The sequence below is a fragment of the Symphalangus syndactylus genome, chromosome 12, assembly GCF_028878055.3.
Source record: "Symphalangus syndactylus isolate Jambi chromosome 12, NHGRI_mSymSyn1-v2.1_pri, whole genome shotgun sequence".
NCBI classification, from domain to species: domain Eukaryota; kingdom Metazoa; phylum Chordata; class Mammalia; order Primates; family Hylobatidae; genus Symphalangus; species Symphalangus syndactylus.
This window is the reverse complement of record NC_072441.2, coordinates 72361243-72432119: the sequence shown is the minus strand read 5'-3', so window position 1 is coordinate 72432119 and position 70877 is coordinate 72361243. Positions and strand designations below refer to the sequence as shown.

The 70877-nt window shown below is 45.5% G+C and overlaps 2 protein-coding genes across 6 annotated transcripts; one reads left to right on the top strand and one right to left on the bottom strand.

Annotated features, from left to right (window-relative positions):
* The first annotated feature begins 178 nt into the window (after positions 1 to 178).
* Positions 179 to 21311, top strand: HMGCS2 (3-hydroxy-3-methylglutaryl-CoA synthase 2). Of its 3 annotated transcripts, none has more exons than XM_063624732.1 (10): positions 206 to 370; positions 4439 to 4893; positions 9078 to 9203; positions 9778 to 9942; positions 11621 to 11786; positions 13452 to 13622; positions 15587 to 15693; positions 16605 to 16730; positions 18376 to 18487; positions 20466 to 21311. In XM_063624732.1, exons 1-9 carry the CDS (start codon positions 267 to 269, stop codon positions 18480 to 18482), a joined length of 1527 nt encoding a protein of 508 aa, XP_063480802.1. In that variant the 5' UTR covers positions 206 to 266; the 3' UTR covers positions 18483 to 18487; positions 20466 to 21311. The 3 variants fall into 3 exon arrangements, with proteins under 3 accessions (XP_063480804.1, XP_063480802.1, XP_063480803.1); XM_063624733.1 differs by having other exon boundaries at positions 214 to 370; positions 20474 to 20916; XM_063624734.1 differs by lacking the exon at positions 9078 to 9203 and having other exon boundaries at positions 179 to 370.
* Positions 21312 to 25044: 3733 nt separating this feature from the next.
* On the bottom strand, positions 25045 to 59250 carry PHGDH (phosphoglycerate dehydrogenase). Of its 3 annotated transcripts, none has more exons than XM_063624731.1 (12): positions 57199 to 59250; positions 48050 to 48201; positions 45933 to 45998; positions 42455 to 42509; positions 42258 to 42356; positions 34616 to 34748; positions 33939 to 34087; positions 32008 to 32160; positions 28751 to 28883; positions 27374 to 27504; positions 26216 to 26453; positions 25045 to 25374 (listed from the first exon to the last, which is right to left on the bottom strand). In XM_063624731.1, exons 1-12 carry the CDS (start codon positions 57334 to 57336, stop codon positions 25220 to 25222), a joined length of 1602 nt encoding a protein of 533 aa, XP_063480801.1. In that variant the 5' UTR covers positions 57337 to 59250; the 3' UTR covers positions 25045 to 25219. The 3 variants fall into 3 exon arrangements, with proteins under 3 accessions (XP_063480801.1, XP_063480799.1, XP_063480800.1); XM_063624729.1 differs by lacking the exon at positions 57199 to 59250 and adding an exon at positions 56754 to 56957; XM_063624730.1 differs by lacking the exon at positions 57199 to 59250 and adding an exon at positions 56760 to 56957.
* Between the last annotated feature and the right edge of the window lie 11627 nt (positions 59251 to 70877).

The following is a 70877-nucleotide window of genomic DNA, read 5'->3' as shown; positions in this document are numbered from 1 at the left end:
AACCACGCCCAGCCATTCCCACACATGCTCAGGAGCAGGGCAGCTATGTACATGTTGCAGAGATGCTGTTTGTCTTTGACTCGCCCATGTTCCGAGTTAGCCCTTTGACCCAGTTTTAGAAGCAGACAGCCATGGTGAGCAGAGGCGGGGCTTAGGGAGGCAGGAGTCTTGGGGCTTTATAAAGCCCTGCTGGGCACTGCTGGGCATCTCTTTCAAGGTTTCTGCTGGGTTTCTGAACTGCTGGGTTTCTGCTTGCTCCTCTAGAGATGCAGCGTCTGTTGACTCCAGTGAAGCGCATTCTGCAACTGACAAGAGTGATGCAGGAAACCTCCCTCACACCTGCTCGCCTGCTCCCAGTAGCCCACCAAAGGTGAGTCACTTTTTGAGAAGCACCTTGTAACTAGTAAAAGACAGTTTTTCCTTGCTATTGGGTAAAACTCACTAGAATCCCACTCAAAATTTGGCAAGGTTTGTGCACAGCAGCCTTAGACAAGCAAGTTAACTTTACAGGGTCTCAGTTACCTCATTTCTAAACAGACAAACCCTTTAAGCTGTAGAGTGAGAAGAGCCCAAACCTCTGACACATGCTGTGTTTGTGAGCAATGGCAACTTTTACTCTGCCAGCTGCACGAAGCAGTAGAAATATCAGTACCAGGCCACAGCTTTCCTCTCTCCACCACCATTCCCACATTTGCCCCTAGCCTCTGCCAAGACCCTCATGACCTTGTGCCAACTGCAGTGTTAGTAAAACCAATGACTTTATATCACTGCAGCAGGATCAGAAATGGACTGAGGATGAGAAGCTGTGTTTGCCTTGTGTTCCAATTTTATGAAAAGGGGAAATGTGTGGTTGTGTGTGTATGTATACATGCTCTTTGCAAGAAGAAAATGCACACTCCTTTTCTTTGTAAATACTCCCTGAACATGGCCCAAGTGCTTATGTTTCCCATTGTCAGCGATGATGGTAACACAGCTATCGTTAGTGCCTCAGGCTCCCAGCCACCTACGTGTTTCTGTCCAATCCCCAAACCATCCGCGACACATTGGGACTAGTTCTTTATTTCCTTACATTTTTACTCTATATTCTATGACTACTAAATATTTAGAAAAATGATTTTGACCTAGTATCTTTCCTTGCCAAATACCCAGGGAACCTGGGTGTATAGATGTGCATGGTAGAGGCGGATGCACATAGCTTTCTTATATTCTTTGTTATGCTACATCATCTCACTCTCCCCGTGCACTGCCAAACCCTGCATGTGGGTTAAATGTCCCAGCTCAGGATTTAAACTGTTTCTATATTTGTGAAGAAGAGATTGATGTGGGTTTGCTTGTTTCGATAGCAATAGTTGGCCATCAGCCAAAAGACACACACCAATCCTCCCCAAAACTCTGACTCCCTTGGTTCAAACTCTTGGAATCATTCCCATTTCCCTCCTAGTATATTCACAGTTAATCCCATTATGCATGGCTTGAACTAATATTGCTTTTCATGAGTCACCTTTTCTCTATATATCTAATTGCCTTTAATCCAACCCACATTGGCTCTAACTCCAACTTAAAAGTGACTTCCATCACAGCATCTGCTTTGCTGTCTTCAAAATTAGGTAAGACTTGTGCCCTCCACTTCCTGTATTTCTCACATATTGTCTCCCTGTTCCCCTATACACCTGCATCTCCAGGGTTCCTTACTTGTTCAGTCACCCCCTGCTGTGGCCACTGCCCCTTCATTCCCCTCCAGTTCTTCACTGGCAGAAGTCTGTCATCCATCAAGTTTTGCCTCAAATGCGGTTTCTTCCACAAGGCTTCCCTGATCCTCCAACCCACTTAAATCTCTGCTTCCTTTGAACTCCTGTGGATTTTGCCTACATCCCTCTTGTGGGCCTGACTACATTCTGCCTTGAAGTTGGGTTATATGTGTGCTTATCATTCCTCACACTGGTCAAGGAGGTCTCAAGAACCACACCCTCTTCTTTTCTTTGTCCAACCCCTTTGTTCAACCCTCACAAACCCTTCCCAGGACAGTGCCTGAAGTGTAGTAATTAATTTTGAAACACAAGGGAAGGAGGCAAGATGGAATACAGAAGTAAAGGTGTGGTGCATGTTCTTGAAGTGGGCAACACCAAGAGAAAAATGATTTAAAATTACACAAAGTGATCATTCTTTAGAGAAAGCACAAGATGAGAAGGATACGCTTAACCTTGGTGGGCTAAAGCTTCTGGAAGCCTCTAAGTGTTAATTTTCTTCAAGGCTTTATAATCCATTTCTAGAAATAGCTCCCCACCAAGACAGCTACAAAAGTTACCAACTGACCAGTTCTAAGCTTCTTCTTGCAAGCTTAGATTTCTAACTGGGAAGAAAGGGAGGGAGCCAGCCCAGAGAAGTCAGAGTGAGAACGAGGCTGAGAGAAACGCAGCCAAACTGGCAGGAGAAGCGCTGGCTAACCATTAGCTCCTAGGTACTGGGGAAGCTCCTCCGTAAATATTTGAGAGTACAAACTCCAGTTATTTGGAGGATGTAAATAAATAGGAAGATAAATAAACTCCAAACCTCTCCTGTCAGATATAATGTGTATTTATCACTCTGCCTCACTATCTTGTGATCATATGATCCACTTTTGCCTCACAGCTGTCCTTAAAAGTGACCTTGCTGCTGGGAGAACTGGGGCTACCAGAGGCTCAGAATCCCAAAGATGATTGATAGACACATTCAATCTGAGTTCCAGCTCCTGTAGAATGGAGCTAAATTTATAAGCCTGGCACTCAGGGCAGTGAAGGGACAGAGTATCTCTAATACTTGAGAAACTATGAAGTTACCCTGAGTGCATCACTTTACCAGTGTGTGCCTTGGTTTCACTATCTATAAAATGAAGAATGTTGCTAAAGTGAACAGAAGGTATAAAGTACTTTTGTATGGGAGCAGTACAGAGATCACCAATTTCACCTCCCATATGCTCCCATACAAAAGGGAACACAGGTTTTCACCAGGGTATTAAGAATCTGGGTTAAAGAGAAGTGGATTGGTCCAGAAAAGAAATAGATCATCTCTCCCCTCTTCTGCTGACCCCTTCCCCTTTCCTTTTTCTCTGCTCTCGTTTAGAATTGCTCTTTCTGCTCTCTGTGTTCCCTGCATATTTACCTGTAAAAATGTCTGCCTCTTTCATGGGCTGTGCTCTCTTTATGGGCACAATGCATGTCTTATTCACTGCTGTGTATTTGGACTAGAACTGTGTTGGGTGTGCTCAATAAACATTGGAAGGCCCTATCAGAAAAATCAGCTAGCAGAAAACTTACTTAAAAGTAGGAAAACAGTGGGTATGTTCTTGTGTAGAAAAAAGAAAGAAGGAGAAAGGTATGTAATTAGAGGTACACTTTTAAAATGAGTAAAGATTGTATAATTATGCCCTATAAGGGCTAATAACATGTAGAAGTAAAGTATATGACAATAACGGTTTGAAAGGATGCAGAGAGTAAATAAAGTTAACCTAAAGTTTTTGCAAAAGTAAGATAAGTATTGATTTAAGTAATATTACAACAAGCCAATTATGCATGCTATAATCTTTAAGGTCACCAGTAAAAGGAAAAGAAGGTATAAAATGAATAATAAATATTTGCTTAATCAAAAAGGATATGGGAAAGGAGGAATAAAAGAACAAAGAACAAATGAGACAAATAGAAACAAATAAAAAAATAGACTTAGTTCCAGCTGGGCTTAGTGGCTCATGCCTGTAATCCCAGCACTTTGGAAGACTGAGGTCAGGAGATCAAGACCATCCTGGCTAACATGGTGAAACACTGTCTCTACTAAAAATACAAAAAATTAGCTGGGCGTGGTGGCAGGTGCCTGTAGTCCCAGCTACTCGGGAGGCTGAGGCGGGAGAATGGTGTGAACCCAGGAGGCGGAGCTTGCAGTGAGCAGAGATCATGCCACTGCACTCCAGCTTGGGTGACAGAGTGAGACTCCGTCTCAAAAAAGAGAAAAAAAAAAGACTTAGTTCCAACTATATTAGTAATTACAACAAATATAAATGGATGAAATACTCAAAACACCACTATTGTTAGACTTATTAAAATTTTTTAAAGGACTAAAAATATATACCGATCACAAGAGATGTATGTTAAAGATAAAGACTTTAAGAAGTTGAAAGTAAAAAGGGACAGAAAAAGATAAACCATGCAAACAGTAAGCAAAAAGCTAGTGTAGCTATATCGATGTCAGGAAAGGAAACTTTATGCCGAGAATATCACAAAGATGAAAAGGGATATTTAATAAGGATAGAAGGGTGGATTCAATGAAAAGATATAACAATACTAAATTTGTAGTCATCTGATAGCTTCAAAATATATAGAAAATTAATTAAATGATTGCTATATTACTGTCTTTTGAGGAAATTGTCTACAGACCATTAGTGGGAATTTGATTGTTATCTCCATCACAGGTTTTCTACAGCCTCTGCTATCCCCCTGGCCAAAACAGATACTTGGCCAAAGGACGTGGGCATCCTGGCCCTGGAGGTCTACTTCCCAGCCCAATATGTGGACCAAACTGACCTGGAGAAGTATAACAATGTGGAAGCAGGAAAGTATACAGTGGGCTTGGGCCAGACCCGTATGGGCTTCTGCTCAGTCCAAGAGGACATCAACTCCCTGTGCCTGACAGTGGTGCAACGGCTGATGGAGCGCATACAGCTCCCATGGGACTCTGTGGGCAGGCTGGAAGTAGGCACTGAGACCATCATTGACAAGTCCAAAGCTGTCAAAACAGTGCTCATGGAACTCTTCCAGGATTCAGGCAATACTGATATTGAGGGCATAGATACCACCAATGCCTGCTACGGTGGTACTGCCTCCCTCTTCAATGCTGCCAACTGGATGGAGTCCAGTTCCTGGGATGGTATGTACTGGCACGAGCCTTATGTAAGAAAGGTGCTGGAATCGGAGGCTGAATATTACCAGTTTTGCTTTTCAGTTCCCCAGGTGGCTTCATCTAGTGAAGGAAGGACAATATATTCACACAGCTGCTGCTATCATCCAACGATAACCACTTAGACTTATATAGCTTTACACAGTTAGGGAGCATGTTCACAAGCCATTCATTTAATTCTTACAACAGCCTAGGAAGTGTGTATTATACCAGATTTATAGAAGAGAACATGGAAGATCTGATTATCTTACACATAGTGAGTGGCAGAGGCAAAAATGCCAAACCACATCTGATATATTTCCTATTTTACTGCACCTGTTTCTCTTAAACATGTCCTAAGTCTCTGAGAGATTGGTGATGTTGAAAGATTTATGCAAGTTTAGATGTTCAGGAAAAAAACACCTTTGTAGAAACAGGCCCAGAAAACCACAGGATAGACTGTGAGTATTTCTACTCTTTCTCCCTTAGCTGGCTCCTCGCATATTGCTTGTTGCTTAACATATTAACATTACCTTGTATCTTACTTATATCTTCTTCCAGTGCTATATTGGAGGACTAACCCCTGTTGTTACAGCAAGAGATGATTCAAGGGAAACAGTATGAGAGTTTGAAGCCATAGCTCTATCAATAATCATTGATAAATTCCTGAACCTCTTTGAGCCTCGGGGTTATTTGCCTATCTGCTTTGCTTAACTCATAAGAGGACTGAATAAAATAATTCATAGAAATGTGAAATTTTCATAAAGATGTGAAAAAACAGTATGTTGGCAGTAGTTAAGACACTCTATATTTACTAAGTTTGAAACTAGGATTAAAAACCTTAGAAACCATGATGAGCATTAATTATAAAATTAATCAAAAAGCCTTAATGTTGGCAGAGTCCTCAGAGATTATCTAATTCAATATCTTTTGCTTTAGGAAAAAGAGGTCAAGAGGAGTTTAACAGTTTATCTCTGTACATGCAGCAAGACAGTGCAATTCCAAAAGTCCATTCCAAGCTTTTCCAACTGCCCTACCTGGCTCCATCATTAACAATTCCACTGACATGGGATGGTCCAGTCTACATCATCAAGTCTGTTCTTAAAGTGCCTCTCCTACTTGATACTTATATTACTACCTCTCTAGTAACCCCTACCACCATTACCACCACGGATATGTCCAACCAATTATTTAGCTGAGGAGTAGAAATGAAAAATAGAGGGCATTCACCAGCCTTTAACCAAAAATCAAAGAGCCTATTCTTGAGAGCATTGTCAGCCTTAAGCATGCCATTTCAAATGAGTAGATTCTTCTGAGGGGCTGGGTATTCCACAGATGGGGTTGCAAATGCATCTTTAAAAAAATATGGTATCTGGGTATAAAAGTAAAAATTTAAAAAACAAGTTATTGAAATGTGAATCTTTAGTTTGTATTTAAAACAAAAATAGCTAAGCTTGAGCCTGGACACTTGGACTACATACCCTGCAGGTGACAGTAACCACCAGGACCAGAGGATGCCAGTGTGAATGAGAACTCTGCTTCTGACCTAGGCAATCATTCACCTGGGGACCCTCAGGTGGGAGGGAGTGGCTCTGAGACTCAGGGAGTTCTGAATCACTCCAGAGAAAATAGGAGGGATGAGGAAAGAGAAGAGTATTTCTGGCTCACATTGGCTGGGAGTCCCCATGTTTTCTTGCGTGTTTTTTTTTTAAATGAAAATAATTAAAATTCATATTTGGAAAAAAACATACACATACACAAAAGTATATAAAGCGAAGAAAAACTCCTCATTTGACCCCCGTTACCACTTCCCAAAATTTAACACTAATGGTTTATATGTATTCTTCCAATATTTTTTCTAAGTACCTGCAAGTATACACATATCTATTCCATTTTAAACATTGTACAAAATATTCCTCATCTCTTAGGTCTTAGAGGTAATTCTGTATCAATATCTATAAGGTCCATCTGATTCTTTTTAAAACCACAATATTCTTTGATGGATATGCCAAATTTTATTTGATCAATCCCATATTGATGGATATTTAGTTTTTTTGCAATGATAAAGTTTTAATGAACATTGTACAATAGCTTTGTATACTTTTGGCATTATAGTATAAGAATAATTCCTAGAAGTGGAATCTCAGGATAGGATGATTTAAAAGTTTGATAAAATGCGCCAAATTCTTCTCCAAAATGTTGTACTAACTTACATTCCTACAATGTATATATTATCAAACTTTCTAATCTTTGTCAATTTAACAAGTAAAATTATAATGTTTTTGATTTGCCTTTCTTCTACTATAAGAAATCTTGAATATTTTTATGTTGTTTATTGGCCTTTTTTTATTATATAGCTTGCCTTTTTTTTATTTTTTATTTATTTGTTTTTTTAGACGGAGTCTCACTCTGTTGCCAGGCTGGAGTGCAGTGGCGGTGATCTCAGCTCACTGCAACCTCCGCCTCCCAGGTTCAAGCGATTCTCCTGTCTCAGCCTCCCGAGTAGCTGGGACTGCAGGAGCCCACCACCACACTTGGCTCATTTTTTGTATTTTTAGTAGAGATGGGATTTCACCGTGTTAGCCAGAATGGTCTCAATCTCCTGACCTCGTGATCCTCCCACCTCGGCCTCCCAAAGTGCCGGGATTACAGGCGTGAGCCACTGTGCCCGGCCTAGCTTGCCTTTTTAATGAAACTTTTATAAATGAAGATAAATTGCGTTTTGTTGGTTGTAAGTATTGTAAATACTTCCCCAATTTGTCTTTTGACCTTGTTTCTGATAGAAGGCTTTGATTTTTAGATAATCAAATTTACTGGCCTTTTCCTAAATGGATTCTAAATACTTTTCTATAGTTTCTAAAGTTTTCAAAATGTGTGCGTGTGTGTGTGTATATATGGGTAGAAAAAAAGTAATGTTTTCCCTTAATTTTATGTATATAAAAATTATATATACTTAAATATATATTTATGTATTAAATATACCAATTTACTTATACTAATATATTTATATATACTAAATATATACTTACATTTATATATTTATATAAATTATTTGTACATTTATATATACACACACACACACACACACACATGCACATAGCATTGGGGAAGAAAACAATACTTTTTCGTTGATGTTGGAGTTGGGATTGTTATAATTCTTAAGAGAAAGTCCCTGGATTTCAGTGAATTTGGATTGGAGTCCTGACTCTGAATCCTTACCCTACCATTTATTAGCTATGTGGTTTTTGGGCAAGTGGCTTAAATTCTTTAGGCCTCAGTTTCTTCATTTGTAGGATGGGAATAACTATATCTGCTATAAAGATTTATCATGAGGATTAAATTATATGGAAATATGGCTCCCAAAGCAGTGCTGTGGGTGAATACTGGGAGCTTCCTCACAGGTCAGAATACTAAAATTACTACCATATCTCACCCACAAACTTGAGTTTTTGGGACAGTACTTCTGACAGATGAAAGTGGAGCACATAATAGTCAAGACCACAATTATTTATTGAATGCTAGTCTGATTATCATAAAGTTAGTGACTACAGATCATTTACTCAACATAAACTCTTTTCACAATGAAAGTAGTGCCATACAATTCAAGGCACGTGGGTCAGGATCCAGTCAGAACTGGGTTTGAATATCAAAATCCGTATTAACTAGCTATGTGACCTTACACCAGTTACTCAGTCTCTCAGGAAGGCAATGTCTTCACTTGTGAATGTGGATGTTACCTACCTCATTGGATTGTTTCAAGAATTGTTTAACGATAACTAGTGTCCTACTAGTGTTTTAAATGTTAGTTTCCCTCCCTGTCCTTTACCTTCTATGACTTAGGATATAATTTCAGGATCATGGTTTGCTTTAAGGAGATGGGTACAAACCCAAACCTGAATTGTCTCCAAAAGTGCCTATTAACACATTTTTCACTGAAGTCAGAGACAGAATTCTGAATAAATGAGCGTTTTACAGAGTGTCAGGACACTAAATTTTGACTTTACATTTCAAATGTATCATGAATTGCACTAGAACATAAGCTCCACAGGACTGGGATTTTTTATTTTGTTTATCACTCTATATCCAGGACCTAGAATCGTGCCTGGTACACAGAAGGCACTCAGTCTACTCTAGATTTGGTAGTGATGGTAAATATTTCTTGTTTCTCTTTACAGGTCGTTATGCCATGGTGGTCTGTGGAGACATTGCCGTCTATCCCAGTGGTAATGCTCGTCCCACAGGTGGGGCCGGAGCTGTGGCTATGCTGATTGGGCCCAAGGCCCCTCTGGCCCTGGAGCGAGGTTTGTAGTAATCCATTACCAAGAGGCTGTGCATGACATAGCCAAGAACATAGATCCTAATCCCACATTGGCACACCTGCTACTGAGGTATGGGTTTGAGGATGGTATTGCTTGCCTCTAAAAAGGGCTTGTCTATGGAGCAGAGGGAGGAGAGGAGAAATGGGAGAGGGGAATCCGCGAGGTTTCCTCTCTTGCATCATCAGGCATTGGGATAATGATGAGTGGAATGAGTGGTGCAGATGCTGGTGAGGAATCTTAGGGAACTCTTCTGGCAACTGAAGGTTAAAATATATAACTGGATATAAAGTGAAAGTCTTGCCTTTGAGACTGTTGGCTTCTATTCTAGGTTTTGTTAAGCCCATGTAGGTGAGGAAAGGGAAATACACATCTCATTTTTGTAATACCAACAACCTGTCCAACTCCTTTTGAATATGTGAGGGATGTTGAATGGGCTTGAACTTGGCCATGGGACACAGATAATGACCAGAAAACTCCTTTATATGGTTCTCTCATCCTTTGTGCTCAAGGTAGGCTGCATTGTGTAGTCTCTGAAACCCTTTGTGTGCCTTTCCAGGGCTGAGGGGAACCCATATGGAGAATGCATATGACTTCTACAAACCAAATTTGGCCTCGGAGTACCCAATAGTGGATGGGAAGCTTTCCATCCAGTGCTACTTGCGGGCCTTGGATCGATGTTACACATCATACCGTAAAAAAATCCAGAATCAGTGGAAGCAAGGTATGAGATTCCGAGGGCAGAAACTGGGGGCTCTATTTACATAGGTCAAGGGTTTGTACCCAAAGGCCATAACATGATCTCTTCTCTCCTGCCTTGAAAATAATGTCAAGAGAATTGTTTCCTGTCCTCTTTCTCACACTCTTCCCTGGGTCTATGCTGAAATCCATTTGGATGTCATTCAAGTTCAGGTGTAAAATTGCTTCTAACTTGAGCTAAATAAAAGAAAGTAAACAATCCAGGGCAAGGCCCCCAGTATGAAACCAAGGGGTGTCAGCCACCTGGGAAGATGGCGTTAAGAGGCTGGGCAGCCACATTCTACAGTGGTTGACATTTGTTTCTGGTTAAGTCAGGCATGGTTTGGCTCTTAGTTTGTAGTTTACCATCTTTTAAAGTCTGACGTTGAGAAATTGTACCTATATTTTCTATATGCCAAAGTGTTATCAGTGATTTTTTTCTTTGTGATGCTACTGCAGGTTGATTTTATTTTCATCTTTAGTTTTGGAATTTCCCTCCTGAGAAATATGTACTACTTTCATAAGCAGAAAAGAAGCAAATAAATCTTCTTTTTAAAATACAGAGGAGCAGGGAGTGGTGGCTCACGCCTGTAATCCCAGCACTTTGGGAAGCTGAGTCAGGAGGATCACTTGAACCCAGGAATTTGAGACCAATGTGGGCAACAAAGCAAGACCCTGTCTCTAAAAAAAAAAAAATACAAAAGTTAGCCAGGCATGGTGGCATGAGCCTGTAGTCCTAGCTACTCAGAAGGCTGAGATGGGGGTAATTGCTTGAGACCAGGAGCCCATGCAGTGAGCTATGATCAAGCGACTGCCCTCCAGCCTGGACTACAGATTGAAACAAATCCTGTCTCTAAAAACATATAAATAAATAAAAATAAAATACAGTTAAATCCACTTTAAAGACATAAATAGTATTCTTGCTGCTCAGAAATGCCCAGATGGGCATCCGCAAAAGACAGATTGCAGTGTGGGAGAAGGCATGGATACCTTGGGGGTGGCATAAAGAGCTACCTCTTGTCCCTTTCCACTGCAGTGGGTGGCACACCACTTGCCAGAGGTGAACTTCATGGGCAAGAAGTTGCTTTGGGCCTCTCTGCCTCTGTCTGTCTTCTGTAATTGGTTATTTGCTCCTAACTCCTCTGAATTCTTGTGGCATTTAAATTTTACTCCTTATTTGCATATGTAAGGTGACAGATGCTGCTTTGGATCGCAGCACTAAAATGTAATCTTTCCTAAGGGCAGAGATTGCATTGCCCTCTTCTTCAGAGTGAGAGAGACAGTCTGCAGAGTAGTCAGAGACATCTGAACCTGAATCCAAAGCCAGCCTTTTTAAAGTTGGACAGATGACAATGTTTTGTAGACCGGTTCCTCCTCTGGAAAATGAAGAAAATTATATAACACAAGGTTGATTTGGGACAAGTGTCATAGAGGCTGGTAATAGTAGATACAAAGGCTTTGTTTCTTTCCCTTCTTTCCTTATTTGTAGAGATTGCTTAGTAAGTGCATGTAGAATGAATAAATAAAGCTTATATGTGTTTGCAGGAGGTGGGAAGTAGTTCCCTGGGAGGCCTGGAGAAACTCGGCACAGTTAAATCTCAGGCAGGAGGTCTAAATGGCTCGCCCCTCATGCCCCATCCTTGCCTTCACGCTTCCTCTTCCAGCTGGCAGCGATCGACCCTTCACCCTTGACGATTTACAGTACATGATCTTTCATACACCCTTTTGCAAGATGGTCCAGAAGTCTCTGGCTCGCCTGATGTTCAATGACTTCCTGTCAGCCAGCAGTGACACACAAATCAGCTTATATAAGGGGCTGGAGGCTTTCGGGTGAGTCCTCTTCTTGGGGAGCCTAGAGGCTATAGAGGTGTGAGCAAGAAGGAGGCTTCTTCATGCCTTAAGTCTAGACCATCAGCACCCCTGTGGGGGACAAAAGGCAATCCTCCAGCAGAACAGGAACAATCCCACGTCCTTCCATGGGGTAGTGGGTTATTGTCTGGGTAGGGCCCTCCATGAATTATTGCAGGGGAACACGGGGGATTTGGCAGCACTGCAGGATCAAGGGGCAGTAAGAAACTACAGAGGAGAAAGAAAGAAAGGGAGAAAGGGAGGAAGGGAGAAAGAGAGTAGCTAAATCATTCAGTCGATAAACATTTTCTGAACATGTTATGTGCTAGACATCGTATTAACCTCTCAGGATACTAAAATGAATGGGACTCCATGGTCCCTGCCCTAGAGCGTCTCACAGCCTATACAGACACAAACACACAGAAGCAAATGATCACACTACAGGGTAGCAATTTGAGAAGTGTCAGGTCCCATTCTCATTTGTCACTGTCTTAATTCATGTCCTGCTTTTGCTTTTCTCCCATCTATAAAATGGGGATGTTCCAGCTCGTCCTCTTAGATGTGAAAAAGCAGAGAGAATGCTGTTTATTGATTCACTACACTAATACACTAATGTTTACAAAGAAATGTCTTCAATACAGTTTCCACTGGGAAAGGAATCTTTCCCTTTCTTCTTGGTACCTGTTTATTTCAAATTTTGGTCAATGTTATCAACAGTAGAATAGGCTACCAAGTGTAGCCTCTGTTACTAACTAGTACTCCTAACCCTGCCACTAACCAAAACATCAAAATTAGCACAAACACTGCTTGTAAGACCAGCCCTATCGAAACAAAAAGTATAACATATACCAAAGATACTAGCTTAATATCTTTAATATATAAAGGTATTATCAATAATAAAATAAATACCCTAATAGAAAAATGAGCAAAGGATACAAACAGAAAATTTTCTCAAAGAAGAAATGTATATGATCACATTTTAAATGTGCATGTTCATTAATAAAAAGTTTACTCAAGTTACCGTTTTCTCTAGATAGTCTTTTTAAAATGTGAATACCCAGAATTGTCAAGCCTGTGGGAAAATGGGCTGTAGTGGATGTGTAAATGGATCAGGTGTTTTGAGGAGTAACAGGAGAGCATGAAGCCAAAGCCTTAAAGATGTGCAACCTTTGGGCTCAGTAATCCCATGTGTTTAAAAGAACACCGACCTATTCACTGTAGTGTTTTAACTAGTGAGGAACAGGAGCAGGAAGATAGGTTAAAGTGCGGTACATCCTGTCATGGACCATTCTTCAGCCTTTACAAATAATGTTACAGAATGTCATGGAAAAAAAAAATATATATATATATACACACACACTAAGTTAAGAAAGTATGCTAACCACAACACATACCATGATTTTCTTTCTAATTTTCTAGTAAACTCTATAAAAGTAGGGATGGATTCCATCAGAAAAATATGCCCTAAGTGCTCTCTCTGAATGGTAAGCCATTAGTGGTATGTTCTCCTTTGTACTGTTGTGTATTTCCAAATATTGTAGAAAAAACATGCGCCCAAAGGTCCTCTCCAGAAGCTGTTACTTTTCCCCCTTGCTCCCTCCCTCCCCTCCTCGGCCTCTCACATGGCTACCTCTGGCTACCTCACAGGGGGCTAAAGCTGGAAGACACTTACACCAACAAGGACCTGGATAAAGCACTTCTAAAGGCCTCTCAGGACATGTTTGACAAGAAAACCAAGGCCTCCCTTTACCTCTCCACGCACAATGGGAACATGTACACCTCATCCCTGTATGGGTGCCTGGCCTCGCTTCTGTCCCAGTGAGTACTGCATCTGGCTCCATGTCCTACATGCACACCCCCAGCCTCCACCCCCATGGTCTGCGGGGTCAACAAAGTTGGGTTTCTCTTTTGGCTCAAAAATTTAAAAGAAAGGAAGGGGCCTGGTGTGGTGGCTCATGCCTGTAATCTCAGCATTTGGGAAGGTTTAGGTGGGCAGATCGCCTGAACCTAGGAGTTCGAGACCCACCTGGGCAATGTGGTGAGACCTCATCTCTACAAAAATTAAATGAGTATGGTTGTGTGCATGTGTGGTCCCAGCTGCTCGGGAGGCTGAAGTGGGCGGATGGTTTGAGCCTAGGAGTGGAAGGTTGAAGTGAGCCATGATTGTGCCATTGGACTCCAACCTGGATGACAGAATGAGATCCTGTCATAAATAAATAAATAAATAAATAAATATAAAAGAAAGGAAAGGAGGGAGAAGGCAGGAAAAGGAAGGAAGATGAAAGAAATTCATACCAAAGGTGTACGTATCAGACAATGGTCTCCAAAGTGAAGTACCTGATGTCAAGGGATGGGCAAGATCAAGAAAACAGTAGCTTTGGTATGCATATTTTTGTCTCATTTATTTAAAATCTCTATACTTAGTAGAGCATGGTGGTTAAATGGGTCTGACTTTAGAGCCCACAACCTGGGTTCAGATTTTTTTAACCACTTATTAGGGTTGACTTTGGATAATACTTAACCTCAATGCACCTCACTTTCCCCATCTGTAGCATGTGTGCAATCACAATACCTGTGTTCTACTGTTTTTATGAGCTTTAAATATCTAAAACAATTAAAATAGCAGTGCTTAGCAGGTGCTCAAATGTTGGATGTTATTTCTATTCATTTTCTGTTTTGTGGGTTTTATAAGGAAGTACTGCATATAACATAAGAGCTAGGTGAGGTGGCTCATGCCTATAATCCCAGAGCTTTGGAAGGCTCAGGCAGGAGGATCTCTTGAGCTCAGGAGTTTGAGACCAGCCTGGGGAACATAGGGAGGCCCCATCTCTACAAAATTTTTTTAAACAATTAGCCATGGATGTTCACGGTGGCTCACGCCTGTAATACCAACACTTTGGGAGGCCAAGGTGGGAAGATCACCTGAGGTCAGGAGTTTGAGACCAGCCTGGCCAACATGGCAAAACCCCTTCTCTACTAAAAGTACGAACATCAGCCGGGCATGGTGGTACGTGCCTGTAGTCCCAGCAACTCGAGAGGCTGAGGCATGAGAATTCCTTGAACCCAGGAGGCAGAAGTTGCAGTGAGCTGAGATCGAGCTACTGCACTCTAGCTCGGGTGACAGAATGAGACTCTGTCTCAAAAAAAAAAAAAAAAAAATTAGCTGGGTGTGGCGGCTTGCACCTGCAGTCCCAGCTACTCAGGATCCTGAATCCTGAGGTGGGAGGATCACTTGAGCCCAGGAGGTAAAGGCTGCAGTGAGCCTTGATCATGCCACTGCACTCCAGGCACTCCAGGCTGGGCAACAGAGCAAGACTCTGCCAAAAAAAAAAAAAGGCAGGAAAAAGTGCTTATGGGTGAACTTGATCAAATTGTTACTCACAGGGGATGATCAAAAAGTTATGACTGCTGAACCATTACCAATCAACATGGGAGCCTGAAGGGTGAGTCCACTGGTCTGATCTCCACCTGGAGACACCGTCAGAATGCACTGAATTTATCCTGTCCTCATGAGAGGGGAGAAGCTCTATGTACACCAAAAATTATCTTGGGTTTTCTCTGCCTTATATATCTTGGATATTAGCTGCTTTCCTTTTGGCAAGGTTTCCTACACAAAGTCCTGTCCCTGGGGTCTACCAGAAGTCCCTCTTTATGTAGGGTGCCTGGAACCCATTTCTAGTTGCATGAGGTAGACAGGGAGAAGATCGGGATGATAGGCTATTGTTCTATTTGAAGTGCAGAATATATATAATGTGTTTTTTATTTGATTTCTTTCCCCACAGCCACTCTGCCCAAGAACTGGCTGGCTCCAGGATTGGTGCGTTCTCTTATGGCTCTGGTTTAGCAGCAAGTTTCTTTTCATTTCGAGTATCCCAGGATGCTTCTCCAGGTGAGTGTCATCTTTCTAGTAGGCCTTCCTGACAAGATTCATCTGGTAGAATAACCATCTTCTTCCCCACCATTACTGAGGCTGCCGTCTTGACAGAGTTATGTTATTATTAATAGCAAAGTAAATCACTGAAGGGATTTAAGCATGGAGTAATTTTGTTTAATTTATGGGTTTAAAGCACTTATTTGGCTACTACTTAGAGACTAGATTGAAAAGGAACAAAGCTGGATATGGGGAAAACACTTAGATTGTTCCAGTAAATAGTTCAGGCAAGAGGTAATGGTGGTTTGGTTGCAACTGATTAAAGAGAAGTTGACGGATTTGAGATACCTAATAAGAATTTATTGATTGGCCGGGCGCGGTGGCTCACGCTTGTAATCCCAGCACTTTGGGAGGCCGAGGCGGGTGGATCACGAGGTCAGGAGATCGAGACCACGGTGAAACCCCGTCTCTACTAAAAAAAATACAAAAAATTAGCCGGGCGTGGTGGCGGGCGCCTGTAGTCCCAGCTACTCGGAGAGGCTGAGGCAGGAGAATGGCGTGAACCCGGGAGGCGGAGCTTGCAGTGAGCCGAGATTGCGCCACTGCACTCCAGCCTGGGCGACAGAGCGAGACTCCGTCTCAAAAAAAAAAAAAAAAAAAAGAATTTATTGATTATTTTGTGATTGATGTGATTAAGGACATGCATCTAAGTACTATGTGGCGTACACCTTGACCAAATAAGTGTGTCTGCCTGAATGTTTTGCTAACAAGTATATTTGCTTATCACTTCTTGATGTTCTAAGCCACACACACCACACGTTCCTCCAGGGTGTATCCTCCCACAGAACCTGGCTCTCTGTTGGACTCGTGATTGGCAATAGTGATAATGACAATGAAAAAGGTGTAACAATCTTGCTTTTGCTTCTCAGGCTCTCCCCTGGACAAGTTGGTGTCCAGTACATCAGACCTGCCAAAACGCCTAGCCTCCAGAAAGTGTGTGTCTCCTGAGGAGTTCACAGAAATAATGAACCAAAGAGAGCAATTCTACCATAAGGGTAAGAAAAAAGGCAGGAAGAGAGGAAGAGAAGGTAACTTATCTCATACCCCATTCCAGTAGCTGGGAGCCAGGGATTTCATCAGAAATCTAGAATTTAGTTGTCCAGGGTCAAGACTTTTGCGAGATATGGTTGAGAGAAGATTTGCTAGAAGATCTGTTGTCCAAAGGGGCAAGAAGTGGGTGGGGAAACAGAAGATAGAGTTGGGAAGAGGGAGGCAGGATGCAGCTTCCCAGTTTAGAATATAGCTAAACACCCAGAATGTGTAGTCCCACGGAAGCCAGAATTATAGTCTTTGAAAATACCGTCTGCAACAGTTGAAAGAGTACAGACTTTAGAGCTAGATATCCAAATCTAACCCTGAGCTGTGCCACTCACCAGCTGTTTATCTTTGGAAAAATGGTTGAACTTTTCTCAGTTGTCTTATTTCTAAAATCATACTGATTTTGCAGGATTTCCAAACAAATTAAATGAATTACTCTACATAAATATGTTATTGACTAATATTACTGTCTCCTCCAAATTGCCCTCTTTCTCCACCAAACATAAAAACAAAATATTGCTCCAAAAGCAACAAATGAAAGGAAAATAAAACCCAAAGGTAATCCTAGAGTGATTAGTTGGTGGTTTTAAAACCATGGTAATACACAGTTTTACCATGGTTTCTATAGGTTTTATATATATTCTCAAGCAAAACTTGGGATGCATGTTGTTTTGCAGCATGGTCTCAAAAGGAGACAGAATATATGGAATCGGAAACGTTCCAGAGAACCTAGACCTAGTGGTCATTGATCTCTTCTGGACCAGTGGGTATGTTATAGCAAAGAAAGACAATGAAAATAAAAATAGAGCCAGGCACAGTGGCTCACGCCTGTAATGCTAGCCCTTTGGGAGGCAGAGGCAGGTGGATCACCTGAGGCCAGGAGTTTGAGACCAGCCTGGCCAACATGGTGAAATCCTATCTCTACTAAAAATATAAAAAATATAAAAATATGAATATAATAAAAAATAAAAATTATGTAAAAATTAGCCGGGTGTGGTGGCACACGCCTCTAATCTCAGCTACTCAGGAGGCTGAGGAGAATTGCTTGAACCCAGGAGGCAGAGGATGCAGTGAACTGAGATCACACCACCACACTCTAGCCTGCGTGACGGAGCGAGACTCTGTCTCAAAACAAAAAAAAAAAAGAAGAAAAGAAAAATAGGACCTCTGAGACAAACGTTAATGGATGAAGCACTGAAATACTGCAATGAATCAGAATCAGAAAATTTCGAGTTTAGAAGGAAGTGACTGTTAGGAAACAGGAAGCTGAGAATTACATCTCAAAGTAGGAACTATTGGCAAAAGGATGGGATGAAGATTTCAGTGGAGGAAGGCTATGTTTACTGTAGGAAAATGTTGTACTCTTATAATAAAAGTCTTAATAGCCTTTTATTAAGACCTTAAGTGCTAGATTCAAGATGGCTGCGCCTCTTGTTCTGCAGGTCCAGTGTTCTATTTGGTGGACTAAGGGCGACCTTGCAGCCCCTCGCAGCACAGCCAAAAGAGCTTCACTATGAAGGGGCAGACATCTTCATTACCATTTTCTCTTCCAAAAACTCATATAACTCTTTGTGAGTACTGCCTCTTCTCCTCATTCCACAGTGAATTTCTCCCCACCTGGCGACACAAACAGCCTTTTCCCAGGTACTTGGTACCTGGAGCGAGTGGACGAGCAGCATCGCCGAAAGTATGCCCGGCGTCCTGTCTAAAGGTGGTGAGTGAGAGTTTGCAGAGTTAGTGGCATAAAACCCTAATGTCTTCCTCTGGGTAACAACACAGAGAGAGAAGGTGGGGACAGGTGCAGAGAGAAGGTGGGGACAGGTGCAGGGAGAAAAAAGTTTAATGGAAGAGGATTGGGGTGAGAGGAGAAATGGGAGAATTATTTCTGGTATTTTTAAAAGGAAAAGCAAGTATTCAGAATAGGAATCTTGTAGTTTGGGAACATTAACCAGGCCAGGGAGAGTTCATAGCTTTCAAACTAATCAGAAGTGGGGATTTGTACCATAAAGACCAATTAAAACTCTTGGGGCTCTTTGCCTTGGAAAGGCAAAAGCTGGGGGAGAAACATGTTCTGAAATCTTGAATGTGAAAAATAGGAGCTGGATTTGTTTACCTGATCTGCTGAAGATAGGAAGCTCTCCTAGAAGCTTGACAGATTAGCATTCAGAGCATTCGTTGAGTGAACAGGCTGTGAACCTGAACCTATAGAAATCATTACTCCAGGGGGATGAGATCAACAGATCTGATGAGCAACAGAACAACCAAGATGAACAGCCCCAGAACCTCAGAAATGGTACACACCAATGTGTGGGAGACAGATTCATAAGGAATGGGGTGGTTGAAGATTCTGTTAAAGCCAGACACTTCTGCTGCAGGGATTTTTAGGCTAAGGGTCGTGTAACAATTCTTATATCATGGGATTCCTTCTGGGGAGAAACAATGAGGTTCAGGGAATTCATGGACACAAGGATAGGGAGAAGAGAGCAAAATGAAAGAGGATTGTGGTGAGAGGAGAAATGGGAGAATTCTATATGATCGTTTTTAAAGGAAAGCAAACATTCAAAATTAAGAATCTTATATGAACCCAGGTAGCTGCCTTCAGTTGACCAAATACATAGGATAAGCAGAATGATAGAGTGAGAAGAGATTTATTTTACAACTCATAAATTTTAATTAGTGCAGTCTCCATGCTCAAGTTTTTAAGATTTTCCCCTCCTTTTGGTAGATGGAGAGGAAAGAAGAAAAATGTGTGCCGAGGCAGGGAAGGAGCAGAGGAAGGGAAGGAAGAAGTCAGTGGGTGGCAGAGATGCACAGATACAGCCACCTGAGAGGAAGCAGAGGTGCAGGTGGAGGGGCCCTGGGTTCATTCCTTACTGCTGGGATATTGGCAAGTGCTAGGCTGTTGCAGCCCGGGTGTTGTTAGGGCTAGGGGAGGTGGACAAGTGGGCTGAGGGCTGCAGGATGCTGTTGAGAGGATGAGGTCAGTTAGCAGGCCCTGAAGACTGTGGTACTGCCCGGCAGCCTGTGTGCATCTTGGAAATACGGTTCTTAAGGGTAGGTCAGTAGCAAAGAGGGGCTGTTAAATGTGTCAACTTAGTTCATTCATCAGAAGAAGAGTGGGAGAAATAGGGAGGGAGGGGGGAAAGGGAGAGAGAGAGGTTGGGGAGAGAGTCAGTGGGAGGGGGAGAGAGAAAGAGAAATTTGGAATTTTTAAAGGAGAATTTCCACGTCAGGCTCCCTCCCTCTCATGGTAGATAAGCTTCTCGCAAGTGCTTAGGCAGCAATATACCTGAAAAGAAAAGCTAGAACTCTTGAACTTTTCTCATGTTGATTATTAATATGAGCAGTGAACTTCCAACAATGAGATTTTAGCAGAAATGAAGGGCTGCTGTCAGTGCAGTGCTAGTGGTGGAGCTCTACAGGTCTCTGCAGTGCCCTAGCCTGCCCCTCCTGCTCTCCTATCACAGGCAGATGTGCGATGGGGACCCTGCCTACCCCCGGCCTTGGCTCCAGTAGCATTGGGCACAGATCCCGCAGGTGTCCAGGCTTGGCACAGGGTGCATAGTGGGAGCACCCTCAGGATGCAGTTAGGAGAGCCCCTCTGCACAGCCACACTTCGGGCAAGAAGCAGGTACTGGGGGCAGGGTGCCCAAGAGGAGACCCATGATTGAATGGCCTTTTGTTTATTTAAGTTCTACAGATCCATGGAAAGCTTCCTGGGAAACGTATGCTAGCAGAGCTTCTCCCTGTGAATCATATTTTTAAGATCCCACTCTTAGCTGGTAAATGAATTTGAATTGACATAGTAGCCCCATAAGCATCAGCCCTGTAGAGTGAGGAGCCATCCCTAGCGGGCCCTTCATTCCTCTCCATGCTGCAATCACTGTCCTCGGCTTATGGTGCTATGGGCTACGGGTCCTTTGTGAAAGAGCAAGATGGAGCAATGGAGAGAAGACCTCTTCTTGAATCACTGGCCTCCAGAAATGTGCATGCAGATCAGCTGTTGCCTTCAAGATCCAGATAAACTTTCCTGTCATGTGTTAGAACTTTATTATTATTAATATTGTTAAACTTCTGTGCTATTCCTGTGAATCTCCAAATTTTGTACCTTGTTCTAAGCTAATATATGGCAATTAAAAAGAGAGAAAGAGGAAATGATTCCTGTGTTTCTTGGAACCCAGAATACAAACCCAGCTAACATGCAGCAAGCCTACTAGACCTCGTGGGTCAGAGGGCTGGGTCCTCACCCCACAGGCTGCCTCTGTCCCCTTGCAATTCCATTCTATTTCTGCCACATGCCAAGTGCTGTGAACAGGTACAAGGCAAATAAGAACGGTAGAACACAGCTTCCCCCAGCCCACTTCCCTGATCTAAACACACCACATAGACAGAGAGCAGCAGACAGAGGCCAGCAGGAGCTGTAGTTCAGATCTTCTTGGTCATTCCTTGCCGCTGTTATTTGAACGAATAAACACAGGGCAAAGGTTAACAAGTTTTTGCCTTCTATAGCCAAAAATAAATAAATAAATAAATTTTGATGCCTGGCAGGAAATTATTCCATTACAGGATCTTTCCCTCTTGGGGGAGGGCACTGCTTCTTCTAGGGTCCTCTTATAAAATAGCAACGGTTCAGGGAGATGGGGATTGAGCTGAGGAGGGGAGTGGGAGGAGAGGGAAAGTATCAAGGTGTTGTCATCACTTCCTTTTAGAAAGTTTCCTCAGCCACCCCCATGAGGAAAGGGCACCTTGGAAAAGAGAGAGGATCCTTTCCATTGGCGGGGAGCAGAGCTGGTGGGGGTTGGGGAGGAGGCCTCAGGGAGCGCTTAAGAATGGCCCCACAAGAATGAGAAGCTGGGTCTGTTCCCTTCACTGTTTTGCTCAAGGCTGTTCATGTCACAACAAATCCCAGATAAGCCCCAATTTGCTCAGCAAATCCAGCATCAGCTGACTGCCTTCCTGGGCCTCTCTCAAGGTACCTGCAAAACTCTACTCATCACATCAGCTGCAGCTGCCGCTTAGCAGCCCCTCTTTGCTACCCTCTTGCTGCCTGCACCTCCTCAGCAAGATGTTTAGGGGCCCTCAACCTGGTTGGCATCCCTAGCAGAACAACATGTGCCTTTCGGTATCTGTGTGCAGGGGAGAAAAGCCAGCATTAACCTTAGCTCTGGAGACAAGAGGCCTCGGGGCCTGGCCTTCTATCCACACAGAAGCTAACTGTGGGGTGTTGGTGCTGAAACTGCCTCCATCAGCCTCAGTCAGCCTCAGCAACCAGAACTTCCCATACCTCCTGCATCAGAGGCCAGGCCTGTCTCCACTAGGGAGGCATTTGAGCACAAATGGGATGATATTAAACATTCGACAACCAGGTTGTCAAGGGCTGACCAATTGAATGGACACTGCCCACACCCTCCACACCAGCTGGGCATCAGCACTGGCTCCCTCCAACTCCCCTTATTCACCAACTTTTATACTGAGCCTGAGGCCTTCCTCTGGCAGCTCTGGGACACTGATGCCTGCCTGCTCTGAACAAAGCCCTCTCTTCCATGTAAGGTCAGCACACGAGGGAATGAGTTGCCAATAGCGCTGTCAGCATTTTCACTCTAAAGTCTACAGATACCATACAAATAAAGACTTTCCCTGTGGGCAAAAATTCATGTAGGGTGACCTAGGGCAGGAGAGAGGATGGCAGATTGGGCAAGTGTTGGGCTATGAAACACTCATTCAAATGGGAATACTCAACACGTGATGTTAAAACTGATGCAAAGGATGGCCCCTCCACTGACCATGAGACAAGCCCAGGCTCTAGGGGGACACACTGATCACATCTTCAGGAGTCAGCACGTTGAGGCAGATTCTGTGTGTGGCCCAGCTTTTGCCCTGCCTCCACCACCCTGAGCTCACAGCCAGCCTTCTGCTTGCCAGCCAGCGTGCACAAGAATGAACTTCTACCCTAAAGGGGCAGTGAAGAGATGCCACATGCCACAGAGAACACGAGGGAGTCCATGGCACCTTCCCTGTAGCACTAGCTGGATTTTTCAAAAATTTCATTGTATATATTTGAGGGATAGAACATGATGTTGTAAGATATATATATGTAGTAAAATGGTTACTGTAATGGAACAAATTAACATATTCATTATTTTACAAAGTTACCCATCCCCCTGCCACCATGGCAAGAGCAGCTGCAACCTACTAATTTAGGAAAAATCCTCAGTACAATACACTGTTATTAACTATAGTCCTCATGTTGTACATTAGATCTTTTGACTTACCCTATGTATTTTCTACTTTACATTCTTTGACCTGTATCTCCCTAGACACCCCCCTCAACTACTTTTCCAGTCGCTATGTCAATATATTTGATCTCTTTTTTTTTTTTGGATTCCACATATGAGTACGTGCAATAATTTTCTTTTTGTGTCTGGCCTATTTACTTAGTCATCAGGGAAATGCAAATCAAAACCACGGTGAGATACCACCTCACACCTGTTAAGGTGGCTATTACCAAAAAGACAAGAGATAGCAAGTGCTGGTAAAGATGTGGAGAAAAGGAGAACCTTTCTAGACTGTTGATGGGAATGTAAATTGATGCAGCTATTATGAAAAATATTACAGAGTTTCCTAAAGAAACCAGCTGAATTTTACAATGAATCCTGCCCTTTAAGTTTGGGAGAGGTCATGTGGACAGCCATGGGACAAGTGATGCCATGAGATCATCCCATGCCCTCTTTCATGACCCAGTCTAGGAAGATATTTTGAGATGCTCAAGTAATCTGGGTTTCTAGTACTGTTCCGAAGACCTTAGCGCATAGAACATGTTTGTTTAGGGGCTTATGAGGAAGGAGGCTGAGAGGCTAAACATTGAGCTCGATTTTTAACTGAATTTTTAACTTCATAAATTTCAGCCTGTTTTTCTACCCATCAGTGCACTCAAGTGACCTCAGTGGATGCCATGTGAGGCACAGGTATTTTTCCAGTTGGAGAGAATGGGTTGTCTGATGTCAGGACACCCAGTGTCTAGATCTGGCTGAACATAATCGCAATGAGGTCATGTAGAGAACTATTTGGTTCATGGGGTTGGTTCTATGTAAGGAACTGAGACCTGCCTGTCTGCTCTCAGACTAGCATAGGATGAAGAAACCAACGTTCACCAAGTGCTCCTGGCACTTCCCATAAGTCACTGTTTAATCCAGTAAATTCTCATTGCGGTTCTGTGAGAGGCACCATTAGCCCTTCCACAGATGAGGAAACAAAGGCCTAGGATAATTAAACACTGTCTTCCCGGTCAGACAGCTGTCCAGAGTTGACCGTGACATTCACAACCAGGCCCATTCCCTTCAAGGTGAGCTACAGCAAGGCCAACCCCTCTGAGTTCACTGCAGACACTAACACAGCCCTTACTGCTGGAGTTCTTATCGATGCCTAGCTCCATCACAAAACTAAGGAGGCCAGAGTGCTGGACTCGCCCCTGCCAGTGCCAAGCAGCTGCCCTGTGTCAAGCCTTCTCAGCCAGGCCAGGAATCTCAGAAACAGACACTATTGGACACACAGTAAGAATGGATCATCCCTTATTAATGGGGAAAAAAATTCCCTGAAGTGAATCTTTTGGGTAGAGTGCCTTTCAGCCGTATTTTGCATGAAAATCATCTTTCAAAAAAAAGTGACATGTTCACCAACCCACACTAAACTTGCTTTGTGAACTTGCCAAATAGTCTCGTACCCCCATAATTTTACACTTTCTTTCCCTTATGAAATCGTTCTAAACATCTCCTGAGACACCAATATCCTCAGCTCAAATTACTTCCTCCTCTGGACTCAAGAGAATTTCCTATACACCTCTGTTGTAGCATCACTCACTGCTTCCAGTGACCTCTGCATGCTCTGTCCCTCCCACCAGACTTCTATGGAAAAAGGGTCAGGTTTGAATTCTCCTCTTCAAGTAAAGCACCTAGCCCAGTGCCTGGTACATAATGCTGGGCTTGTGTGTTGAATCTTACTTATTAATGTGCATGTATATTCCCAGATGGAAGGGGTCTGAAACACCGTAGCACTGTGAAATACACTGAGCTTTGTTCCTGTAAAAGTGCCTCTGAGTAACCTTCGACAGACAAGAGAGGGATCATCTTCAAAGAACTCAACCAAGCCATTTGCTCATCCCAATCTTCCCCCACGCCCGCTCCGCTCCCGCAGGCTAAACCAAACCCTACGTCTGCCTTTGCACGCCCTCTGGTGGCGCTTTGGGATAATGACCACACAAAGGCGCAGAAGGAGTTGGGGGTAGGCTCTTTATTAGACGGTTATTGCTGTACTACAGGGTCAGAGTGCAGTGTAAGCAGTGTCAGAGGCCCGCGTTCAGCCCAAGAATGTGGATTTTCTCTCCCTATTGATCACAGTGGGTAGGTTTCTTCAGAAAAGCCCCAGAGGCGGGGACCAGTGAGCCCCAAGGTTAGAAGTGGAACTGGAAGGCTTCGGTCACATGCTGCTTCCACGCTTCCAGGCTGGGCAGCAAGGAGGAGATGCCCATGACGTGCCAGGTCTCCCCATCTGACACCAGTGAAGTCTGGTAGGACAGCAGCCGCACGCCTGCCTCTGCCAGGAGGCCTGGAAATAGAAGAAACTCCTGGTTGGCACAGGGGATAGGGGAAAAAGGAGCGAGGGATTGGGAGAGGAGTCAGAAGTTCTCAGCTTCTGTGACCAAAGGTGCAATGAGTGGACGATGGTCTGAGTCAAAGAGCTAAGATGGGACAGCAACAGGGCATCTGCTCAGCTTCCACGGATATTCCTGACTCTCTGGGAACACCGTGACCATCAGCTGTAGCTCTTGACTTTCTGATTGCCAGTTTTATCCAGCCAACAGCAAGGGAGAAAAGCAGGAAAGTTCCCTTGGGCAGCCAGCAAGAATGGTGAAATTAGGCCCTTCAGGGTTTGAAGGCACACCGTCCGCCAAACATGGACGTGTGCCAAAACCCCTAGTAGCCCAAGCCCCAGCTGACTGGGGCAGGTCCAAGATGCCCACCATGGCTGGAGGCTTTGTAGGCTTTGCTGCAGCTGGGCTGGCCACCAGGGACAGCCACAGGGCCAGCAGGCAGGAGTAAGAAACCTGCACGCAATGTCCCTGAGCTCCTGGGCTATGGCTCCACAAGCCAGTCCAGTGTACCTAACATGGCGAGCTGAGGACCCACAGCTGGGCAGGAATAGAGGCTCTGGCCCCACCCCTGCCATGCTGCTCTGTGACCCTGGATAAGGCACTTTCCCTCTTTGAACTGAGTATCCACTCGCTGAAGGTTGTGAAAACTGGCATGACAGACCTTCTGTATGGTGCAGATCCAGAGACACCCTGGGACATGAAAAGGGGCTAAAGGAAGGTGGGTAGAGTTCAATTCCAGGGCAGACCCCACCCCAGCCTCAAGGACACCAGCCAGCCCTACAGGGCCCTCCTCACCAATCATGGTAGGCAGCATTGCAGGGTCAGAGGTCTGAGTCCGGAACAGGAGCAGGGGCAGGTCCCTGCGGAGAGGCACTTCTGGCCTGAAGACAGCTCCATTGAGCCCCTGCAGTACAGGTGTAGTGCCTTGGACCAAGCCCACAGCCTGGTAAGGGGCGCCTGCCAGGGCCACGGCCAAGAGGCATTCCCCGAAGCCTTGCTCCCCTGGTACAGCAGGGCTGTGGGAGGTGGTGACCTGTGCGGAGAAGGCAAGGCGACAGTTACTCTTCCTGGCTGCACCACGTCCGCCCTCCTCTCTTGGCCAAATCACCCATTGGTAGGATGTAGGGCTCCAGCCTGGATAATGTGCTCAGTAATTCAGGACCAGAAGGGAGAGGGCAAATGGGCCAAGCTGTGTGCCCTTCGGCATCAGCTTCCTGGAACAGCCAATGATCTCCTTAAAGGGAGGGCAAAGAGATCTGCCAGGCACAGGCGAAGGCTTGGAGGAAAACAGGGAGGAAAGAAAAGGAGGGAGGCAGGGCTGTGAGGAGACTCCACTCTGGCCCCTCCTGCTCTGACACAGCTTCCTACACAGCATCAGTGGCATGACTGGGATGCAGGAGTGGAGGGAAGCAGAGGGGTGAGGACATGGCAGCTCTACTGCCTATCCCTTCTGCCAGCTCTCACTGGCTGAGCAACAGGCTTTGAAACAGACTTTGATCTAAACAGGGAACCAGAGGGGAAGGCACCAATGGGAAGCCGTGTGAGGCAGCAGGATGTGCCGCTTGCTCCTAGAGCTTGCAAGTGAATCAAGAACCCGGGTGCTACGGCATGAGGAGCCCTGAGGGGAGTTAGGCAGAGTCAAACATGGCCTGGCAGCCATGTTGGGCAGAGTCAAACACACTGGCTCGTCATTTTCTTTGGCTGTGAAATGGGGACACTGCTACTGCCTCCATTCCCACAGCACTCATACACAAAGCAGTGCCATTAGCAACACTCGGGGCCAGGCAGTGTCTTCATTTTGCAGATGAAGAAACTGCAGCTACCCCTCACAGGTAGACAGGCCAATACAAGGCTGGCACCTAGGCCTCTGCTCAGCGAATGGGCTCTGGAAATGTGGGGGAGAAGACTAGTGCTGACAGGGATGGGGAGGCAGCGTCGGGGAGAGGGGCGCACATTGAGGCCAGCCTCTTTCACCAGCAGCTTGGCGTTCACCAAGTTCACATCCGCCTGCTTGGAAGCCTCTTTCAGGAGGCCGACAATGACTGCAGGGCTTAGGCAGTTCCCAGCATTCTTCAGGGATGTTCCTGGGGACAGAGAGAAGCTACCATGAGGTCACTGTTTGTTGAGCACCACAGGAGGGGGCAGGAAGCCACTGGCACCTAGCTCTGGACTATGGGCTCCTCGCTGCCCTGGGGACCCCAAGGGCAGCCTGCCCCAGGCAGGTCCATTCGCCCTTCAGTGGGCTCAGAGGAGGCATAATCTGGGCCCAAGCCAGGAAACCCAGGATGCTTTAACCACCCTGAGAAACTCCTCTCCAAAACTCAGCTCAACTCCACTCTGCTCCCCAACCCTGCACCTGGCTTGGCCATCCTGGCCTACCTATTATTCTCCCAGGGGACACTGGAAAATTCCCTACTCTTACCCCTCCCTAGCACTCAGACCCTTGCCAGCCTCAGGAAATCAAAGCAGAAAGAAGTAACCGAAGCGACTGCTGCCCAGCTCCCTGCCTTGTTTCCTTTGGCGCTTGGACACCCACGCCAGTGGGACCCCCTGGCTCTGCCCTTCCCTGGTATTGTCAATGCCTGGGGTTTAGCTGCCCTCACCCTGCAATCTCTCCCCAACTGTGAGACACCCAAGAGTCCATGGGAAAGATACACCTCTACAGGGTTAAGGAAACTGGAGCCCTCCTTGGTCACTCAACCACATCCGCACAGTACTGGATCCACTGCAAAGGTGGCCACAGCCCACTCAGCAGCCCGAGGGCTGGACAGAGGGCACTGTTCTCATTCCCACTCCATGGCTGAGCAAACACTCTCGAGGGCTGTCAGATGGCCCAAGGTACCACCTTAGTAAGTTACAGAGTACAAAGTGTCCTCACCACCTCCTGGCTCATCTGCCCCTAACTCTCACTGTACAAGTGAAGAATCCAAGCCTCAGAAGGGAGAGTCACACAGCAGGCAAGAGACAGGGCCAAAAACCAGAATCCAGCATCCTGTTGCTTAATTAGGGCCTCCCTCCAGCCATCCTACGACCTCTTGCATGAAACTCTCTCCCTTGTAGAGGTGTCTCTTGCACCCAAAATATCTAGGTCTTAAAAATGCTACCTAAACATGATTTATGACTATTTAGTACGTCTTTCCAATGACTTTTTTTAACCCCTCCCTTTACCACCCTCCCACCAGTAGTAAGGGAGCTATACTCAGGGCAGGGTCCAAGCCACCCCCACTGCCTCTCACTAACCCTGTGTCCCGTAGCAGATACACCCAGCAGGGCAGATCCCACACTCCCTCATCCCCTCCTCCCCCTCCCTCTGCAAGGTCCCCAGCTCACCCTGTGTTATCACCTGGATGGTCCCTTTGGGGGACCCAGCCCAGGCTCTCATCAGTGTCCCCAGAGCTTCTGCCAGACCAATCCAAGGCTTGGTGTGTGGAGAGAAGGCACTGGTAAGGGCCTGGGCATTCACCTGCAGAGGATGGAGGAGCGGGGCTGTGGTCAGGAAGAGGCATGGCAGATCTTGAATCAAGATCTGGCTGCCAAGACCCAGCTCCACAAGAAAGACAGTATAGGGTCACTCCTGCCTTGGTGCCTGGTGGGCGACAACTTCCATCAGCCACTAACAACAGGACAAGGACTTGTTCCCACAAATGAAGAGAGCTGTAGAGCCAGAAATGGACACAGAAGGCCACAACCACTCAAAATTGTTCTTTTCAGCAAACTGTGTCTGCCCCAGCCCCCTCCATGGGAGACGTGTTGTTTCTGCACTGGGGAAGGGATTGGACAGCACAATAAAGGTGAGTCTTTGACACAAAACATATGGGAGTCGCAGATAAATTGGATGAGGAGTGACGGGTCTTCTCTGGCAGTCCCAACTTGCCTTCATTTTTATTTTCTATCTTGAATTTTTTAAAGTGTTTACATTGTCCTAAACACTATGATCAATTATCACAAAGTTTTGATGATCGTGCTTCAAATATCAATGCATGCGAAGTCCACTGTGAGGCATGCTGTGACATTGAGGGGACACAAGCCCCATATCCCCCAAAAGTTGTAAGTCTAGGACCTGGCTGGCTGCCCCCTGCCCCACCCAGGGGCCTGATAACAGAACCAGCTTGTTCTGGGCCAAAATTTCAGTTCCATTTTGTTGTTTAAAATGCTCTGGTTCTGAGTTAGGCATCTGGCCACTTTTATTGAGATAACTTGTAAAGTCAACCATCTCAGAAAGATGCAAATCAAACAGGCAGCTACAAGATGTAATTAGAAGGAAACACAGATGCTTCTCTTTCTGTTTTCGTAAAGATATCATTGGAAGAATTTTCTTTTTTAAACAGAGAAATAATCACGGTATTGGAAATGACTGCTGAGACCGGGCTTCACGAGAGCCTCTCCAGGGTAGCAGGCGGCAGGTCTGCAGGCTTCCTGCTGCAGGGCCCCTGGATCCTCTCCAAGGGGTCACAGACGAGAAGGGTGGTGGGGTGGAGCAGTTAGCTGCTGGGAGGAGACCTGGAGCACCATGCTGCCACCGCCGGGGCTGAGGGCCTGCAGCAGCAGAGGAAAGTCCAACTAAGAGGGCCCATAAGGCAGGCACCTCGGCACATCTCTCTGTCCTCTGTGTGGGCCTGCAGAGCCCAAGCCCGGGGAGGTGTCCATCACAGGGCTCCCAAGTAAAAGGAGGATTCTCAGTCTTCCCTGGCGGACAGGTGGGAGAATTCCAGGGAGGAGTCAGGCACTTTTGGACACCAACCTAACCCTAATGTTATTCTGTGTCTGAGGTTAGAACAGAATTGAACCAGGGAAAATGCAGGAAAGAATTAGGAAAATATATTTCTTATGTGACAAAAATGTCTCTTTTTCCAAATGGCTACTCTAAGACTATTTGCTGATGTGGGTGAACAGTTCAGTTTGCCTAAGGGTAGTTATTCTGACCAAGAGGTTTCACCTCCTAAGATGGGGACATTGTGTGGTCCATTTGCTGGAACCCTGTGTCCTGCAGCAGATACACCCAGCAGGGCAGAGCCCATACACCCCTCACCCCCTCCTCCCCCTCTCTCTGAAAGGTCCCCCTCCCTCCCCCACCCCCTCCCTCTGCAAGAGCTTATATTAAGGAGTCCTTTTCCGGGAAAGCTCTGGAATGTCACTGCTACCTAATGGTAATGGCAATAAATCATAAGGCTGCGATGGGGAAGGCAGACAGCTGCTTTCTGAGAAGGCTGAAAGGGTAAAACCGTGAAGCCCAGATTGGCTGGCAATGGTGATGAGCTCAAACCTCAGCCTGGGAAATGAGCAGCATCCCCTGGGAGGAATGAACCTGCTCAGAGGCCGACCAGGTGCAAGATGAGTGAAGTGTGCTCTGCCCTGAGGAGCCCACACAGCATAGAGGACAGAGGATGCAGACAGGTCAGAGTCTCTGCTGACCTCCTCGCATGCTGCTGGTCATAGCCCTGCTGACTTCCACGGACTGTGTGGGGCTGCTGGGCAGCAGCAGGCACCCTTCTTTCCTCAGGATGGAGCAGGCAGAGAAGCCTGGAGGGCTGGGCTCTCAATCCAGAGGTGGGAGGTCAGAACCAAAATCCCCGTCTTTCCTGCAACAGTGCTGTCCTCACCAGTGAAAATCGCCCAGCTGAGGGTCAGCCAGGACAACCGAGAACACCCAGCCCATTTTCCTGACCCTTTGACTCCATGGCCTGGGCCCACCCACACAAGCTGCGGAAAGGCTTAAGTCATGTTTTTTTGTCCTCAGGGAACTTAGAATTTAGGTTAAGTAGAAAGATTAGGGGAAAAAAAAAAAAAAAAACACCCCATGGAACCGAACCTTAATAACAAGAAAGAATGTGGTTCTCAGAATTGAGAAGGGGCTGGAAAGGCCAAACAAGACTTCATAAGGAGGCAGCAAGCCCCTGGAAGGAGAGCTATGCCTCCCTCACGCACCTGTGTCTCCCAAGAGCTATGACAATGTCTGGTACCCAGTGAAACTTAAGGAATATCCACAGACTGAATGAATGAGACAGGACTTGAAGTGTAAGTCAGGTTAAGCTCGTAGGAGACGCACATGCCAGGAAGGGCTTGATGGAAGCAAAGACAAGAAGTGGGGGTCTTATGCCATGATTTGGGGAAAGCAAGGGGGTCAGCCAGCATGGAGGGCTCATTTGGGAGTAGATAGGGCAGGCTGTCAAGGCAGGGTCTGGGGCGCTTACAGGGTGCGAACTTTCTACATGGCCGCCCCCAACCACATCCCCACCTGCTGCGTCCAGCTGGCACCCAAGCAGCACTCCTTCACTCCCACGGCATGTGGAGAACAAAGGAGGCTTTCTCTAGAGGCTGGGCCTGGGAAGGGCCACAATCTCTGCAGCAAGACTACGATATAACAGGCCTGAGCCGGGCTCTCTGCTGCCAAGGCCTCTGCTATCAAGGCTGCAGACGGGAGGCTCCCGCCCACCCGCTCCGGAGAGTGCTGACTCAAGCAGATTTCCCTTATCTTCAGCTCCCAGGGCTGAATCTGTTCACCCACGCTGCCAGCAGCCCCTATAAGCTGCCTTCCTTCCTCTCCTCCCTCTGACTCCTAGCCCCCGGCCCCAGGTGGTGATACTTACAACCCCCGTGAGAGATTTCCCCTTCACCATGTCCACGAACTGAACAGCAATTTCCTCCCCACAGCGGCTCTGCGCCTCCTTGGTGCTGGCACCCAGATGGGGACAGCTGATGACATTCTCATGGTCCACCAAGGCCCGGTCCCGTGGTGGCTCCTACCCAGAAAGAGATACCTCTAGGTTGGCTGCCATGGACTGGTCACACGCTCTTGGGCCATCCCAGGCAACAGGAAAGTTGGAGGGAAGGCAGTCAGGAGTTCTGGTGCCTTCCACTTCTATTTTGTCAGGGTGGTCACTGGACTCAATAATGGGCTTCCACATGAATGTTCCATCTCAGCAGAGTGGACACAGCAGAAAGTGTGAACCAGATTCAAATCTCACCTTCACCACTTAACCACCTAGGTGCCTTGGGGGTGAACCTTGATCTAAGCCTCAATTTCTTTATCTGTGAAATGGGTTGATCCTATCTCCCTCATAACATTACTGTGGGGATTATGCACCTTCGACATGGGAGGCTCTCGACCAATGGGAGCTACTGCTGTTGCTGTTACTAGGCTTTTCCCCGAAACTCACCCCCCTGCATCCATGCAGCACTTGCTGTCAATGTGCCTTGCTGGACTTTTAGCACAGTGTCTTGCTCTTCCAAGACATTCCATGCAGGTAACTGCATCTTGGCTCTCATCAGGACAGGTTGCCCATCTGTGGCACCTCCAACCCACCCTCCTGTGTCTTTTCCACCCTTCCGCTCACTGAGAAGATTGCCCTTGGGAATGTTATTTAGGCATCTTCTGGCCATTCTCCTCAGGGCTCTGTTGGTCCCACTGAATTTTGACCATTTAACCCTGTGAGTCCCGGCCACATGTAACCATGTAAGTACCACCAGCAAGTGGTACAAGGATGCTGAAGAGAGGAGAAGGTGCTGTGTTAGGGAGGATGGTGATACAAAGATGGACAAGGCTTGCCCTGCCTTCAGGGAGCTTATGATCTAAGAGTTGAGAAAGATGACCAAGGTTACAAACCAAAAGGCACTGTGTGCCCTGGGCTGGGAGTACACAGTGAGTGCTACAGGGGCTCAGAGAGGGCCAGTGACCTTCCAAGGACACACAGCCAGTAACCTGTGAACCACAACTACCTAATCCAAAGTCCATGTCCTTTCCCCTTCCTCACCAGGGGAAGCTCCAATCTTGGGGACAGGATCTTTCAGGAGAGAGCCAACAGGATTCGAGTGCAAATGCACTCTTCCCTACTGGATCTGGTGTGTGAGGCTGAGCCTCTGCTCCAGCTGGGAAAGCAGCCCACTCCGAGGACCCTGAGGGAATACTGCCAGTATCCTCGGGCTTCTGTCCACCCAGGAAGAGAAGAAGGGAAAAGGAATGCCCATGGACACTGAAAAGGACATTTTCTTGGCAATGGGACTGCATTTCCATCAGGGTCCCTCAACTATACACTAAAGCCCCCTCTCTCCCTGCTCCAGACCCTCAACCTCAGAACTGATTTGTGGCTCTATCTTTGTCAATATGTTAGCAGTCTGAGAAGCCTGGAACCAGGAACTGGGTCCCCTTTAAAGCCCGAGTTTTGCAGAAAACCACATAGCTGCCTCCATACCAGGCTCCGCAAGGACTCCTCAAACCACAAAGGTTTGTTTTTGGCAACACAGTTTTCTCCTTTTACCATGGATGAAAGAGACAATAAGCTAGAGGCCTTCTGTAAAACGCCAGGCTTTCCCTGCCATGGGCCTCTCTGCTCCCTATCTCTCCCTTCCTCCTGACGCTGAGGCTGCCAGGCACTTACTTCTGTATTTTTAGTAGAGACGGGGGTTTCACCATGTTGGCCAGGCTGGTCTCGAACTCCTGACCTCAGGTGATCCACCCACCTCAGGCTCCCAAAGTGCTGGGATTACAGGCATGCGCCACCACGCCCAGCTAGGCACTTACTTCTGTAAACACGTCCAGTGCAGCCCCGGCACACTGGCCAGACTGCAGGGCCCGGAGCAGGGCGCCTTCGTCCACGATCCCTCCACGGGCACAGTTCACCACACGCACCCCCTTCTTGCACTGGGCAAAGGTGTTGTCATTCAGCAAGCCTGGAAGAAAGCGAAGCATCTTCCTGCTGGGGCAGCACCAGGATCCCCACACTCATCCCTGGCTTCCAGAGGTCTTCCCTTTCCTCGAGCCAGCTCTTTCCCAGAGCCTCTCCCCTGCTGGACGGCAGCCTCTTTGCTCTCATCTCTTCCTCCTCAGATGCTCTGGGGCAGGAGTCCCTGTTATGGATCTGGGCCAGACTCAGTTTAGAAACATCTTAGAAATTCTTGAGATATTACTGTTTCAAGTGGGTCTGGGAATCAGAAAGCACTGCAGGGGCTGCAGAAAGCATCCACGGGGGTCACTGGTCGTCCCTGTACCCAGCTCACCTAGACCCCAAGCACTTCTAGCTGGCTCACCCTCCCCTATCCAATGTAGGGGTATCTAACAAAACACCAGGCTCTGCAGGACCCAGGTGGACCTCTCCCCACAGCTGGTTACCACTGTCTGGGGAAGGCCCAGATGGAGGGCCCATTTGTTAACTGGTCTGTGGCTTCTGTGACCAATCCACAATGTAAGGACACACCTACCTGCTGTGGAGGGCAGGAGAGGAGTGTGCACAGTGATGAAATCACAGAGAGGCCAGATCTCCTCCAGGGGCAGCTGCTGAACACCAAAGGAGGCTGAGACCTCTGGGGAAATGATGGGGTCATACCCTATCGTCTGGTTGGAAGCAAGAGAGAGGGAGGAGGTGTCATTCTTAATTATTAGTATTATTATTATTAAGAATGGCAAACATTTTTTGAGCATTTACCATACACTAACTACCATGCTCAGCTTAATTAATTCTCCAGTTAATTTACCATACACTACGTACCATGTTCCACATACTAAGTACTATTTACCATATACTAAGTACCATGCTCAGCTTAATTAATTCTCATGACCACACAATGATGCTGGGACTGTTCTTGTCTGCTTGAGAGCTGAGGGAAGCAGGGCTTCCACAATGAGGAGGGGCACAGCCAGAGCTCAAAAGAAGGTGCATCTGCCTCCATGCTGTGACCACACACAGATGCAACAACAGCTCATGTATGCCTGGACAAGGTGGAGCTTGGAAGTCCTTAGAAAGCAGGGAGTCCTGGCCGGGCGCGGTGGCTCACGCTTGTAATCCCAGCACTTTGGGAGGCCGAGGCGGGCGGATCACGAGGTCAGGAGATCGAGACCATGGTGAAACCCCGTCTCTACTAAAAATACAAAAAATTAGCCGGGCGTGGTGGCGGGCGCCTGTAGTCCCAGCTACTCGGAGAGGCTGAGGCAGGAGAATGGCGTGAACCCGGGAGGCGGAGCTTGCAGTGAGCCGAGATTGCGCCACTGCACTCCAGCCTGGGCGACAGAGCGAGACTCCGTCTCCAAAAAAAAAAAAAAAAAAAAAGAAAGCAGGGAGTCCTGAGGGAGGGAGGGCAGTCATGTGGGGAGCGGACAGCCAAGAAAGGGAGGAGGAGAAATGGCAGCTGCAGCTGGAGGATCCAGTCCAGGAAACAGGTGCATCAGGTACTAAAATAGAGTGAGCAGAAGCGAAGGAGGAGGACAACAGTACAAGGCAGGATCCAGGGCGGGAGCGAGACTGCATGGCCTCTCAATCAGGAAGCCTCACCTGTGTCCTCCCCCAGTCACTGCCCACTGTGTGGAAAGGTACAGGTCAGTTCCCCTGGACCTGGGTCCTCAACCTTAAATAAAGGAGCTGGGCAGATGATCGCAGCCATCTCTCACTCTCACATTCAATCACTGGGAATTATTTGACCCCAGGAGTCAGAGACTAGCTGGGGCAACATAGTGAGACCCCACCTCTACAAAAAATTTAAAAAATTAGCCAAGTGTGGTGGCATGCACCTGTGCCACTCAGAAGGCTGAGGCAGGAGGATCACTTGGGCCTAGGAGGTTGAGGCTGCAGTGAGCCAAGATTGTGCCACTGCACTCCAGCCTGGGTGACAGAACAAGATGTCTCAGAAAAAAAAAATAAAACAAAATAGAAAAGAACATAATAGGAAAGAGGACTTCAAATTCAGTAATTCTAGGGCAGAAGCTAAAATGGTTATGATTAAGGTGAAGCCTCTGGATCCCTTTTTTCATCATTAGCCTTGTGGAATAAGGAAAGCCAAGTGGCCCCACACCAACCATCAGGCAGGTTTTGGGGAAAGATGCTGCCTCTCCCATGCCCTATAAGAACCTCCAGCTCAGAATGCTGGTGGTCTTTTTCAGACACTGCTGCTCCCCTCGGCTGTAACCTACTCATTTCTGGTGGGGAGGAGAAAGTGTCCAGGGGAGGAGATGGGATCCCTGCCATCGTTGTCACAAGTCTTCTTTGTCTGCTGGCCCTGAGGCCGGCCAGAACAATGGCCCTGTTCATCTCTAATCCAGATGTATTTTTTTTTCATATGGAGTGGGGAGAGGAAGGGAACACCAATAGAGATCACAAGGTCCAGCCTGACTGGTCTAATCCATGCTCAGGAGCCAAGAACAACCTGGGGGCTGGCAGGAGGAAGGACCCTGCAGGCTGAACCTGGCCCCCTCCACAGACAGGTGCCTGGGGCTGGAGGGAGGGGGTTGGGGAGAGGAGCAGGTGAGCATCTTCCTCAGGGGTCAGCGAAGCACTGACTCAGCTTCCTTCTTTCATAGAGAGTATCTCATTTATCTGCAAATGACTGCAGGGAAGGAATCTGGCTGAGCAAACCTCTGTTCTCATTTTCCATTTGAGATAACCAGGGAAGAGAAGAGCTGAACTCAGCTGGGGGTTGGGGTTCCGACACTAGGAGACAACGTTGAGGGGATGGAAAGGGTGACAACAGGCCCAGGACACACGTGCCTGTCAGGGTCCTGGTGTGTCCTGGAAAGGGTCAGATGTCCTAATATACAGACATTGGAGCACCTCTGGGTACACACCATTCAAAAACTACTCCCGGAGAGAAGCCTTGGGGAGAAACATGAACGGGTTCCCTCACCTCAATCCCAGCCCCAGGGCAGACTCCTGATGTTGAGGCAACAGAGGAAGCCTCATTTTCTAAGCAGGACTCCAGGGCAGCTGGTGGCTCCTACCTGCCTGAGGTCACAGAAGGCAGTCCTGAGAGGCTGGTATGCTGGCTGCAGGGCCTTGCTGGCTCAGCAAAGCAAAGAGGAGAGCAAGGAGGCCTCCCAGTTAAAGAGACTCTGAAGAAGAACCTTCACCGTCACGTGCTCTCTCTGCCCCACAGCTGAAATTTTAGTTTAGCACTGGAACTCTCCCTACCACAGCAATGAAATCTTAAACAGAGACCCAAATATAAAAACAGGTAAATTCAAAGCTGCAGAGGTGAAGGCTCAATGTGCCACCACCTGCTGTCTCCCTCGGCCCCTCCTTGCTCCCACCTGCGTCCCTAAGGCACCTTGCCAGAACCTGAGGCTCTGAGTTTGAGAATCACTGCTCTGGGCAGTAAGCATTCCAGGTAACACACTGAGATAGAAGCTGCCCATCCTGGAGAGTGTCTGTCCTTGGAATAGCTAAGCATACTGGCATGGCACAGGGACTGTTTACCTACAATGGATCATGAATAAAGTCAAGTGGTATTGGGCAAAGAATGCCAGCCTGGAAGGCTGAGCCGGAATTCACCAGTTCATAGTCACATTATCTTCAGCATATCATAGAACCTTCCTGGGCCTCAGTTTCCTTATCTGTAAACCTGGGATAATAATTCTGACCCTGCAGAGTCATTTTGAGCACAGGAACCGACACAGTAGACCTCAGCAAACATTAGGTGGACCTGAAAAAATCGGTGATAACTGGTGCCTCAGGTTCAACATCCATCCCTCTGGGCTAAAGTTGGATTCATCATAACACTGGCTACAAAGAAACTGTTAAGAGATGTTTGTCTGTTCCCTCAAGGAAAACCTTGATGATAAAGCACAACGCTCGCTTCTTGATTGGTTTGTGCCTCTTAACACATTCTAAGGAACACACCAGCACGAATGAGCTGAGTCTCTGAGGTCATGACCTGTTATTCAGCAACACTATTGAGAAAAAGTTTCTCGCAGACAGAATAGTATAGAGCGTAAGACCTGTATGACTCAGACCACAGGCAGGCTGCAGGCTGGTCAGGCCACAGCGTGAGGAATGTCACTTCCCTTGCTCCGGAAGCCATACTTCTTTTAATGCTGCCAAATGTCAGGTTACCTTTTCTATCAGCTATGCCGCTGATAACCACGCTGCCCTTTTGCAAACCAAAGCCCTGCTCCCCCAGAAAAGCTTTTCACAAATGCTTCTACATCTAAAACTTGTCTAGCTGCTTTTTGGACCCAAAAGTAGGGTGCAGAAATGTATTCTAGCTAAATTTCCTGTGAGGGTGCCCAACCATTCTAGCCTTCATATGTCTTTTCAGACATGATTCTGCACCCTTAAGTATTAACTACCTCTCCTTGCTTCCTGCCATCCACAAATGACACATGGTTCAAGCTGTTGATGAGAATGGGGGGCAAGGTGGAGCACTATTGCATATAATCTCCCTCCAAACTGAGGTGGCCCATTCCACAACAGAACCAAGCACTAATCCCTTCAATAGCACCAAACTCAAGGGGCTCCATCTGAACCCCGAGGGAATCATGAAAGATGTCTTACCAAAGTCCACATCTATACACAATCTAAATGCCCATCGAGAGAATGGCCAAATAAAAAGCAATTTATCTGCACAATAAAATTCCACACAACTGTTTAAAAATATGCTAGATTTAGTTGTTCTGAGATAAACATGTTTTTTTCTTAACATCACGAACAATATTCTTATTCTGTGTAGCCAAAGAATCCATCCACAGGCATGGAACTGTATGCATTCTGTGCAAACGCATAGAAAAGTCTCGGATGACATGCTAAACTGATGTTTACCGTGAGGAGACTAGGGTTCAGATGGTAATCAAGTATAGCCTTGTCCATGTTTTAATTTATATGAGAATGCATTCCTTTATTACATGATTAAAACATAACTTTAAATAGTCTGGGTATATGACATCTAGGGATTTCCATACTTTACCAGTTTAATAATGGTTTCCAAAGCGAGAATGAGGCTAGTATGAAATAACTTGTGTTTAATAAACACTTATCCTCGTTTCCTGTCTGGATGCTTATACATCTCTTCCACAATATGTTCAAGAATCTTCCTTTCTCTTTAGAAAATCTTCTTCTCCAAGACCACTAGAACTGGTGAGCTCTCCGCCCTGAGATAAAATTCATCCAGACTCAAAAGTATGATAATGACATGGTCGAGGTAAGCAGCTGAGCACGAGGAGAGGCCACTTAGACGCTCCGGAATGATGAGGTCCAGGCAGCTCTGGAGGGGCTGAGGTGGGAGGCAGAATGATCCAAGCCATGTTTCAGGGGTTTACAAAGAGCATGTTCTGGAAGCAAGACAGTTAAGAATGACCCTCCAGAGACATCTGGACAGAAGAAATGCAAAGTGAAGGCACCGGCACCCTCCACACCGTGCTGGGAATGGGAATAAAACATTCAGTGGGTGATCTGCTCTGAGGCACAGATTAACACTGAAATGAGCAGGCCGTAGACATCTCTTTCAATCAAACACATGCCGGAGAGGTGTCAGCCATTTCCTGACACTGATGCTCAAGGTCCCAGATACCCCTGCACCTCTTGGAAGCAGCCCAGGGTAGAGAGTTGGGCAGTGCCAGATGGACAGACAAGCTTACCTAGCACCTCAATCATTCAGGAACGAGGTGGGGCTTTTCATCTGGTTTAAGTCACTGCCGAAGTCTCCGTGATGAAGAATATTGCTGAGCCAGGAATTTGATGTGTAGAGATGCCACGAAGAAGGAAGGCCCAGGGAAGGGGAGTCATTGGGAAGAGGACCCCTTGGGGAAGGGGGCAGGAGCCTTGGAACGGCCACTGGTCTGGAGCCTGTCTCCCAGTTACTGCTTCATCAATGAAATGCTCACCCATTTGGCTATGAGTGCTCTTAGTTTTACTTAACTCCTGACCTCTGCCTTTTAGATCAAAATTCTCCATGGACTAAACCTTGACCCTTGATCCCTTACAAAAGAGGATGGAGGAGCTCTTTGTGGCTTATGACATCCCACCATCCCTGCACAGAGGGCAAGGCTGTGGTTTGTTTACATGATCAATGATCCTGCTGGGCTACATCCGCCTCTCTCAGGAGTCCGGGGATCAGGAATACACCTGGCCCTTCTCAGTGCAGAGGCTTAGGAAAGATATCTGGCTGACTTAAATAAATAAGGTGGGGAGTGGAGGCAGGAGGGAGAGGAGAATATTCAATGTGTACAATGGGATACTCACCAGGCTCTAGGCTACTGTCCATTTGCTATGAGTCCTTAGGCATAAGCTTACAAATTCTAGATGTCAATGTAAAATTAAAGGTCAATCTATTAAGATCCCTTCTAACTCTAAGAAGGTAGGAGGGATGTAGAAAAACAGTTCCATAGCAGCTCTATGTAAACTTTTATAGATCTGACATGATCTGGCTGTCAAAACTAATTTCCTAATGTTTAAAGACTTCCTGGCTGCAGTTTGACCCCATAATCCCTGTAATTCCCTAAAACAGAAAGTGAACAGAGAGACGTCCCATAGCAGCCTTAGTGGGTTCATCTCTTTGGCCTATCTGGGAAGCCCTGCAGATCCCCTCTCTTAGCTGAATTGCTTTTCTCATTTGCAGGGTCTCCTGGATTAGCCCAAGTGGGTGGCACTGCTACTGATTGCAACCCTCCCTTAGCCAGAAGCCTCCTGAGCTCCCAGAGTAGGAAAAGGCAGAGACCTGGGGGAAGACAGGAGTTAGGTGTGATTTCTGAGACCGGTGTGAGGTCTTCCAGCCACCACAGGCTCTACAATCATATCATAGTGTACATACAAGCACTTTTAAATCTTTTCTGAAATATGGAGGGAAACTGGAAGGACAGATGGACAATAGATGTAAGGCTCTACTGTGAGGCCATAAACTTGTTCCTGTTTTCTAAATTACCACAGGAAAGCAGACAAAACAAAAGCAGGAAGGAAAGAAAGAATGGGCAGGACACAAGCACCCTCCCTGTGAGGCAGGATAGGTAATCAAGGAAGTGCAGCAACCTTGGTGATCCTACAGTCAATAAAATAAGCGTTGGCATTCATATTATAACTGAGCTCATTCAAGCAAAGCTATCTTCAGTAGGGAACTTCCCATCTAGACAGCCTGTGCACTTGGATTTTTCCTGTCCTCAAACTGACCCCCTGCTCATTATAACAGTAAAAAACACACTCCTGGATGGAGATTTAAGATGCTAATAAGACATGTGCCGAATGAACAAGCATGTGCAGCTACTACTCATGTGCACCCAGAGGACCACCCGAAACATGCTTACTAGTAACAGCTCTTCCCACCTCCTTATGAATAATCACGTAAAACTCCCATAAAGGGAGTTTCTCCAGCAATAATCAACACTGCCTCATTCGTTTTTGTTTTTGTTTTTGTTTTTTAAGACAGAGTCTCATTCTGTAGTCCAGGCTAGAATGCAGTGGCATGATCTCGGCTCACTGCAAGCTCCGCCTCCCAGGTTCATGCCATTCTCCTGTCTCATCCTCCCTAGTAGCTGGGACTACAGGCACCCGCCACCACGCCTGGCTAATTTTTTTTTTTTTTTTTTAAGTAGAGATGGGGTTTCACCATGTTAGCCAGGATGGTCTTGATCTCCTGACCTTGTGATCCGCCTGCCTCGGCCTCCCAAAGTGCTGGATTACAGGCGTGAGCCACCGCGCCCGGCCAACACTGCCTCATTCTTATGAGCCGCCCGCCCTGAATTCTCTCTCTCTCAAGGTGTACTGTCTACTCTGCACTTAACTTTCAAAATATTCTTTTTCCTTTGCAATAAACTCCTCAATGCTGCACCGTGTCTCTTGTTTAAATTCTTTTAAACTAAGAAGATAAGAACCAAGGTCTCAAAACAGCCATCAACACCTGGTTCACTGGGACTCAGGGCTATTCACTCACCAGAGAACTAAAGGACCCCCACCAAGTATTTCCAGCTTTTGAGTCCAGATCAGCAGGCCAGTGTTCTCTCCCTCCTTAGCTTTAACGCTTATTTAGATGGGGGCTCCAAGAGAGGGTCAGACCCTCCTAGAACAAAGCTTCTGGCTTTTGCCCAGACATGCTGCCTTTCCCAAAATTGCTGCAGAAAGTCCCACATCACAGGGTTCCAGCAACATCTTACCTTCATCCCAAAGGACTGCATCCGGGTAGCTACCTCTCTCCCAATCCTGCCCAGGCCAAGAATTCCCAGGGTCTTTCCATTCAGCTCTGTTCCCATGAACTGCAACCCAACAGGCAAAAGGAAAGAAGCTGAAGTCAGCAACATGAGTGGACCCTGGTTCCTGAGCCCAGGTGGGGCGAGTCAAGGCCGCTGCTCACCTTCTTCCGCTCCCATTTGCCATCCTTCATTGAAGCCGTCGCCTGGGGAATCTGCCTGCAAGGATAGACACAGGTTCAGAGGGTCCACTCGGACTCCCGCCAGCCCAAGAAGGAGACACAACATCAGGTTTGCACAGTCACTGCCCATGACAGCCACTTTCCCAAGAACTCGGTCTGGGGGTTCAGGTTTAGGAACACTGATGGGGGATAAAGGGAAAACAGAAGAGAGAAACCCTTGGCAAGATCTGACTTAGAAAGCCTGGGATTTCTGTGACCAGCCAGGCGTCTGGGAGGAGGTATGGATTCCACCTCAGCCACTGAGGCATCAACCAGAGTGAGTTTTTTACTTTAAGCGATCGCCAATCCTCCAAGGTCTGTAGGGATAACTGAGTGGGGTACTGGGCAACTCTGATGACATCGAGTACTCCAGAAGCTCAAGGAATTATTTTCATCTTCCTATCTCATCCAGCACCATAATCTAGGACGTCTTCTACTATTACAAAGAAGACACCTAATTATCTATGCTTCCTTGAGAGTTTCTTAACCCTGTGGGTCTTAGACTAGTCTGGACCCTCGAGTGGGTGGGTATATGCCAAAGCCCAGACACTTCCATTCTGTCCTGAATGCGTGGTCCCAAGAGTTTTAAACATCCACACCACCTTCCTGTCCCACCACCACCACCAACACACACACACACACACACACACACACACACACACACACACACACACTTCACAGCCTGTGTCCTCCTATTAGTTCAGATGGAAGTCTGAGTCTACATCTGTGTTTTCTGGAGGAGACAGAGGAAGTGGCAAGTAGGGCAACATTAGAAGTCAAAGGGCAATATATGTCCTGTGGGCATGGGTCATCAACACATCTCTGGAGGCAAAAAAGGAAGAAATGAGAAACAATGTTTAAGGCGCACTTTCTCTCTTTTAGACATCCTAAAAGAAATGTTTAGACACACATTAACTCCTCTAACATTCACAGCTGCATGGAGGGAGGCACTGAGGGTTAAAAAATTCTTCCCAGATCACCCAACTGGAGGCACTTGAACAGATTCAAAGCCAGCAAAGTCAACCCCAGCACGGCCAGCCTCCTGAGTACTTAAATGTGGGCCTTTAACCTGATGCCAAAAACCTCAGAGTGAGCAAGCGTGCAAAAAGAGAAATCTCAAGCTGCTACTTCCATGCTTTCACTTCACTAACTTCTAACACAAAAACATTCTCTCATCTCTACACATCACTAGGACATTGATCTCCATCTGAGGGTAAGGCTGAAGGTGGAATCTGTCCTCCTCCACCACAGAGGCGCACGATCTTATGGGTAAACTCAGAAGAACTTCAGTACCAAGCCACATGGGGGACAAGCTGCATTTACCTCACTGCTCTGACCCATCAGGCAGGTAATAAGGACAGGGACTTGCCTTGAGGAACTGTTCACTTCTGGGGAAAGCTTGCCTGATAAAATGCCTTTGATCTAGTGAGACAGAGCCCCACCTGGCCCCTTTCTCCTCTCCCTCACATCCTATTTTCTCCCCACCAGACTCCACAGTGCTATCTAAGATGTATGCATGCGACACCACAGAACACAAGAAATCCCTAAACCTTTTCTCTGGCTGCTGCCCCCAGCTGATCATGGAGCCTCTCCAGGTTTCAACACTTTGGAATCCTCATCAGGCCAGACTCGAGAGGACTCTAATGTGGGCGACGGGCCTCACAATAATTAAATGGTTGCTGGCCTGACTTACTAGAGGAGGAGATGGTAAAGCAGGCAAAAATGGTGAAACCTACATTTGTTGATTCTCTCCTTCCTTCCTTTCTGTGTGCTGTTCTTCTGCACCTCAGGGGCCCCTGCCATCTGCTCAAAGTCCCTACTGTGAGGCCCGGCCATGCCTGCTCTCCACCCACATTGCCCAACCCTGTAGAGTCTACACACAGCACCCACACTCTCCTACTGTCCTCCTTGCTAGGAACAGTCTGATGAAACGAGCGCATTCCTTCCCAATAGGGTGTGCATATTTCCTAGTTTTGATGCATCTTTGATGAGTGAGGTCATGGTGAGCGGTTGACAATGGGGAGCTTCTTTTAAACCATAGCACTTCACCAATTCCTTTAAACAAAGCTGGTCCTGGAAAAGGAGGGAAAGTATTGCTGGCTCCCAATCCTTTCCTTCCACCTCCAGAAAAAATGTGAGGTAATTAATTAGAAACTCACATTGAGATCTTTTCCCTTACTCAAAAAAAAAAAAAAAAAAAAAAAAAAATCCCTGAAGGTAATAGCTAAAGTGAAACCAGGGCGCCAGGCTTCTATACTTCTCCAGGGGGAGAGACACTCAGCCTAGATGTTCTGGGAGAACCCGGCTGCCAGCTTGGGGGCCCCTTCTAGGCTGAGACCCTACTGCTGTGTAAGCTATTGCTGTTTCTCCTTTCCCCCCACTGCCTCCCTTCACCTACCAGTGACTATCAGTGAATACCACAGAGCTCAGATGGAAACTGTAGGGAGGAGTTAGAGCAGAGGTAAACTCCCCCAGATCTTCCTCCAGCAGGAGGGAAAGCAGGTCTTGCCGTGGGAAAAGTAATTTCTTGGTCCCGGAAGGTTTTAGGCCTGAGTAGGGAAACAAGGAGTCCTTGATGCCTAGGTCCCCTGGTTTAGGGAATCCATGGAGCTTCAGAGGGACCTAGAACAACTTCCTGCCCTGTTTCTTGGGAGCCTTGTTCTTCCCCTTGACCACATAAATGCTTGAATTGCCTGTTCAACAGAAGTGCTCCATGCAATCAGTTTTGCCAAATTACTAACCAACACACTGAGACTCAAGCACATTCTGTGCCATATCTACTTGATTTCTAGGCTGCCCCATCCACTCAAGAGGCCTGGAACTCCTGCTAGAAGAGCAAGAGTCTTGCCCATTTGAGTTCCATTGCCTTATGAACCCACAGGAACACACAAGGACCCTGAAGCAGGTTTTTATTCCATTCTTTTACAATACAGATTTGTAAGGGCAGTGACAGAGATAAGCCCTGAGGGCCAGGGGAATCAGTGAGGGACATAGCCTAGCTGGAAAAGCCAGAGAGCTTCTTGGATAAATTAATACTGAAGCTTAATCTTGAAGTAAGCAGAGGGTACCTAGACGCTGTCCATACCCTGCTGCCTGGAGCATCCTTCCTTGTTATCTCCAGGCAGCAGAGTATGGAGAACATTTGCAAGAGTTGGAGGCTAGAGAAGGCAGAGTGTCTGCAGCATGGAGAATAGAACATGAGTAAAGAGAAGTGCACCTTTGTGCACTGGGGAACCTGTGTAATGTTGAATAGAGGACCTGATGGCCTTAAAGGTTCTTTGCAGTCTGCATGTCGCATTCTTAGCAGTCTGCACGTCGCGGAGACGAAATGTTTCTAAGTTTTTCTGGGTCCGTTTGCTTGGCAAGTGGTAATAATAGGCATATCGGAGAGACTAGCTATGCTGAGAAGTCAGGGACTTACCTGGCCAGGCACATGATCATCCCACAGGTGAGTTCTGCGGCACTGAGGCTGTTCCCATTGGGGGTGCTAAAGATCAAAGAAAAGGGGGACATCAATGGGCACAGACCCAGTATTCCCACTCCTTCCCCAAGAGAAAGCCTTGAGTGCAGGCTGTGCTCTCTCACTCCTGCTCCATGAACTGACCATGCCACTGTCCAGAGTTCTCTGATGTACTCTTGCCCTAAGCCAAGGGCTGGAAAGAAACCCCCTTCCCCTGGCTTTATGTTTCCCTGCAGAGGGACCTCCATTAGAGAAACATATCTGGCTTCTCTCTACCCAAACACTCCTCCTAAGGCAGAGAAGTGTCTCACATGATCAGATGTGTGTGGTTCAGCCCTTTTCTTTCTCCTGTTTCAGGATCTACCTGCCTCCAGAAAGCACAAATACTCTGCTGCTCCTACCATTGATCTTACCAAGGTCTGAGTCTCTCAAACTCAGGGCTCAGCCCAATGCCTACATATCTTCATCAAGTTACTCAACCTGGCTGCTTTTTTTTTTTTTTTAACAGGGACTCACTCTGTCACCTAGGCTGGAGTACACTGGCATGATCACAGCTCACTGCAGCCTTGACTTCCCAGGGCTCAAGCGATCCTTCCAGCTCAACCTTCTCAGTAGCTGAGACTACAGGCTGGTGCCAACATACCTGGCTTTTCTTTTCTTTTCTTTTTTTTTTTTGTATTTTTGTAGAGATGGGGGGGGTCTCACTTTGTTGTCCAGGCTGGTCTCGAACTCCTGGGCCCAAGTGATCCTCCCACCTTGGCCTTCCAAAGTGCTGGGATTACAGGTGTGAGCCCCCACAGCCAGCCCCAACCTAGCTTTTATTAGTAATCTCCACCTGTCTGACTACTCTTCCTATCTCTCAACAAGTTCTGAACTGAGAAAGCCTCCTCGCACCCTAAGTCACAAGGCAATGCAGACCCTTCCCGTTTTATAGAAAAAAGAACAGAGGTGGCAACCCACAAAACTATCTTTCTTTTCTTAAAGGCTTTTTAGGTTTTTGAAAGAATTTCATATACGTGTTCACCCTGATTATTCCCCTACTGGGTCTGTCTTTCTCATCTCTGGAATGAAGGTTAATAAGGTTACAAGAAGAAAAAGTCAAGAGATCCTATATAAGATAAAGGGACTCTCAGAGTCTGTCTGTCTGGAAAACCACCTGGCTTCTCATCCTCCCACAGCAAACAGGCTGTATGGGGGAGCAAGCAGAGGTGCAGAGATTGGGGCCTGGCTACCTCTGGGTCCAAGGCAAGATGTGGGATGGGTTATCGTTTAACACTTCTACTGTTGAATATTGACTTCAGTCAGGTGACCAATTAACCTCTACCTTACAGGGGGAAGTGCAGCGCAGGGGAGGGGAAAGGTCTTAAGGACAATGAAGTCCCCAAGGGAAGAGAAAAGTCTTAAGGACAAAGAGGCCTGGGGATGGCCTTGCCATACCATCTAAGTGACAGAACAGGTACAGTACAGCACTGGCGTGCTGATGACCTCTGCCCCCGTGCTTCTGCAGAAACAGCTTTAAAGGGGAGCCTTCTCCTCTTGCCCTAGGGCACTGAAAGAGAAACTAGTGTCTTAGTTCCAGAAGGTGGCAGGGAAGTGGGGAGGGCAAGGATTCTAGTCACTAGTCTACCAGCAAGGGTTGTGCCTCTGTACAAGCACAGTAAAGTAGAGCTGACAAAAACCTGCCACAAACATCATTAATAGAGGCAGAGGGGGCTGGGTGGGAGCAGGAAATGCAGATGAACTCACTGAACTTCCGATTCCTGAACCAGGTCACAGAGGTGCAAGCAACTGCGCGTGGGGTGGGTTCGTGAAACATTTTGAGATTACGCAGGGACTCTCAATTTTAAAAACTCTGGAACCCCCTGATGGCATTGGCGATATAGTGGTGAGCATAGCTGCCTTCCAAAAACCTTGGAACCACTATGCTGTGAGTGTTGACCATGCAGGCCCTAGACCAGGCATCCTCCTGGAAGCCCTTCCAATGGACTCAGCTTTCTCTCTAGTGAGTTTTTTCTCCCTTGGTGTGGTCAGTCTCCGTACTCACCCCCCTTCCCCCGCCCGCAGCCTCCATGACTTACTTCATAACCAATATGCCCTTCCTTGTTGCGGCCTCCAGATCCACATTGTCCACACCTGTGCCAGCCCTGCCCACCACCTGGAGTTTCTCAGCTGCGTTGATGACATCAGCGGTCACCTTGGTGGCAGAGCGAACAATAAGGCCCTCACAGTCCTGAAGCAGAAGAAACATTTGGGTCCGGAAAGTAATTCTGTGAGAACTCGTAAAGCCTCAGACACATCATTGATTGCTCCTGAGTAAGAGATGCATTTCCAGAACCTTAGGAAGTCACTGATGACTGCCAGCTCATAGACATCTTTGGTATACTCACGAAGGAAATGTGGGCTAGGACTTATGTTGATTTTTACTTAGAGTGGAGGAGACTGTGCTTCTAACACACCAAGTGCTTTGTTTGGCATGCTCAAGAAAGGGCGGCATTGGCCCATGGGCTCTGGGCACCTGGCTTATCTCTCTAGACAGCACCATGATGCCTGCAGCCTGGATGTCCCTCAGACACATGCTGGAAGTCAGGGGCCATTTCCTGTTCCTCTCTGTATACCCTATCATTCCTGCACATTGCTTGCTCAAAATGGGAGTTCCTATCTGCTGGCTGATTTTGATATATCCAAAGAAAGAAAGGCAATGTCATCTGTCCACACATTTGATAGGTTCTGCCATTGGTCAGGCCTGGGTTCAAATCCAAGGCCCCTGCCTTCCCAGCTATGAATCAGCTTCAGCCTCCTCAAGTGTGTGAGGAGGAAGCGAGAGAGAACAGGCACAGCGCCTAGCACAGTATCTGGCCACGCTTAATGAACATCACTACCTCCATTAGACACTGAGCTACTGAAGGGCAGAGGTGGGAGCAAATTCTACTTTGTAAGCCTCTGTCCCTGACACAGGGAAGGCACTCAATAAATGTTGGTTGGCTGAATGAGTAAATAATGAATGAAACGAATGTTGAAAGAAAAACATTTCCTAAAAGACAGACCAAAGGAAGAGGGGCAGGGGAAAAATGAGAGCAATTAAATTCATCTACACTTGCTCAGACACCCAGGCAATATTAGACTAAAAATACACATATGCGAAAAATAAGACACTGAACTCATCACAGCCACTATACGTGAGCTAAGTTAGATCCCCAAGACAATCTTCCTTATGCTCATCCAGAATCCTGTGGTATGTGCTTCTCTCCAGAATAAGAATATTCTTGCTCAAACACAGAATGAGAATCCCTAAGAAATGGGGTAGGTGAGCAAGTCCACACTCTGTCCCAAAGTGGCAGACACCAGGCCGGTGAGAAAGCAGCAAGTGTGCTTGCAAAAGCACCAAGCTGGGAATCAGGAAGACAGAGTTCTAATCCTAGGTCTGCCAACAATGTATGGGTCACTGAGGTAATTCAACTCACTCTATACCCCTAGTCTCTATCTGTAAAATAAAAGAGATGGAGCACATGGCTCCTGAGATTCATTTTCCCCGTACAGCTCTCAGCTGGATCCCATGAAAACCTTCTTTTCCCTTCATTCCCACTGCATGGATTCTGGAGATAGAGAAAGGCCATGAGAAGTTGGCTCCTAGGGTAAGGGCCCACACTGTGTTTGTTGTGCACAAGCCTAGAGCATAGGAGCAAATATGGACAAAGTAAATGTAAGGAGAGCAGTGGGTAATTTTATCTCCACTGAGAAGAGAAGAGGAATGATGCTTAGGCTGCAGCATAGAATATTTAAGCCTTAAGAGCTTCTAAATACTGGAATAATTGTTCAAGAGCAATAGTAGAACGATTCCTCTGGAGGTGTTTATGCATCACGCATCCTCACTGCTTGGCGGCTGTGCCTACCAGCAGAGAGAAACATGCAGGCTGCCTGGAAGACACTCTAAGCCCTTTTACGTCTGAGGTTCTGAAGTAGAACGTCAGAGTGGGAGATTCGAAGAAATGTTCACCAGCATCTGGTCCAACCCCATTTTACGAGGAAAAACTGAAGCCCAACAAAGTTAAGCCTGCCTACTTCCCCTTCCCCTCCCCTGTACTTTTCTTTCTTCATTTTATCGGATGCCCGCTATGTATGTATCTGGCATTATGCTAAACTGATTATGACCTAGGTGTATACAAGTCACATGGGCATCCAGGGCTTAGAGGAACCGAACAGAAGCCACCTCAGTGCTGACTGCCCCAATGTTGAGGCCAACACCAGATGAGCACCTGGAGGTACTCTGATTTCCCCCCATAGCAGCCTGGTTAAATATCAGCCAAGCTAGGCAGAAATGGGATACTGACATCTTTTTCACATTCAGGTCCACCACGCAGGCTCCAAAGAAAATGATTTTCCTGCCTGGACAAACTTTACTGACTTTTCAAGGCACAATAAAGTTATCTTCCAGGAAACATTTGCCAACAACCCTGAACTGTCACTCTCCCTACACCCCAGCATTTTTGTTGTGATCACCAATATAGTATGTTTCATATCTAGTTGTCCTCTCTTAGACCTGCAGTTTGGTCTCCTTAGTTATATTTTATATGCCCAATGCAGGGATTTGGTATTAAAACTTTATCTGCTCTATACCATATATCCACAGTATCAGACTCACCAGCACATAAACCATTTACTGAGCACCTGCTGGGTACTAGGCATTATACCAGTTGCTTTACATTATTCTCTCCACAACTCCAAGGAGAAGGGGTATCATTATCCCCAGTTTCCAGATAAAGAAACAGAGGCTTTGAGAGGTAACCTGCCCAAGGTCACTCTTACAGATCAAAAACCAGCCAAGAACTGGAAAGTCATTGCCACTGGCTAACTCTGAGACTGTAACTGAAGAAGAGTGGGTAGACCTGCCAAGATGTCAAGAAGATAGGGCCAGAGCCAAGGCCATGGCCAGTTAGGTGCAAAAACCAAACTGTAAAATCCCTTGGAGAGATTTACTAGTAACAATAGCTACCATTTTTTGAGCAAGTACTTTACATCCAGCACTGTGCTTCATAACAATCCTAAGACAGATATTATAATTATCCCTATAGTACAGACAAGCAAACTGACACTTAAAGAATTTAGAGAGCTTGCTGAAGTCACATAGCTAGGATATGGCAGAAGCTGGAATCAAGTCCAAATCTGTTGAGTACCAAAGTCCAAGTTCCAACTACCTTCCAAATACAGCATTTAGACACCTAAACCAGGAGAGACATTGCCAGAAATCCTGTGGCTTCTCCAAGATGGCAGAAGCTCCCTAACAAAGGTCCCTGGATCTTCTGGCGACCTGCTCCTCCCAGCCAGCCTGCCTACTGGGGGATAATAGAAATAGGCACAAATGTCTCTGTCGAGAAGAGCAAGTTGCCTGTGGCCTGTAGGCAAGCTCACAGTTGGTACTTCACAATGAAGTGTTTTAAACACTTCCATTGAATATATGAATTCAGTGATGAGAGGCCCATAGAAACCACCCTCATCAGTCCCCCATCCTCACACCTTCACCCTCTTTCCCAAATAACTTTAACACTTCACATGCCTGAAAATCGCCCATCAGAAATCCCTTCCTTTGACTGTGATAAGGAGGCATAAGGTCTACTTCTAAGAGTGCTCAAGGATTTTCAAAAATCTTATTAAAAGAAGTTGAAAAAAAGCAGGAAAAACATGTTCAGAAATTGACAAATCAGTCAACAGAACTAAATAGACACTAGACAAACAGAATATATGAGAATTTAGAAAATAAAAAGTAGAACTCAAATTGATGGGGAAAGGAAGAACTAAACAAGAAAAATAGTGTTATGAAAATTCAGGAATAAAAATAATAGATTGCTACCTCACTTCAGATTTTTAAAAATCCAGATGAATGAAGGAATTTTTAAAAATATAAGCATTAGAAGAAAATATCAGGGGATACTTTTATGACTCGGATTGGGAAAACCTTTCATAAGCAAGGCACAAATCCCAGAAACTCTGGAAGAAAATATTGACAAATCCAGTTACATTCAAATTTTAAACTTCTGCATGGAAAAAGATCCCATAAACAAAAGCAAGTAGTGGTCCTGATATGTGGAGAAAACTCCTTTCACCACATGTAGCAGAACAAGGATTCATCACCAAAAGTGATAGAATTCCTACAAATCAACTTTTTTTTTTTTTTTTTTTTTTTTTTGAGACAGAGTTTCACTCTTATTGCCCAGGCTGGAGTGCAATGGTGCAATCTTGGCTCACTGCAACCTCCGCCTCCCGGGTTCAAGCGATTCTTCTGCTTCAGCCTCCCGAGTAGCTGGGATTATAGGCATGCACCACAAATCAACTTTTTTAAAGGATAAAGAACACAATAAAAAATAGGTAAATATACAAATAGGCAATGCACAGAAGAACTACAAAGTGGTCACTAGTTTCACTAGTTTACAGACTCTTCAACACTAGATATCAAGGAAATATAAATTTTTAAATATGACATTTTCGGGCATCATTTTGGCAGAAAGAGAATGAATAATATTCAGCATTGGTGGGCATGGAGGGAAACAGGAGTGTACACTGCATGGCCTTTTTGGAGGGCAACTGGGCAGTGGGTGGGTAAGCACATTTTTAGTGGTCATTTCTTTGCAGCCAGCAATGACACCTTAGAAAATTGGTAACACACTGAGGAAACACAATCTCCTTTCAAGTGGCCAGCTCAGGACCAAAAGTCAAAGTTCAACTGACAAGAAGCAGGCATGGAGCAAGAGGAGAAGGGACCACCCAGAGTCATCATCTTACCACCTTGTCTCTCTAGCATCAAGTTCCAGAGCCCACATCTCAGGCTCAGTCCTGCTCCAGAGGCTCTACCCAATCATTCCCTTGGGCCTTAAGGGTTCAGCCTTCTTCAATGCTCTCTCCAAAGCTGCCACAATGCTCCCCTCGCAAACCTGCTCCCCACGGGCAACACTAGCTGGAGAGCATGCAGACTCCCCAAAGTCCACCCACTCTTGTAGCCCCTGAACAAGCACAGAAACAGCACTATTGTTTCTTTCATGAGCATGGACTTTCTGGATGGATCTCCCTTGTGAAGATTTACGCTGTAGTCTCTTGACTTTTCCCTCAAATCAGCCTTTTTTGGTGCCAGGGAATCTAAGAGTCCCCAGTCAGACTCCTACAGATGAGCATCAGGTCTCACCTGTCCCAAGGGCAGAAACTCTCACTCAGGAGACCTTGGTCCCACATTAGAACCAGACATCCGACATCAGTCAGAGTTAATGAGCTTCCAATGCCTCTTACAACCTCAACTACCCACTCTATCCACTCATTCAATCAGCACATATTCACAGACAGCCTGAATCCAACCTACCTCCTGCTGGACCCTCAAACCCCCTGCACCCAAGCCCCTTCCCTCCTCACGCCACAACTCACTCCCTTCAAAGACTTTGCCCCAAGCTGCCTGCTCCTGTCCTCTACTTATGCAAACTACAGCCCCAACCAAATGCACCCATCTGCTCACATCCTCTGCAGTTTGCGATTAAAACTTCTCCAGTGTCCAGAGATCCTCCCTCCTCTTTGTCATTCCCTGGGTGAGGAAGCAAGTCTCTCTCTACACAGCACCAAATTCTGATGTTCACTGCCCTCTGCGTGTGGCTTCTGTGTCTGCACTGTGGCGGGAACAGACACTTCCCACACTTCCTACAGGTCCTCCCGCTCCCCTGTCCTTAGCTGCTGTTCAGCTAGAAAACTGCTTGATTTATGGCTGTTCCAGACAAACTGCTAACTCAGCAATGGGAACCCATTCCCATTCCTCAAGTTCACACATGCTTCCTTTCCCAAGAGGACAAGTTTGGCCTAGGAGGTAATTCTAGCATTGCCGTGCCTCCGACTTAAATCATACGGCAAGACAATGAAACTGTCCAGGTCATGTTCCCAGCTATAGGGAAGGCAGATCTACCCTGTTTTGCACAAGATGTGTGATCCTGATTAATTTGATGGTTATTTAACTTTTGCAAACTAAATCCTTGTGTAAAGTCTGGGAACTTGCTATTTTAAAGAGGTTTTGAAAAGAAATCTTGCATGGAAAGATTTATTCCCTTCCTAATCTTTCTTCAAGTACTGATACGAAGATATGGATGTGCTTCAGTAAATTAAATACCATTACCAGTGTTTAGTTTAGTGGTCCTGACCAGCAATGCTACTTAACGAAACAGAACAAAATACCAGAATGCATCATATGTAAAAAGAGTAAGTATTATTTCATAAAATTTGTGTGTGTCTGTGTGTACACATATGTATGAGTGTTTAAGTTATGACATAAAACAAATTTCTTATTGTGGGTCACAGTCAAAGTTTAAAAGCCACTGATACATGGTAATATTATTTAAATATTTTCCGGCATATTGGGTATATTTAAGACGTGAGTTCCAAACAAGATGCTTTATTATTTTAAGCCAACGTTTTCCAAACTTTTTTGACTGAGGCTCATTGTAAGAAACACATGTTTTTTGGTGGGGGGTGGGACAGGGTCTAGCTCTGTTGCCCAGGATGGACTGCAGTGGCGAGATCATGGCTCACTGCAGCCTCAACCTCCTAGGCTCAAGTAATCCTCCCGCTAGAGCACCAGGTTGGGAAGAGTGACAGCAACCAGGGCCTCAGCCCTCCACCCCACCCCCCAGTAGCTGAGACTACAGGCTTGTGGCAAGATGCTTAGCTAATGTTTGTATTTTTTGTAGAGACAGGGTTTTGCCATGTTGCCCAGTCTGGTCTCAACCTCCTCAGTTCAAATGATCTGCCTCCTTTGGCTCCTCCCAAAGTGTTGGGATTACAGGCGTGAGCCACCGCGCCCGGCCAAGAAACACATCTTTAAGTTGTAATTTCATACTCACATACCACACACATACAACTACACAACATAATTGAAACAAAATTCATGAAACAATACTTATAGCCTTACTATCTGCATTGCTGTCTGATATTTCCTACTTTGTTTTTTAAAATGCTAGTCATGACCCATTAAACTGAACTATGACTTGCTTCAAGTCTGAAAAGCACCACTGAAAGCGCAGGGAGGAATGATTATTCTTCCTGACCAGGGGGTGAGTGAGAGGAGACTGCCTGCCCAGAATACAAGGCAGTGGGAACCAAGGCCAGGCCCGGTTCTAGCAATGGTGCCAAAGCTTCTTTCAGCATTAAAGAGATTTCAGTGGGGGAGGGCAGTAGACACTATGCCAGACACCTCTTCATGCAGAATAAAAAGGCATAGTGTAGAAATGAGGACCCTTCAGTGGGCTGACCAAGGAGATTAATTGGCATTCTGAACCAAGTGTGTTGCAAAGACACACACGAAAGCTGAGCCCTCCCAAACAGTCCAAAGATGCCCAGCAGTCAAGTTAGCCAACAAACACTCCTCCTCTCCTGCCAAGAGTTTTCAGTGCCTTTAAAATGTTCTCCAAGTTTCAGCACCAGACTCCCAGTATCCACCCAGCTGATTCCTGACTTCATGGAACAATCCCTCATTATGGATGAGGCCTCCCATTCCTCTCAATTCTGCTCTCATCCCTCCCTATCCCCACCCCGTCATTGGAGTATCAGGTTTCTAATTTCCTTTAGAGAGGTGAAAGCACTTGATTGCCACCATCTTCCCAACCTGGTGCTCTGGTGGAGGTGAGAGTCAGAGGCTGTTCTGCAGGACACCCCACTGCCTTTCCTGATTGTTCCACAGAGCCATTGATACCATTTCACAGAAGAAAGGAGGTGAGGAGCCTGCCACCCATCCAATCCTACTCAGGTCCTAAGCCCTTGACCACCAATTCGGTGCATGATGATTGACCCTTTCTCTGGCTTTTCTAGCAGGGGAGCACGCAAAGGTTAGGGAGCTGAATGGTCTAAATCGGGGCTATGCTCTGTGTCATCTGCTCAACTGTCTCCTGTGTATTAGCCATGCTCCCTAACCAGCTTACAAACTTCTTGAAGGCAGTGACCAAATTCTTCTGAGTACAGGGCAGAGCTGGATACTTGGATATAGTGTCATGCCATGGTGACAAGATCCATGCCAGCAGATACAAAGGCAGACAAAGAGAGCGAAGCAGTTTCCAGGACCACGTGGTTGTGGCACAGCTAAAGCAAAACCAGCAGACTCTGCGGTCTAAGGGGTCCTCGGAGGAGGAGATGGCTGAAGGTGGTGGACAGGGCTGAGGCTGGCAGAAGGCGGCTGTGCGATTTGGAGGGTGGGAGAGAATATACAGGATCAGGTGAGGTAGAGACTGGGCAGCTGGGTCGACTACAGAGGTCGAAAGTGCAGGCACTGGAGTGAAGAGTTCACAAAATAAATATTCTGGACAAGGCCACCAGGCCCAGCAGGCCTTTTCAAACACGGTAGATAAAAGATTTGAAGTAGATTAATTACATATCACAACAAAAGGGGATAAAAATTTGCTAAGACTATAAATCATCTGGGAGCATTTGGGATCGGATTCTAGTCGAGTCTGGTCACTACCAACCAGCGATAAACCAAAGGTGGGGAGGAGGCTAAATCTGGACCCCAGCGCTCCCCCCGCCCCCCCGCCTCCCTTTCCTCTGAAGGCTCCCAGAGGGCAGAGGGGCGGCGAAAGCACTGAGCAGTCTTGCATCAGACTAGGGGCGGGTACGTGTTTGCTGCCTTACGAGGACTGCCTTCCCCTGCAGCTGACCCAGCAGCCACGAGACTAGTTGGGACTCCGCCAGCGTCCCCCCGCCCACCGACCCCCCCCACCACCAAGGCAGGCTGGAATCGGCGGGGCGGCCCAGAACTTGGTTAGGAAGAATCACCAGTACCAGTCCCTGGGTTCCCCGCAAAGAAGCCACTTTGGGGCCCCTCTGCGGATCCCCCAGCGCGGAGGCGGTTGGGGGTTGGGGGAGAGGCAGCGCGAGGCTGCCAGAACAACTGCGCGCGAAGGCGCTGGGGCGCCGCGCTGGCATCCGCGAGCAGCCTACAGGACCAGTTGGAGCAGCCCGCATTTTGCAATGCTAGCGGAGGCATGCCAACGTGAAAGACGCGGTTGCAAACTAAAAGAAAAGTTTGCATCTCGCTGCCGTTTGTTCTTCCCTCTTTCTGCCTCCCCCCGCCGCCGTTCTCCGCTACCCCCCAATCTCAGGAGACCCCGGAACTAATTGATACGGGGGGCATGCGAGGGGGGCGCGCTGGCCTGGGGGCAGCCAGCCTTTTTCCGTGGAGGTTGCCCTAGAGACCCCAATTTTCTCTCGCTCGCCTTACCTGCAGCTCGGCTATCAGCTCCTCTTTGCTAAGGTTTTGCTTTTCCACCACCTGCAGCCCTCCATCTTGCAAGATCTTCCGGCAGCAAGGGTCCAGGCTGTCACTGATGAGCACTTTCCGCAGATTTGCAAAAGCCATTGCTGGAGTTGGCCTCGGAATCGGCCGCTGTGAGTAGAAGTACCTAAGCCAAGAAGCTGCGGTTCGACCTGGCGCGCTAGAGTAACTGGGCAGTATTCTCGAGCTCCCGCTCCCCCGTCATCTCCTCCTCCTCCTCCTGCAGTCTCCTTTTGATTGGACGGAAATACTCAAACTCTCCGCGACTCCGCCTCCTCCTCGCGGCTCTGAGGTTGCCAAATCCCGGCCCGCTTTATTATCCTCCCGCGATGAATTTCTCCATCTCAGCCAAAGCTCTTACCTACACCTGGTGAGCATATAAAAAGCACAATTTACGCTGACTAGCTGATGCATATCTGAAATGAACGGGGAAATACACCTTCTCATCCTGAGAGAAAAACTTCATTTTAACTTTTCCTCCTAAGGATTCATTTATTAATTCCTTAAGAATTTTTTTTTTTTTTTGAGTGGGTAAATGTGCAAGGCACTGTGCTAGACGTTGAAGGGAATTCGACTATCAAAAAGATATAACCTCTTTCCTCTGGTGGCCTAACATCCTAGAGTACCAAGCACACAGACTTGGAAAGTTACGTAGTGAAAAGCAATAGTAAGCTTTCTGAGACACCACGGAGCTGTGATTTAATTTCAAATTAGTGATGCAATGAGAATCATGAGTTTATAAAAGAGCGGGGACCTGGTGCGTTTAAACTAGGCATACTTTGTTAAAGTTATTTATTTTCTTTCCCTCCACTTCCTCTCTAATTATGAAAAAGAAGAAAAGGAAAACGGGATTTCAGTGTGGTTTAATTGACCAAGAAGGCACTTCTCAGCTCTTAATTCTTTTATATTTAAACCCCATAACCGACGTGCTCTCTCATGCCCCATTTTACAGAAATGTCAGAATATTCAATTTGAGATTAAAGTCATCTAGAATCAGAAGCAGAATCAGAGATGCTCATAGTTGAATTAGAATTCAGCTTTGTGGACATACCAGTCCAACTAACCATTGTGTGTTATGTCATCCTGAGCTATTCATAACTCAAGTGCTAGATCCTTATCCTACAGAACTATGCAATATCAATTCTATAAAGTAATGAGAATTCTATACTGATAATTCCTAGGCACAAATCAGATTTTTAGACCCAATGTCCTCAGTGGGTAAAAAAAAAAAAATTGTCTATCATGTTTACTTGTTCGGATGAATTGTTATTCCTACATTCCAAGACTAATGAGTATTCAAATTCTCTGTCTCTCTTGAAGTGCCCAGCAGTACCCTGGGGTCTAGGGACAGACAGGAGACCTATCCCAGGAGGCTTAATGGAGGGTCTTGGGAAGCATCCATTTTTGTAACCTCTTTCCTTCAACTCCTCCTAGGGCTCACCAACTGCTTCCTTTCAGTGTAGAATCTAAACCCTGCTATCATTAACATGTAATCCCACCCTTTCACACCAAGTCAAACTTCTTGGATACTGTCTGAACGCACAACCCAGAGGGCCTCTTGAGCCTGATCACCTGTTTTCTTTATTTATTATTTATGACCCACCTGCTTTTAAAACAGATCCAAGCCACACAATAAAAGACACTTGTAAACCATTAAGAAAATAATTAACAGATAAGAGTCCATTTCCAAGTGAAAAGGAGAGTGTGTGTGACAATTGTTACATAAGTCAGAAATGTTCCCTCCTTTTAAATTTCTGTAGAATTAACTTCGAGTTATCTCACAGTGCCTTAAGGAATATATTTATGAACTTTTCATGTCTTGTTCCCCATGGACTCTCATTTCCTTACGATCAGAGACACGACTTTGTATACCCCCAGTAGTGCCTAGCACCGTACCTTCCACATCACAGAGGCTCAGAAGAGGTTTGATTCAAAAATTAATTTATCCAGTACCTCCTATGTGCTAGGCCCTGTGACACATAAGACACAGGCTTCTTTCATCACAAAGAAAAAAGAACAACATTTTAAGAAGAGTACCCTAGCATGGTGGCACATTGCTATAGTCCTATCTACTTGGGAGGCTGAGGCAGGAGGATTGCTTGAGCCCAGGAGTTCGAGGCTGCAGTGAACCATGATTGTGCCACTGCACTCCAACCTGGGCAAGAGAGTGAGACCTGTCTCTAAAAAATAATAAAAAAAAATTAAAAAGGTATAGTTTAAGAATTATAAATAAAGGTGTGCTGGAGTGCTTTGGGAGCAAGGAGGAGAACCGTCTCCTGAGGTGCCAGGAAGATTTCCAAGCAAGGTTACCTTTCAGCTAACCTTTTGAAACTCATTCAAGGCAGCTACTTTGAGAGGCTCAAGGATACAGAGATGGGTAAAACATAACCTGCCTTGAAGCTGCTCATGGTTAACTGCCTAATCTTGAGAGCTGAATATGAATTAGCCAGGGGGAGAGGAAATGACATTTCCAGAGGCTTAGAGTTGTGAGGAGCGGCAACATGTTCATGGCTTCTCTACCATGGCTGTGGGGGATGCCAATGGGATACCAGGAGGTGAGACTGCAGAGGGGCCAGGGGCTGCTCATGAAGGGCCTTGCCCTGAGGAGGAGTTTAAACTTGACTCCAAAGTTAGTACAGAGGTACCGAGTGATATTTAGAAGCAAGATCATTAAATGTGTTGCTGGTCGGGCTGAGACCTTCATTATACAGATATATCCCTCACCACTACACCCCAGAATCTCCAACATCAATTGCAAACTAAGGGTTTTTCTTTGATAATTGAGGGTTGGAGTTGGAGAAATTTCTCCCTCTCCCTGTGTTATTGCATCCATCTATAAAACAGGAACTTTGGCCCGCTTGGAAGTAGCAGGAAAACAGTTCTGCCCTTCTCCTCAGACCCCTCCTTCTCTCCCTTGCTCTGGCCCCAACCCCTTGGGAAGAGAAAACCATTCTGATTAGTGAAGTTTGGGGAAAAGGTCTTAGTGCGTGCCCAGGCCAGCCCCTTTTGGCTCTCTCTTTCGAAGCTGGAAGCCTAAAATAACGTACACAGTCCTGCTTCCTTGTGTGTAGTGAATCTGTCAAGGCAGGACCTTCCCCTACCTAAGGTTGCAAGATGTGCAGCTGCTCTGCCTGTAACTCTGAGGATAAAGTTAATGGGGTCAAGGGCAGGAGAGTAGGAACTCTGTTTTTCTACTTGGAGACCAGCTGTGATATCCAAACTCGAATCATAAGAAATAAAATATGTAACAAACCTGCACGTTGTGCACAGGTACCCTAGAACTTAAAGTATAATAAAAACAAAACAAATAAAACGATATTTTAAAATGTAGAAAATGAACTGTCATCCACAAAACAGGCATATCTTGATTTGAATTTCAGCTTCCCAAGTTATGAACAACGTGATTTTGGGCAAATTACATTGCCCCTCTAAGACTTAGTTTTCTCCTCTGTAATATGGAATGAATAGTATGATAGTGCTTACTTCATAAGGCTTTTGTAGGGATTAAATAAGGCAAAGCATACAAATGAGTGTAATCTCTAGTGCTTGACTTTCCTTCATTCATCCACTCAATCAGTGTATATTTATTGAAACTGTAATGTGTCAGGCACTGCTGAGGGGGTTGGAAATGAAGCTTTGTTTAAGATCATCTCTGCTCTCATGGAGCTTACATTGTGTTTGAGGATAGAAAATAAATAAATAAACAAAAAATTGAACTGGATAATCTCAGGGCATATATAATAAATAACGTAAAACCAAATGATGTGAGAGACAGGACGGGGGAGAGGAATCATAGACTTTATGATGAGGAAAGGCCTTCCTGAAAAGGTGGAGCTTGGGTTGAGACTGAAATAAGAAGAAACTGGCTATGCAAAGAATTAACGAAAAAGAGAATTCTAGGCAGAAGGAAAAGCAGAACAAGTGTGGCACATTCAAGAAACCTGCCCAAATATTTCTATAGTACTTACTATGTGCCAGGCACTGCAATAACAATGCTGAACAAGTCACATGTAGTCCCTGCCCAGAGGGAACTTTATTTTTTTTTACAAATTTAAAAAATCTTTTAATTTGTAAGAAAATTTAAAAATGTTTCTATCCCCAAAGAGAATGAATCAAGTTACATATAAAGACAAAAAGAGAAAAACAAAGAAGAGAATGAGAGGGGAAGAAAGCAGAAGAAAGGAAAGGAGGGAGAAGAGGACAAAAAGAAAGGGCTTAGCCAAGCATATGTTCACTGACAATCTTGATTAAACTTCACTTTTCTCCCCGTCGACAATTCTTCACATTTGGCTATTACCATAAATACAGTCCATAGAGAATCATTCAATAAATATTGTTTGAACAAGTGGACAGTCATCTAGAAAATAAAGTCAAATCAGAATTTTATGCCAAGACAAATTTCAAATAATTTACATGTGAAATGTAAAAGCTAAAAACATAAAGAGCACAAAAATCACGGAAGAATTAATTTTTTTTTTTTTTTTTTTTTTTTGCTGGGGAGGGCAAGGCAGCCCCATCCTTCAGTATTTATTTATTTATTTTTTCTTTTTTAAATTATACTTTAAGTTTTAGGGTACATGTGCACAACGTGCAGGGTTGTTACATATGTATACATATGCCATGTTGGTGTCCTGCACCCATTAACTCGTCATTTAACATTAGGTATATCCCCTAATGCTATCCCTCCCCCCTCCCCCCCACCCCACAACAGGCCCTGGTGTGTGATGTTCCCCTTCCTGTGTCCATGTGTTCTCATTGTTCAATTCCCACCTATGAGTGAGAACATGCGGTGTTTGGTTTTTTGTCCTTGCAATAGTTTGCTGAGAATGATGGTTTCCGGCTTCATCCATGTCCCTACAAAGGACATGAACTCATCATTTTTTATGGTTGTATAGTATTCCATAGTGTATATGTGCCACATTTTCTTAATCCAGTCTATTGTTGTTGGACATTTGAGTTGGTTCCAAGTCTTTGCTATTGTGAACAGTGCCACAATAAACATACATGTGCATGTGTCTTTATAGCAGCATGATTTATAATCCTTTGGGTATATACCCAGTAATGGGATAGCTGGGTCAAATGGTGTTTGTAGTTCTAGATCCCTGAGGATTAGCCACACTGACTTCCACAATGGTTGAACTAGTTTACAGTCCCACCAACAGTGTAAAAGTGTTCCTGTTTCTCCACATCCTCTCCAGCACCTGTTGTTTTCTGACTTTTTAATGATGGCCATTCTAACTGGTGTGAGATGGTATCTCATTGTGGTTTTGATTTGCATTTCTCTGATGGCCAGTGATGATGAGCATTTTTTCATGTGTTTTTGACTGCATAAACGTCTTCTTTTGAGAAGCGTCTGTTCATATCCTTTGCCCACTTTTTGATGGGGTTGTTTGTTTTTTTCTTGTAAATTTGTTTGAGTTCATTGTAGATTCTGGATATTAGCCCTTTGTCAGATGAGTAGATTGCAAAAATTTTCTCCTATTCTGTAGGTTGCCTGTTGGTAGTTTCTTTTGCTGTGCAGACGCTCTTTAGTTTAATTAGATCCCGTTTGCCAATTTTGGCTTTTGTTGCCATTGCTTTTGATGTTTTAGACATGAAGTCCTTGCCCATGCCTATGTCCTGAATGGTATTGCCTAGGTTTTCTTCTAGGGTTTTTATGGTTTTAGGTCTAACATTTAAGTCTTTAATCCATCTTGAATTAATTTTTGTATAAGGTGTATGGAAGGGATCCAGTTTCATCTTTCTACATATGGCTAGCCAGTTTTCCCAGCACCATTTATTAAATAGGGAATCCTTTCCCCATTTCTTATTTTTGTCAGGTTTGTCAAAGATCGGATAGTTGTAGATATGTGGCATTATTTCTGAGGGCTCTGTTCTGTTCCATTGGTCTATATCTCTGTTTTGGTACCAGTACCATGCTGTTTTGTTTACTGTAGCCTTGTAGTATAGTTTGAAGTCAGGTAGCATAGTACCTCTAGCTTTGTTCTTTTGGCTTAGGATTGACTTGGCAATGCGGGCTCTTTTTTGGTTCCACATGAACTTTAAAGTACTTTTTTCCAATTCTGTATAGAAAGTCGTTGGCAACTTGATGGGGATGGCATTGAATCTATAAATTACCTGCCCATAGGGAACTTGCAGTCTAGTGTGTTAGCGTGTATGTGTTATGTGTGTAGTTTGTGTCAGAAAAGCCTCAGAGATGGTAACACTTAGGCAGAGATCTGAAGGTGAAGACAGCCAGTGAAGACCATTTAGAGGAAAGAGAATAATAAAAACAAAGTCCCTTGGGTAGGAAAGTAGATGGAGTTTTCTAGGAACTGATGGAAGGTCAGAACAGCAATGATATAGAGAATGTGGGTGAACAGGGCAGAAGACAAGGTGGGAGACATCAGCAGGGGCCACACCATTGAGGCCATGGGAATAGTCTGGACTTTGGGAGATGCTAGTATCAGAAACCCATTGTGAACTGGTTCAAGGAAAAAAGGAAATGTATTGGCTCAGGTGTCCAAAAAGATCAAGTGTGGCCAAAAACGTGCTCAGATAGTGTCACTGGCAATCCACATCTCTCTCACCTGTTTTCCTGCGGCTTGCTTCATTTCCAGAAAGGCAAAATGTGGCAAGAATGTCACAAGTTAGTAAAGAATATAAAATTCAGCCATATAGTCTAGCAGTTTAGCAATCCTAAAAGATTGCACTGGTTTTCTAATAATTGCCACAAAATGTCCAGACCTTATCCTCATCAGACCCCCCTGGGCCACATATCTGTCCTTGGATTAGTCACAGTGGCCAGGAGGATGAATATGCAGATTTGTCAGTCCTGAATAAAGCAACCACTTCAGATCTGAGGAAAGAATTCATCTATCTGAAGTATACACTAAAATTGTAAGAAAACTGGGTCCTCAGAGGAAAATTCAGGGTGCTGAGCTGAAAAAAGGGAAATGGGGATTGGAGGACAGGCAAGGAACACCAACATTGACTACTCTACCATGGTTAAGAAGTTTCGATTTAATTCTAAGTAGATGAGAAACAATTGATGGGTTAATTATACGGAGGGGACTAATACTAAGTTTTTTACAGAGCACTCTACCTTAACACAGAAGCTACATTTCACAGTGTTTTCATGTTTTCGTTATCACAATCACAATGATGATGATGGTGAGCAGGGAGGTGATTCCCTTGTGGGGTACATGAAGGGACAGGATAAGACACACCTATAACTTGAAAAGGCAACTCTCTGATAGTGAAAACTAAGAATCAATGAATCATGAAGGAAGTTAACCATTCAAGAAAGTGACCTATCCTGATAGAAGGCAGACGCCGGAAAAGGGTTTGAGGAGACACCAGATCAAAAGAGACTATTTCATCAAAATATAATTGAACATTAAAAAACCCTGTAACATAATGAATTATAATTTTTTTCGGTGGAAAGAATATATTAATAGAAAGGGCTAGTTAGCATATTCAACAAAAATGAGCCAAGGAAAGTCTTGGCTTTTACTCAGCACTGTTCCAAGAGAAACAAAGGAAGATCATGCGTGAGGCAGACAGGGGTCCTGCGGTCATTAGTGAGTTGTACTTTGGTGTGGTACAGAGGGAATTCATCAGATGTTATCAGTCTGTACAAAAACATACCTCCTTATTCTACAACTCCCTTTCTTTGCCACGCTTCTGAGTGGTTATTTTGTTTTCCAGATATCCTGATGCCAGCAAAGAGCTGCTGGGTGATCTGTTTCCCATCAGTTACCATTGTCTTTAAGTCTTGTGGCAAAAGGAGAAAACATGCAGGGCTAAAAAATGGTTTAAGGGCTCCCTGTCTGCAGAGAAATGCAGGCAGGCACCCAGGCCAGGCAGTACAGGAGAGGGGAACTGGTGCATGGTCACTAGATGGGCAAGCTCCACCCTCACACCACTGAACATGGTGGCTGTTTCGGTTTGTATACTAATATCATGTGAGTTGGTCTGAAACTCTGCTCAACACTAAGGGATCTGATAGAATCACATTCTTAAATTTATTGATCTGAGGATGGAGCCTGAGCTGTTGCCTTGGAGGTCTCATAATCAGAGAGCTTTCTCATCTCAAGTTGAAGTTCTTCCCTTCAACCGTTGTGCCTCAAAACCTGTTATGGTCACTGAATCCAACAGGAATCTAGTGAAACCTACAAACTGTCTCACCTGCTAAGCTGTGTATTCAGTTTTGAGGATACATATACCTCCTGAAACCTGCTCATGGGTCTCCTAGGATCCCATGAACCTTTTATTGGGATTCCATATGTTATATGGTTTAGGCGTGGTAACAGATGCAAAATAGGCCTAAAAGTATGTAAACCAAAAAGTATCTGAGACAGTTCTCAATCAATTTGGAAGCTTATTTTGCCAAGGTTAAGGACATTACTGGAAGACAAGAACATGGAAACGGAGAAACAGTCTGTACTTTGTGCCTTTCTCCCAAGATAATTTTGAGGGCTTTGATATTTAGCGGGGAAAACTGGACTGGGGGGGAAAAAGGGAGGGTATGGTAATCCACATGCTGCAAGATAAAAGGAGCAGGGAGGGGAAGAGTCAATTCTGTTTACATCTGGTGCCCAGTAAATTCACAACAGGCAACACAAATCCTTGATTTCTGTCTGTCATTAATATGACATTCAAGCCTTTTTGTGTTGCTGTTTCTAAACTTAATGTAATAGTTTACAGACTGGAGGACTTTAGATTATATTTTGAAAGATTCAAAGGACAACACAATTAGAAGCACCTTCTTAACATGGTGGCAGGAGAGAGATAGAGAGAGTGAAGGGGAAAGTGCTACACACTTTTAAACAACCAGCTTTTGTGAGAAGTCATTCACTGTCATGAGAATAGCAAAGAGGAAGTCCACTCCCATGATTCAGTCATCTCCCATCAGGCCACTCCTCCAAAACATGGGGATTACAAATCAACATGAGATCTTGGTGGGGGCACAAAGCCAAACCATATCATCATGCCCCTAGCCCCTCCCAAATCTCATGTCCTTCTCACATTTCAAAATACAATCATGTCTTCCCAACAGTCCCCCAAAGTCTTAACTCATTCCATCATTAATTCAAAAATCCAAGTCCAAAGTCTCATCTGAGACAAGACAAGTCCCTTCTGCTTATGAGCCTGTAAAATCAAAAACAAGTTAGTTACTTTCAAGATATGATGGGGGTACAGGCATTGCATAAATTCTCCCATTCTAAATGGGAGAAATTGGACAAAACAAAGGGGCTACAGGCCCCCTGCAAATCCCAAATCCAGCAGGACAGTCATTAAATCTTAAAGCATCAAAATGATCTCCTTTGACTTCAGGTTTCACATCTAGGCCACAATGACACAAGGGGTGGGCTCCCAAGGCCTTAGGCAGCTCTACACCTGTTGCTCTGCAGGATACAGCCCTGGCAGCAGTTTGCACAGGTTGTCATTGAGTGTCTGTGGCTTTTCCAGGAGCATGGTGCAAGCTGTTGTTGGATCTACCATTCTGGGGTCTGGAGGACAATGGCCTGGTTCTCAAAGCTGCACTAGGCAGTGCCCAGTGGGGACTCTGTGTGGACGGTCCAACCCCACATTTCCCTTCTGCACTGCTCTAGCAGAGGTTCTCCATGAGGGCTCTGCCTTTGCAGCAAACTTCTGCCTGGACATCCAGGCATTACCAGACATCCTCTGAAATCTAGGTGGAGATTCCTAAACCTCAACTCTTGACGTCTGTGCAGCTGCAGACCCAACACCTTGTGGAAGCTGCCAAAGTTTGGGGCTTGCACCCTCTGAAGTCATGGCCTGAGATGTACCTTGGTCCCTTTTAGCCATAGCTGGGACACAGGGCACCAAGCCCCAAGACCGCACAAAGTAGAAAGGCCCTGGTGCCCTGTGTCCTAGGCCTTTGGTTCTGTGATGGGAGGGGCTACTGTGAAGACCTCTGACATACCCTGGAGACATTTTTTCCATTGTTTTGGCAATTAACACTTGGTTCCTCATTACTTACAAAATTTCTGCAGCCAGCTTGAATTTCTCCTCAGAAAATTGGTTTTTCTTTTCTATCACATTGTTGGGCTACAAATTTTTGGAACTTTTCTGCTCTATTTCCCTTTTAAATATAAGTTCCAGTTCCAAACCATATCTTTGTGAATACATAAAACTGAATGCTTTTAACAGCAGTTAAGTCACCTCTTGAATGCTTTGGTGCTTAGAAATTTCTTCCACCAGATACCCTAAATCATTTCTCTCAAGTTCAAAATTCCACAGATCTCTAGGGCAGGGGCAAAATGCCTTCAGTCTCTTTGCTAAAACATAGCAAGGGTCACCTTGATTCCAGTTCCTAACAAGGTCCTCATCTCCATCTGAGACCACCTCAGCCTGGACTTCATTATCCATATTACTATCAGCATTTTGGTCAAAATTATTCAACAAGTCTCTAGGAAGTTCCCAACTTTTCCACATTGTCTTGTCTTCTTTTGAGCCCTCCAAACTGTCCCAACATCTGCTTCTTACCAAGTTCCAAAGTCTCTTCCACATTTTCAGGTATCCTTATAGCAGTGTCCCACTCCTGGTACCAATTTACTGTAATAGTCCACTTTCACACTACTATAAAGAACTACCTGAGACTGGATGATTTATGAGGAAAAGAGGGTTAATTGACTCATAGTTATGCTCAACAGGAAGCATGACTGGGAGGCCTCAGGAAACTTACAATCATGGTGGAAGGTGAAAGGGAGGCAAACACCTTCACATGATGTCAGGAGAGAGACACAATGAAGAAGAAAGCACTACACACTTTTAAACAACCAGATCTCATGAGAACGAATTCACTATCATGAGAACAGCAATGGATAAGTCCACCCCCATGATTCAACTACCTCTCACCAGGCCCCTCCTCCAGCACATGGGGATTGCAATTTGAAACGAGATTTGGGTAGGGACACAGAGCCAAACCATATCATCAAGTATCTATTTCCTGGAATGATTAACTGATTAAGGATGCTTGAGGCCAAAGTTGAGCAAGATAGAAAATGTTTCCTATCCCCAAGCCAGCTCAAGTGGCTGGATTTTTGGTCTTTGGAGTTTGGCACTATAGGCAAAAAAATTTGAAAGAGCTATTTAAGGAGGTGTCCCTGAGGCACAGGGAGTGCTGTTTAGATGCACTACTACCTAGGTAGTAGAGAAGAGAGAGGAGAAGGAATGCATTGTTCCCACTCTTCCATTCCTTCCATTCCTTCTTTCCACTGGAGGGAAGTTCAGATTTTCCCTCTGAAGGTTCAAGTCTGATTCTGTTGAGTTAATTGACAATAGACAGAGCAACAGGGAAAAAAGGCATACAATCTTATTAACATGCATACGCACAGTGAAAAACCAGGAAAATTATTATCCAATAACCTAATGGGAAGAGATGGAGAATGTAGGCAATTCTTTTGAGGTATAGTAAATTATTGTTAGAGAGAATGAATGGACTCAGGAGACAGAAATTAACTTGTAGAATGTGAATGAGCCTGAGAGACAGACTAAAGTGAAATTAATCAAATAATCACACAAATGAGGATATATTTATAACCTAGGATAAATGTACTACAGAATTGGTTCTTTGAGAGTTTTTAACAAAAGAACTTAATCAAGACTTGTGGAAAAAGGAGGAAGAAGAGAATCAAGGTTTCTTTGAGGGAATGAAGATCCAGATGATATCTGAAGAAAGCTGAGATATTAACTAGCCCTCTGAACCATTCATGGGGAAGAGACACAAAGGGGGAAAGAGTGCTCCAGGCAGAGGAAACAGTGTGAGTGCAGATCCTTTGGGGTGGGAGAATGGGAAGTGATCATGGAATGTTCATGAAACTGAAAGAAGGCCAGTGTGGCCAGAGTCCAGAGAGGAGGGTACGTACAGGTATGCACAGACTGTCATTCTAGTACCTCCAGGACTGGTGACTGTGTCACTGACAGAGATTGTTGTATCATCACAGTGACTATCAGCAGAGAAGCAGAAAGGAGGCAAACTCAGCTGTGTAGGCAACTGGGGCAAGAACCAGGAAATTCAGACTTTCATTGTTAATATAATGTAAGAACGTGGATGTTAATAAAATGAAAGGATCTTCTGTAGTTTGAGACATAGTCCTCTGTCACAGCATTGAAGATTTAATTATTGTCATCATTGCATAGAGAAGATGCAGTTTGATCCCTTGATGCCACCAGGATCTTAGGCAGGACTGGGTTGGAAGAAGGCCCTGGCACTGTCACTCCTTTGATAATTGCCATGCACGTAGAAAGTGGAATTCAAGACGAAATGAGCATCTCTAAGAAGACACCAGGTAGAAAGTTTCTTCCCATTCCATTTCTGTCATTCCTCAAGATGAATCAGAAAGACCTATGGAGAACAGAGGTTCTTGCTGCAAAAGGTACTTTCCTGCAAATCTTTACCATCCCACACCCCCACCCCCAAAAATTCCAGGCTCTAAAGTCAGGCTTCCTCAACACATATCAAGTCCAAGATACTTCTATAGCTCAGTACATATGAGATTTCAGAATATAAATATATATATATATATATATACACACAAATATTATATATATGGATGAAATTAGTTATAAATTCAAAGCCCCCATTTATTGTTTGCATTGATTGTACTGGAGGCATTAATCTTTAATTTTTTCCAAGTTCTTCTAGTTTTATTGCTTTTCCAGACAGCAAACTCCCCTCTCCATTCCTTATCCCGATCTTGGAATTACTCTTCTCTCTTTTTAGGTTGCCTTCTCATACTTTCAGGCCTCAGTTGCCCTCTCTCCAAGCCTTCATGTCTTCAAAGAGGCAGCATCCTTTTCTAACCAGGCTCCAGGTCCTGTTCAGTGACTTTTGATAAAACGTTTAACATTACATTTTAGGGCAATCTGGAATAATTCCTTGACTAACCTACTATCATCTAGACTCATTCTTCTGTATTGGATCCCTAATCTCTTACTTGTATTTTGGGGAGTGAGGGAGTGAAAAGGCCTGGGGCAAAAATGGGTAGCTACCTGCAATTCTACTATCAACTTTGAATCTGTTTTAGTAAAAGCTCTTACTAACACATTCTCACTAATGTACAAATGACTGATATAATTTTAATATAACTTCTCTCACAGTTATTTGTATGCACATTTCATCTATTCAAATAAGATCTTATATTTATGTATGAATTATATATTTCATAAAATAACAATAACTTGGTAATGTAGAACAGACTGATATTAAGAGCACTATTTCCAAAATGAGAAAATTGGGGCACAAAGAAGTTGTATAGTACTTCTACTTCCAGCCAAATAGAGTAAAAGAGTCCAGGTTTACCCTCCTACCTGAAACAACTAAAACAATGGACAAAATGCATGAAGCAATTGTCTTTGGAGATACTGGTCATTTGGTGACAAAAGACAGAGATGTCTGAGACACAAGAAATACAGGGTAAATCCTATGATTGCCCCAGCTTACTGTATAGAGAGAGTTTTCAGGCTACAGGGCAGGGATGAGGAAACCTGGTGGAGTCCAGTGGTCTCCCTGACTTAAAGAAATCAAGCTGTGTGATAGAGAATGCTACAGGGAAGAGAGGTAAAAATCGAGATAATTCTGGAGATCAGCAGAGGAGCCCCTTAGAGTTTTCAGC

What these genes read in the sequence shown, in the direction of transcription:
- HMGCS2 (XM_063624732.1), top strand. Translation starts at nt 267, where the DNA reads ATGCAGCGTCTGTTGACTCCAGTGAAGCGCATTCTGCAACTGACAAGA. An exon ending in CTCCCAGTAGCCCACCAAAG is followed by an intron (nt 371 to 4,438) that starts GTGAGTCACTTT and finishes TCTCCATCACAG; the next exon opens with GTTTTCTACAGCCTCTGCTA. An exon ending in AGAGCAATTCTACCATAAGG is followed by an intron (nt 16,731 to 18,375) that starts GTAAGAAAAAAG and finishes CTCATTCCACAG; the next exon opens with TGAATTTCTCCCCACCTGGC.
- PHGDH (XM_063624729.1), bottom strand. Translation starts at nt 56,942, where the DNA reads ATGCGGGCTGCTCCAACTGGTCCTGTAGGCTGCTCGCGGATGCCAGCG. An exon ending in GGAAATCTCTCACGGGGGTT is followed by an intron (nt 28,884 to 32,007) that starts GTAAGTATCACC and finishes CATCCTCTGCAG; the next exon opens with GTGAATGCCCAGGCCCTTAC. An exon ending in TGAAAGAGGCTGGCCTCAAT is followed by an intron (nt 26,454 to 27,373) that starts GTGCGCCCCTCT and finishes TTCTCCGCACAG; the next exon opens with GTCACCACCTCCCACAGCCC.